The sequence below is a fragment of the Platalea leucorodia genome (assembly GCF_965183815.1).
Source record: "Platalea leucorodia genome assembly, chromosome: 18".
Lineage (NCBI taxonomy): Eukaryota > Metazoa > Chordata > Aves > Pelecaniformes > Threskiornithidae > Platalea > Platalea leucorodia.
Window position 1 is genome coordinate 5,898,756 of NC_138840.1, and position 67,594 is coordinate 5,966,349.

The following is a 67,594-nucleotide window of genomic DNA, read 5'->3' on the forward strand; positions in this document are numbered from 1 at the left end:
TCCAGTTAGCACCGAGCTGAGTCAGGGTTGTGCCAGAGGCTGCGACCTGTGCTCCGAGTTCAATGGGTGCCTGAGATGTTCCCCCAAACTCTTCATCCTTCTGGAGAGGAATGATATCCGGCAAATTGGGATTTGCCTACCATCTTGTCCACTGGGATACTTCGGCCTTCGCAATACAGACATGAACAAGTGCATCAGTGAGTATGGGGGTGGGAGGGAAAGGGCGAAACGCCGGAGGGTGGCGGTGCTTTGCAGGGGATCGTGCCACCTCCAGTCAGGGGAGAGGAGACGCTGTGGCTCTATCGAAGGGGAGAAGGTGGTGCTGAGCAAGGCAGCGATCTACCCAGGGAATGACCCCATAATGTATGCCGACGTTGGCTAACGCACCTTGCATGCCCAGGTGCTTCCCCACCGCAGCACTGTGCAGCCGGTGCAGCGTGCAGCCGGGCTGAGATGCTCCTTCCCTTTGACCAGCCACTAGACACTGCGCGGACAGTGCCCTCAGAAGGTGGGTGAGCATTCACTGCCCCCACACCAGCCCTTCCATGCAGGTTTTGACTTGAGTTTTGGCCTTCCTGGTCTTTGAGAGCCTCTGTGGGTCTCTCCATGCTGCAGGCAGGTGACGGTAATGGACCAGTGGCTCGTTAGAGCAGAGGGCCACTGGCGAAGCCTTCAGGGCTGGATTACCCCGTCGCAGCATGCTCAGCACCGCCCGGGTACGCTGCAGATGTGGCATCCTGCAGGACATTTGGGCAGCTCTGTTAGCGGGGCTGCCAGGCTGGCACCCTCTTTGGGAGGAAGAAGGAGGAGGGAGATCCTTTCAGCTTTTAAGGTACTGCTCACACAAGTACCTTTTCTTCTCTCCTCTGCCCGCTCACCATAGCCAAGCAGCTCTCTGAATGAGATCCTTGGCCTGGGGCTGCCTCTTTCAGCCAGAGCACCAGAAAGAAGCTGGACATGGAAAAATGCAATCACTTCCCTGGCAGTTTCATGCAAACCACCCTCGTGGCCAGATTTCCATCTAACTCCGTTTCTTTGCAGCTCGTACTGTAGCTGCAGCTGGAGCAGTTGATGCGAGACTTTATTCTTTACACTGTCCCACTTTGGCTGACAGATGCTTAAGCTGAACACCAGCCCAAACCTTTTCCACCCTGCCTGGTTTCGATCTGGCAGCGGCTGCTGCTGGCTATGAGAGCTGCAGCACAGTGGCTCCGTCCTGTACCAGGGAATGGTGCAAAGAAACCTCACTTCTCTCTGAGTAGCACAACCAGGCCTGGCAGGACGTTCAGAGGCTCGCCCTGGCTGCTGGCAGACCCCTTGGAGCCAGGAATAAACTCCAATTAGCAGTCAAGAGCTTCTTGAGTCTTTTGCTCACATCAGACTACATGACGGCTTTGTGGTTTTTTTTCCCCAGAATGCAAAATTGAGAACTGTGAGTCCTGTTTCAGTCGAAACTTTTGCACAAAATGTAAGGAAGGTTTGTATTTGCACAAAGGGAGATGTTACGTCACATGCCCCGAAGGCTACTCTGCTGCCAACGGCACCATGGAGTGCAGCAGTCCTGGTAAGTGATGCTCAGGCACCTCTCACTGAGCTTTTTGTGCGTCTGTCGGGCCCAGTCACGTGTATTGCTACAGTTTTGGTTTAGATGATAAAACGGACCCCTCAGAGACGATGGCTCATCATACCCATGTCGAGTGGGTGACGGTACAGGCCAGACCCAGCCCTTCAGAGGGCAGAGCCCTCTGGAAAGCAGCCTAGACGGGGAGCAGCACCCCAGCGTCGCTGCTGCGTGTTTGTGAAGCGTGACTCAGAGTTTGTGCGGTACGGCAAGGAAGGGGGTGCCTTGAAAACTTAGGAAGCTGGTGGGGAAACACACGTACCCTTCAAGCCTACAGTGGGGGAGAGGTGCGATGGTGTGCAAGGGCTCCGGGAAGTCCTGAGGCAGCCACGGAGAAATGAGAGTTACCGCTGGCCTCTCTTGTTATCTGGCAGCACAATGTGAAATGAGTGAGTGGGGGCCCTGGGGGCCCTGCTCCAAGAAGAGGAAGCTCTGTGGCTTCAAGAAGGGCAACGAAGACCGAACGCGGCGGATTCTGCAGGCTCCCTCCGGAGACGTGTCCCTGTGTCCTGCCACCACGGAGGTGCGGAGGTGCACCGTCCAGAAGAACCAGTGCCCCGAAGGTGAGCAGATGTGGAATATCTCACCATCCTTCCCCAGCATCCTTTATTTATCAGGCACAAGTATCCAGCCAATTGTCCAGTATCATAAATGCGCTGCGCATCTCACTGCCCCGCTCCGGTACAGGGAACACAACGTGACAGCAGCTAGAAAGACCCCCGGGTGGGTGATGCTCAGCATGGCTTGCCACGTGTCCCACGGGCTTTCCGATATTTTAGCTTCTCCCCCGGCCAGAGAGCAGCAAGGCAGCTGAGCAGCCGAAGGTGCACGCCTGTGCGCTGCGGCGAGGGGAGTCGTCTTCTCCGCTACCAGAATGCTTAGGTCTGTGTTTTTCCCAGGAATTAGAGTGTCTTCAGGATGAATGGTGGTTTGGTCATCCTCTTACGGGATGGACAAGGATTGCAGCTGGGTTGAGTGTTTTGAGGGAAACTGGTTCTGAGCAGTGACTAACACCACAGGGATTAAACAGCCGGGCAGGGGGAGGCAGACACGGCCGATCCGTTCCTGTGATGCACACAGCAGCGTGCGTTAGCTAAGGGGCTTGGTATGCAGCCGCGGAGAAATGCAAGTGTTAACACTTCTGCCGGAGACCGACAATTACAAAGCTAAATCCTGATTTGATCCTTCTTCCCTGTTTATATTTAGGCAACAGCTCGCAACGCAAAGTGCAGACTGGCAGATAGGGCGGCTCTCGGGCACCCCTGTGCCTGGCGAGGGGTGCAGGCCCTTTGGGCCACCGCCGGCAGCAGTGGGCCGCGGGCCAGCTCGCTCTGCCAGAGAGCCTCATGGTGCCCCTTTGCTTTACTGCAGGGAAAAGGAAGAAAAAGGAAGAGCAAGGAAAGCAAGATAATGCGAATGGGAATAGAAATCGGAAAGACACCAAAGACGCTAAGTCTGGCACCAAGAAGAGGAAGAGCAAACAGAGAGGGGCCGCGGTCCCCGCGACGTCCGCCAGCCCTGCCCAGTAGCTGTCCCTTTACGTCACCTGATGGCAAGACTTCATTGCTGCTATGTATATGAAAGCTTTATTGAACCAGAGCACTGCTACACAACACGTACACATGTCCAGAAAGACAGACATATACTCCCAGACCGACCCACAGACCCAACAGAAACCACATACACAATACTTAAGGAGGCTGCACACACACGCACCACCCAGGACCACGGAAGGACGCTGCCGAGGAGTGGGAGCGCACAGGGAGGGAAGCCCACCTCCCCAGGGCTCCGCGGGGGATGCTGCGGGGAGGAGAGGTGGAGTAGAAGTCAGCAAAGGACCCAGATGCGAGACTTCATGACCGAAGGCCTCAACTCAAGACCAGCCGCGTGGCCCCAGCGCAGCACGGCTGCAGCCAGCGGGACGAGACTGGACCCACACGGCCGCTCTCCCCGACCTGGGACCCGGACTCACACAAAGGCAGTGGCCTCTTTCTCTTCCCCCCACCCTTTATTTTGTGTTCTAAGCTGTATGACTTTATCATTGCGAATACTTGTTAAACGTTTGTGGTAAGAGGTCAGTGGTATCTGCCCTGAATCTGCTTCAAAGAGTTATTTCAAATTAAAAAAAAACAAAAAACAAAATGACAACCAGCTTCCCGAGTGTGTGGTTCATGCCTTGGCCCCTATGGAGGCTGGTGTCCCACAGGACAGAGACTCACTTGTGGAAGGGAAACTCACCAAAGCTTTAAGAAAATCCCAGAAAATGTTGCCAGCTGCACTGCAGCCACAAATCAGCCGTCCTGCGCTCGCAGGACCCCAGCTGTGCTCCGCGGAGCCCCCTGAGGAATTTCCCATTGAAGGATCCAGTTAACATGCAGCAGATTGAGAAAATGAGAGGTTACAACAAACCGCAGGTTGCCGAAACATTGTGACTCCGCTTGTACAGTCACAGCCGCGGGACTCCATCCCGGGCTAGGGACACGCTCGTCCGTCCGCCCGGACACCACCCCGGCGCGTAGCAGGAGGGAAGGCAGGTGGGAGGGGGAAGGCGCAGTTCGGGCTCTGCAGAAGAGAAGCAAACTGTTAAGTTTCGTAGAAACTACTGGTCTGCATGCCATCGACTGGAATTCCCTGGATTCAGCACAAGCGCTCCTGCTCTGCAAGAGCCGACACCTGGGCAGAGGAACCAGGACGAGGAGCGTGCGGGACAGAGACCCAGTGAGACCCGCGCGGGGCGCGCGTGAACGCTGCCTTCTCTGCATGGAGAGCTCTACCCTCGGCAGTGTCACGAGGCGGCATACCGCTCAGTTTCCCTTATATTTTAAAATGTGCTTCCTCAATATAAATATGTGCAGACATTTAATTCCTCTAGAGTTCAGCAAAAGCCCTCTGGTCCTGAGGGACGCAGCCGGGGGAGGTGCCGTGGCTCCGAGATGTGCCCGGGGCGGATCAGTGACGTGCTGCTGAAGCTCCCAGCTCCCCCAGTAAGGTGATGGGCAGGGAAAAGCTCACCCCAAAGCTAAACCCAGCAAATACAACCTCCGCTGCACTTGCTTTGGTACCACCTTCTCTGCTCTGCGGTTTTGGAGAGCAGAGAGCGCCAGTGTGGGGGGATGCCGGCGGGAGAGCCCCCTGCTCGCTCCGGGTCGCCTGCCCGCGCCCGGCAGTCCTGGTCCTCTCCTGCGAAGAGCTGGTGCTTCGTGGCGGCCGCCGAGGACTCGGCTCCGGCAGCGGACACCTAAACTCTCCCTTCGCCCCGTCGGCCTTGCGGCTGGTTTGGCTCAGCGCAGGACGTGGGAGCTGCACAGTTGTTTCAGCTCCGGAGCTGTACCAAGCTCTCCGTGACTGCTCTGTTGGCAGCAAAACCTTTCAGCCCATCATCCACTTTGTGTTTAAGTAAACAAGAAGCCGTTATATCTTTTAAAGGGGATTCCATTTCAGCACAATGATAAACGACCAGCATACCAAGCAGAGAGAGAAAGAGGTTCTTAAAAGTCATCCTTTGAGTTGTTTATGGATCATGTTCAGACAATTCCTGAAAGCCTCCCAGCTGAAAGATCAGATCTCACTTTATTTTCTAGCCTCAGCTAGCCTGTGAGATAAGTATTTTGTTTGTGCCATGGCGTTGCATGTAAGCAGAACCATTTTTCCCTTCCGCTTTTTAGCAGCAATAATCAGTAACCCTTTCATGAACCTCAGCTTGCTAATTCATAAACGACTCCTCCCTCCCTCCTGCTGCAGTATCTCAATCCCGTTCTCAACAAGGATTAGAGAGAAGCGAGAGTGCATTAGTACGGTTTTATACACGGAGGCTCTGTTAACTGACTGGATTCCCTACAGTAACTCATGGCGATATTAGCACAACTATTTCCAAACTAAACTGCGTATAATAAATCAACACAACCTATTTTATAGAACTTTTCTAGAGTTTTTTAGAAAAACTGACAAATTTCTTTCTGTCGTAGCCTTTTCCCTTCTTTCTTCCTTTTTCACAGCAAAATGGGAAGAAAAAGGGAGAAAGGCAAAGGAAAGTTGAAAATGCATATTAAGAAAATCCAAGATTTTTCAGTATGGGTGATTTTAAAATTAAATTGTTTTAGAGAAATTAGGAGGAAAATATAAAAAACAAATCAAATTTCTTTTCTTTTTTTAATCAGCTCGAGAATGGTGCTTATTCCCACTCCCAGAGAGCTGGTTCATTTATGAATTTAGAAACATTTTGCCTTTGACCAATGTGATTTGCACGCTGAGCTCAACAGTCCAAGCCGGAGATGTCCTTAGATAGGTTGATGTCATCTCAACTCACATGCACACGAACGCTCTCTTTCAGCCCACCAAATAAAATCTGTTGTGGTGTTCTCTCCACGGCATCACTGTAAAATATGCTTCTTTAAACAAATAAAGAAATAAATGGGTTTGCTGAACAAACTTTGTTGGCTTTATTCACCAAAACTGGAGTCAAATCCCAACGGACCAAGAATGTCCAGAAGGAGAGAGCCTCTCCTACGCAACTTCTGTCTACTGCTACCGTCCAGAAGCCCAACGTACCTATACGGATCATGGCATGGAAACGTTGCTGCTCCGGCTTCTGCACGTATTCACGTCCTGTGCTTTGACCATCTAGATGCTGAACGGGAGAAGTAGTCGCTAGATGTATAGACAGACAGACAGACAGACTCTTTGTCAGAAACTCCTTTGCGTAGAAAACGTCTTCATTTATACCGTTGAACAAACCGGTGTTTATTCACTGGACAGACTTCTGCTCAAAATCTGCAGTTTCCAGGCAGTTTACTTAGCTTTTGGGTAATTCATCCCACGTAACGGGGAACGAAGGGCAAGGAATAATATATTAACAGCTTACGGTCGTGGGGTTGGAACTGTTTAATTTTTCTCTCATTTACCGAGATTTAGGAGGTAAAGCAGACAAATTTCACCAAACACAGGTTGGCTGTATTATATTCTTATCCTCTCTGTGTAATATAAATCTGTATTTTTCATTAGCTGCGGTCAAGTTAAATGTGTGCACACATACTGCTCAAACAATAATTTACTGGCTTTCTACCCCCATGGAGATGGAGGCAATGTATATACTTTTTAGTTCATGTTTATGTTAAAATGATTTCTCACTCAGAAGAAATCTTAGCTTTGATTAAAGGAAATAGAGTAGGATAGTGAAACAGGTTATTCCTAATACTATTACTTGGATTACATTGTCTGAGAACACTAAAAGGGATATTTTATATATATTTACAGATTTTAAATCAATCGTCTTCACAGAGAGAGATGTTAAGCATTACATTTTTAAAAAAAACCTCTATTAAAATTACAGAAATGCCAGCTGTATTTAAGCAGTCAGCATAAATAAATCACGCCGATGGTATTTATATACATGATAATATGTCATACCCAACTGAACGGCAAACCATAGTTTAGATGGAGCCGCTTGCCAGGATCTCCATGATTTCTGAAGAGCAGCAGGATCTTAGCGGAAAAAAAAAAAGGGGCAACCAGGTAGATAATATATTGTTAGTTACAGCACAAGCAAAAGTGCCTGGTTAGAACCTCGTCTGCAATTCACCACTCAAACGGCCTGCAAAAGGCCACGTCAAATCCCGCGGCGCGCAAGGCTAACACGCGCGATGCGGCACGCGCAGCTTTCCAGACAAGAAGTCACTTTTCAGGACTATCAAAATCAAATCACAAAAGTAAAACATTTATATGTAAATGCTTTAGCTTCCAGATTGCTAGTAAACACTTAATTCCTGCGAGAGAGAACTGCAGCACTGGCGTACGTTCAAAGAGCAAAGCAGAAGGCTCTGCAAGCCTGCGAGAACTGCGCGGGACCGAGCACGACATTCGCTCCGCGGGCTCGATCCTGCCGGGCACGGCGCCGCCTGCGCTCTCAAACTCCTTTTTCACCTTTTTGCCTTTTTTTTTGCTCGACTTCAGTTTTCTCCTTCCCCCAGCCTTCCCCTACTGCTTTCAGTCACCATTTTGGGAACTCCAGATCCAAGGCAACGGTAATTTTGTTTTTTCTGTTAAGGAGCCGTCAAACCTGGAGCCTTTTGCCAAGGAGCCCTGCCTCCCACTCTTGTGAGCTACATCCCTGAAAACCTATTCCTGAGGAACAGAGTTGGGAAAACTACTGTGGTGATAAACCATCTACGGTATCTTCTGGCAGTGCTTGGGATGATTTTGAGCTACAAAACCCACTTCTGTCCTTGTGCTCTGCAGGGAATCACTGCAATGAGGAGAGTAAGATGGCTGATGTTGCCTTTATCCTATTAAATAAAGCAAAGTAGCTCAATACCACACTGAAAAAGTGCTCTGAGTACAAGTCCGGTCTTGTTCTGAAGTCTTGGAAATCTATTTTTCCTTCATTTAATTGACAAAATCTGTAGATCATACAAGGAAGACAGTCCCTGCCAAAAATCAAACATCACTAGTTTTTAATAATACAATGGGAATAACCCCTTAGAACATATGTAATTATGGCAATGAGTCATTCTGATGGCATCACATAACCACATTCGCTGGGATTTTGACAAGGCAGAGGCCACGTAAAATTGGAAATGATTTCATTTCAGCAATGGTCAGGCCAGTCGTGTCAACGAAGCGGAGGCCGTTTGGCAGATCCGGCAGGCCTGGCATCTATCACTAACCCCCCTGCCCTGTCTGGTACGCAGTATGGACAACATCCCACTGCAGCCTATTTAAAAAGAAGAAGAAGAAAAAAGTTAAAAATTGAAACGGGAAGATGCACCCATAGCAAATGAAAAGCCTGTGAGTCATACAGCAACGAAAAATTATTTTAGTAATAATTTAATCTGACTCGTATGTTATCAGATACACAAGTAAACAATCACAGCTACAGAGATACTGCAAGTTAAATACTGTTAGCCCCAGTAATGTAATTTTGGTCAGAAAAAACACGAGAGAGAGGAGAGCGCAGATGAAAGGATGGATTTATTCCAGTTTGAACGCAACTCCCATATGTTATCACCACAATCTTTTCTTACGACAGAAAATACAGGATTGTAGCCCACTGCGATTTGGGCGACAGGGCTCGCTGCAAGCAAGGCTGGGGAAAGTGGTGCTGAGACCTTCGCGTTAAAGCTTTCAACGTGGGAACTCAACAAATAACTCAGAGGCTTTACCAATAAAAGTTCTCCACGACATAACCTCATGTCTAAAGCTAGCTATTTCTATTCTTTCACAGAAAGAGACAGCAATTTTCTGGATGCGCTCCAAGATATCTTGCTAACAATAAAAAGAGTGTTTTCTTAAGGAAAAGGAAGAAAGAGTGGGGGAGACCAGAGCAAGTATTACTCAACTATTTAGTCTAAAAGTTTGAAAATCAAAAGGATCTTCTGACAGATTGATATCAACTCTAATAGAAAACACACTTGTCCTAAGAAAACTCTTCTACATGAGCCTCAAGTCTGATAGCTTAAACAATTATCTACAGTTTGGAATTAATTTTTATGCCCACATCAATGTGTATTTTTAAATGCCCAAGGCATAGATAATTCTATTAAGAGAAAAAACAGAAATCGTAGGCTTAACCAAAACTGACTGAAAAGTCAAGACCGCCATCTTACAAAACATCTCGCAAGTGTTGACTCATTAGGACTTCACTGCACAACAGGGACTGTGCGCTACCTAAAAGCAAAATGCTGAATATCATTAAAAGAACAACATCTCAGAAGCTCTGTTATTGTTCTGGATTTAGAAGAGCATTAGCAGAAGTAGAAGGAAATTGAACCAGCCCTGAATACTCTGCTGCCAATAAGTATTTAGAAACGACGGGCTAGGCCTTCGTTTGGGGGACGATTCCCCGGCGTGCTGAGCAGTTTGGCCCCAGCCCAATCTCTGGTATAAATTAACTGTTTCAGTGGAGCTTTGTTAATTCCCCCAAGGTGAGGATCTTTCCATTTTCTGTTAAAATCTGGCACTAACATGAATGTAGGCTCAGTCTTTAGACATATAATTTGCCTAAATTTGATTTACATTTCTGCACTGTCCATGCAATTCTGTACATGCATACAAAAACACCAGTGTTATTACTTCTAATTTTAAAAAGTCATTGCCAGGAACCCAGAAAAAACAACGCCGTGTGCCCATAAACATCCCACCAATACTGCCCTGCCGCATGTAAGTATGCTCTGCAACGCCAGTGCTCCCACCAGCATCCCTACACCAACAAACCAGCTTGCTGACCGCATGCATTCATCTGCAAATGGAAATACGCATCAATGCCAAGCTCCCAAATGATTCTCATTATGTTTCTGTGAACAAACAACATTTCACAAACAATGAGGGCTCCTCTGCCAGCCCCCTCCTTATTACAGCCTTCCCTTCCTTTCAAACGGCCTGCGGTCCCCCCGCTGCCCAGGGCGGGAGCCTCGTCCGGGCCAGCAGCGTCCCGCCCTCCGCTCCGAACGGGGCCCTGCCGCCCGCCAACCTCGGCCTGGCGGGGCCTGGCGGGGCCGGGCGGGGCCGGGCGAGCCGGGAGGGCCCCGCGGCCCGGGCCGCCCCTCTGGCCGCGCCCGCGGGGGGCTCCTGGCGGCCGGGGAGGAGGGAGGCGGCGGGGGAGGCCCCGGGAAGCCCCGCGGGCACGGCGGGACGGGGCGGGCGGGCGGGGGGGACCGGGGACACCGGGGCCGGGCCAGCCCCACGCGTTGCCATGGCGACCGGGGGGGCCCTACACGTGGTTGTCAGGGCAGGGGGATGCGCCTGCGCAGCCGGAAGACTGACTCGGCGGAAGTGCGTCATGCCGCTGACCCCCACGTCGGAAGTGCTTGTGCCGCCGCTTCCTGTCCGGTGCGGCGCGTGTGGCGGAGCGGCCTCTCGGTTCCCCCCGTTCTCCCCGGTGCGGCCGTGAGCGCTGCCCGCCCCGCTCAGCAGGATGGTGAAGCCACGCTACAAGGGCCGCAGCACCATCAACCCCTCCCGCGCCAGCACCAACCCCGGTACGTGTGGGGCCGGGCCGGGCCGGACTGTACGGTACCGTACCGTACCGTACCGTACCGGGCCTGACGCTGTGTTGTCTCCGCAGATCGCGTCGGGGGCGCGGGAGGAAACAACATGCGGGACCGAGCCACCATTCGGCGCCTTAATATGTACCGGCAGAAGGAGCGGAGGTGAGCGGGGCTCGGCCCGCGGGAGGCGGCGGGGGACCCGGCCTGGCTGCGCCGCCCTTACCGGTGCCGCGGGGCGCAGGCGGCTCCCTGCGCCCGCCCGAGCGGAGGCGCGGGGTGGTTTCCCGCGGGGCCGGGCGCGGTAGCGAGCGGGCGCCGGTAAATGGCGCTGTCGGCACCGGGGCCGGGCCGGGCCCTGCGGGTCGCACCGGGGCCTGGCGGGGCGGGCAGCGCGTTCGCCGGCGCAGAGCAGCAGCGTGGCCTCTGGTGGCAGATGGCACCGCGCTGAGGGCAGCTGGCCTTGCTCTGATGGCAAAATGCCCGGTTATTGGCACGGAGCCGCCCCATCGGTTTTCGTTAATGGTTTTCTGTTAATAGCGTGCGCTGGGAAGCCTTATCCTGAGCGTCAGGCAGGCCAGCGATACGTATCGGGGAATACAGCTGGACACCATATGATGCATAACAGCTGATGTGATCTCACTGGAATGTCATGAACCCAAAAATGCCCAGAATTTCTTCATTTCAAACAACAACATAACTCAAAAGCTCCCCTCAAAACGTCTTAAGAGCCTGACTTCCACACGGCTCCTTCGCTGAGAGACGCCCCTTCGCTCTGCTTGAGAATCGCTGGCTGTGGAGCAGCTCCCACCTTGTAAACATGCGCGTCTGCCATGTTGTAGATGCCACCGCGGTTTCTGAGAGTCCTGGTTCAGATTAGCAGATTTGTGTTGTTTTGCCAGATTTCACTTTGTTTTGAGAGCAGACTGGGAAATACATATTTTAAAAAATTCCTAAATGTAAGCCAGATCTCAGCTTGGAAGTGATCTGATGATGAGTGTTCTGCACCAGCTGATGGGTAGCGCTGATTAAAAATTTCCACGTGAGCCCATGAGAGAAGAAAACGGTGTTTACTGGAAATGGTACGTTGGTGCTTTTTGCATCCCAGTAAGCCATTCCTGGTTTGACATAAGCAGCCTTCTTGAAGAGTCTGGTCAAACTGGGGTGAGAGTTAGGAGCGTGCGCTGGCTGACATCACTTCTTCTGTTCCAGCGTATGAGTTAATTAGCCCTTACAGGCAGTACCATCTCCACTAACAATCTCAGGGGCACCAGTTCTAGATGAAGGGTCTTTCTGGATTTCGTGGACGTACTTCTGGTCTCGTGAACAAAAGTGCTAGAGGGGGGTGTGCTGCTCTTGCGTATTTACACGTGTTCTCATTTGTCACTTAGAAACAAATACGGTAAAGTGATTAAGCCTCTACAGTATCAGTCGACAGTGGCACCCGGCACAGTTGCAAGAGTGGAACCAAATATTAAATGGTTTGGTGAGTTTTTTTTCAGCTTTCAGACTCAGCAGGCTTAAAAACTGTTGAACTTTATGTGTTTGGAGGGTGTTTATTTCAGAATTGTGGGCTCAATGCTGTGTGGGACAGATACTGAGGGTGAAGGAACCCCACCGTAGCCGTGGGTGTGGGCTCACGCTTTGCATGTACCTGTCCTTTGGGTGCTTGCTTTCCTCGCACTCCTCTAAAGTGTGGTTATTCTGTCTCCTTCGGTCATTTTCCGGGGTTTGCCTGTGTATGTTAAGTGTCCTAGGGATACTTTTAAAATTTTCTTTAAATGGTGGGAAATAAAAGGATTGGCTTATTTGTGCTAATTTGGGGTTTGTCTCAAGTCAAATCCTCTATGTTTTGTCACTGGTATTTTTGATTCCAGGTGGAGTATTAATATTTTTTTAGTGTACCTGGGGTCTCTGAAGCAGTTAAGATGAGGAACGGTCAGGTGCAATATTTATTTTTACATGCAGGAAATACTCGCGTGATCAAGCAATCATCCCTACAGAAATTTCAAGAAGAGATGGAAACTGTCATGAAAGATCCTTACAGAGTGGTCATGAAGCAAAGAAAGTTGCCAATGTCCCTTTTCTATGATCGGATTAAACCGCACGTGAGTATCGTTCATCCGTACAGGGTGGAGGCTGGGTGATGCGCACAGAGGTGTCGTGAATGTTGTTTATCTGTGGGCGATCGTGCTGTCTCTGCTCAGCCTGGTGAAATGTTGTGTTCTAGAAGCATTGGGAGGGGCAATCGAAGCGGATGACTTGGGGAAGGATGTTTTTGAGAGCCTATCACTGTGAACATTGAATGTGAAGGCAAAGAAACAGCGTATTCCTTCCCCGCAGTTTGTGAGAAGGTCTATTATTTATTAGAAATTCTCATTTTCCGATAGGAAATTTACCCTAAAACATCCCAGGTTAGCGTGCCAGCTAATGACTGCGGCACCTTGCCACCTTATGTTCTAACGCTTCTAACAGCTTGTGTGACAGAGGGACTTTTTTTGAGGATGCTTCTCACTGCAAACGCTCTCGTGTGGTGAATTCGAACTCAAATACGTGCGTTTTATCTTGAATCAGAAATTCTTGTGTGTGCAGCCTTCATTTCTAGTACATCAAGTTTTAGATATTAAGAGGTTTCTTTCATGATGTCTGAACTATTATTTTGGACTCTGGCTAGCTCTTTTTTCATATAGAAACTTTCCAGGTTTATGTCATAAAAATGTTACCTAAATTAAGGAAAAGGTTACAAGAAACTAAACTGTACATTACAAAACCAAATTACTTCTTTCAGCAATGAATTGTATGCCATTCCAAGAAAAGTTGGCATTCATTACAGGCTTTAAAATCTACAGTTTTGATTGTAATTGTCCCTGACAAAGCTCTGTGAATTTGGTGAGATTTGTGCACTTGTTAGGAAAATAAGAAATGATCAAAGATAGCAGCTAAATTTTCATCATTGCAGCTTTAATTACATTTGACATCGTTTATGGTGAAAGAACTGAAGCATAGTTCTTTGGCAAGTGCAATGTGTTTTGTTGCTTATTAAATATCCACTCCTGTTTCTCAAAGATTAAGCTGGAGAACTCAAACATTGTTAGGAAAGTGCCTGTAACTCTTGTCACAGGTTGCAGAGTTGTGTTGAACTAAGGTCTTGCACGCTGCATGTCATGAGAGTGAAAAAAAACAGTGTTTGTGGTTTTTTTTTTTTACCAACCTGTTTTTCCTTAGACCTCCAGAGTTCACATTCTTGACACAGAAACATTTGAGTCAACGTTTGGCCCCAAATCACAGAGGAAAAGACCAAATCTTTCTGCAAGCGATGTGCAGTCGCTGGTGGAGAATGCTGAAGCCTCATCAGGATCTTACGATCAGGGCAAGGACCGAGACCTGGTGACAGAAGACACTGGTGTAAGGTAAATGGAAAGGAGAAATTATTTGTTGTTTACATTTCTGAAAGGCCAGCTTTGCTTTAAAGAAGTATCTAGTGCATCCATCAATGCTGCTGCTGTATGAGGAGTAAGGAAAGTGAAATTAGCTGAATTTGGGATTTTTTAATCCCGTTTTGCCCCTGTGTATTTAATCAGACTGTTGCTTCCATGGGACCCTTCTGTCTTTATTCATAATTTGTTTTCTGTTGCATGTCAGAGTATCTCCAAACTCACGTTTTGGGTTAGATAGGGACCTGACCAGTGGGCAGATAGGAATTGTTGGAAGAGTGCATGTTTGTAGGATCTTTCTGCAAATGGGTAGATTGAAGGTGGAGGACGGGGAGGGGGCTAAATCCCAGCTGTCTGTTACTTGGGCCTCATCTCCTCTTTTGTCCGTAAATGGCTTTAGAGAAGACAACACTGTAACCCTGTTATTGTTGTTCCTGACATCTCTGCTAATCCACTTCCAGGGATGAAGTACAGGAGGAAATATATAAGAAAGGACAGTCCAGAAGAATCTGGGGTGAGCTCTACAAGGTAAGCAACGCTTATAATTTGCAGCAGAGTCATGTCTGTCAGCCTTTACGAAGTCAGGTGCTTCAGCACAGCATTGGAAATCCTATACAGCAATAATCAGAAAAGGTCTGAAAACCATTTATTGCTCTGTTAAGGAAGCTTTGATACAATTGAATTTGCTGTAAAGTTTCTTAGAAACATTAAGACAGTGGCTTTCTTCATGCAGAGATGTCCTGAGTTTGTCATTCCCTTGCTGCTTTCCTGTCAGCCTAGTTGAACTGACTGACCTGAAACCATACACCCTTTGTCTGGTACTGATACAGTACATAAATGGGAACAGAAAAAGCCAGCTGTAGAAGAAAGCAGAGATTAATTTTCAAATCTCTGCCTGACTGAGCTTGATTCTTGAGCTCTCGTCCCACTGGAACAAACATCCTTAAAATATATGATCTTGAGATGGACTGGCAGAGCGAAGGTATTAGCTTCTCTTAGATGCCTGGGGCTTTACTGCAAATAAACCCCGAAGTTTCTTTAGGCTAAAAACATCTGGCAAGTTGATAGGGTCGTCTTTGGAGGGCTCTGACCCTCAGTTCCCTGTGAGCCACCTTGGCTGCTAGAGGAATGGAGGCTGAGAAGGAATTAGGGTTGTAAGAGCGGTTTGTCAGTGACTGTTAGGTGTGAAGTTGCTTGACCTTTTGCTCTGAATTTCCAAATGTAGCTTAAAACCTTTTCATTTAGATCTAAAAGCGCTGGGAATGATAGAGCAAACCAGATTTCGGTAAGATGCTGCCAAAAATGCAGGAAATAGCTGTGAAACAAATTCACTTGGCTTGAAGCAAGTCATAAAACGACAGCTCCCTGCTGTAGATGCTTAGTGGGCTAACAGCAGGTTCCTGCTTGGTTGTGTGTTTCATATTGATCCAGAAAACATACTTTCTTCCTGATCCTTTATGAAATGGCAGAATTGAATTGCTGCAGAATGGATGGTGAACATTGTTTTTGTCTACTGAAGCAATTCGTTTTCCTGCTTGGGTGCAGTGTTTTCTTTCCCAAGTGCTGCGAGCACCTTCCTGGTGCCTAAGAACAGGTAAAAGCTGTTCAGCTGTCCAGCCCGAATGTGGAGGGGAGTTCGGGGGAGAGAGAGCAGAGGATCAATGGATATTAGTCTGAGCTTTACTAGTCTGTGCGGAAGTAGCAGTTGTTGGTGAAGGATACAAGGTTTTTAAATTAATGATGCGGTTTAGAAAACTACTGGTTTTCATTTTGGAGGTACAGATGTCTTTTTGTAAAATTCTTTCCTTCTGTGTGATTTCTTTTTTTTTTTTTTCAGGTGATAGACTCATCGGATGTTGTTGTTCAAGTTCTTGATGCCAGGGATCCCATGGGTACTCGCTCCCCTCATGTGGAATCTTATCTTAAAAAGGAGAAACACTGGAAACATCTCATTTTTGTCCTGAACAAATGTGATCTTGTTCCTACCTGGGCTACTGTAAGCACAGTCCTGCATGTTATTCCTTCTTTGTTCCTTTTGTAGCCTCTGCTTTAATTCTGTTGCCAGTCCTCATGCTGGTCTCAAAGGGCATAATGTAACTGGGTCAATGGGAACTCTCTGCTTGCCTGCTATAAAAGTAACAATTACAATGTAAATCTGTCCAAGTTTGGCTGAGTTGAGCAACACTCACCAGCCACAAATTCTCTATTTCCTCTGTCTGGATTTAACAGTTCAGCTGATGTCTCCAGAGTATCCTAAATGTTAGTCCGCTTAAGATCCATATCCACCACAGCTGGTTTGCTTTATATCGTTAAACTAATTAGTTTTAGCTAGCAGTGAAGGCGTTTTTGGGAAATTGTCTTTTATAAAAACAATACTCAGTTTTTTAGCTGTTGGGTTGGTGAAATGCTTCAAAGGTTCTTACATAGCAATTTTCATAGACAGTTGCATTTGTGACCCAAGCGAAGATGCTGTGTACTGCTGCTCATAAGCAGATCGTTTCACCGCCTCCGCAGCACAGGATCCCTAACCGAGTAATGTTTTCCTCTCCAGAAGCGCTGGGTTGCTGTCCTTTCCCAGGAGTATCCAACACTTGCTTTTCACGCCAGCCTCACAAACCCTTTTGGCAAAGGTGCTTTCATACAGCTTTTAAGGCAGTTTGGAAAGGTACAGAACAATTTTGGGGATTTGTATTGTTGTTTGGGGGAGGGCGTTTAGTCTGGAGTTTTCTGTTTTGTTAGCGTTTGGGGTTCAGTACGCTTTCTTATGGCCATTCTGTCAGCAAACGACTCCATCAATAAAGCTCCCTTCTTTAGAGAGAAAATGGAAAATATTCCTTCAAATATGTTCAAAATGTTTGTCAGACTGAGGAGATCCAGAAAGCGTGGGTTTGACCATCAGTCTCTGGCCTAGGTTTCTTGTAGACAGAGTATCCCATTGACACTCCGAGGTCTCATTTGAATGCATAGAAGAAAGGAACATATTTCACACCTGTTTATGGCCGGCATGTATGCATATTCTGTTAAGGTATTCTCCTTTTAAGTGTCTTCATTCTTCCAAGAAAGGCACCTTCTGTTGCCTCTAGATTACTTACTGTCTCTTCAAGCCACGTCTGTATTCTGTCCCCAGCTACTGTTTATATTTGCTTGGTTTCTCAACCTAAACGTTTTCTAAATAAGATGTTCACAAGTAATTTTAGAGCAACAAGGAATTCAAGGTGTTCACATCTTCGTTTTGAAGTAGCAAATATTTTCTTCAGTGCTTGGAGTTCTTGCGTGGCAGGTTGGTTGTACCCTTATACATTTCTCCTGATAGAAAAGAGCTGATCTCATTTTTTGGTCTGGTGCTTGGGAGCCCTGTTTGCTTTCCAATGTAGTGAGAACAGTAGCTGCTCACATGCTCAGAACTGTAGTAGTAACTCTGTCTTTCTCTGTGAGGTGGTAATAAGATGTGTTATTTCTTAACAGTTACACTCTGACAAGAAACAGATCAGCGTGGGTTTTATTGGTTATCCGAACGTTGGGAAAAGCTCAGTGATCAATACATTACGGTCTAAGAAGGTCTGCAATGTGGCCCCTATTGCAGGTGAAACAAAGGTAGGAAGAGATCCCTACATCAAAGATAAAAATTAATTAGGCAAGTGCGTTGTCAAAGGCAGAATTCATGTAAAATTAGCTCAATGACGTTTTCAAGTCTAGCACTTGAACTGTACAGGCTGTGTGACCCTGAGTCTGAGGAGTGGCTGATGGACAGGCTTTGCTCTGAAGCGCTGCTACTGCAAGCATTTCTGAGTTCCCGCTCTCCCTGTACTGTAGCGCTGTGATCTCTGAATGCTCAGCTGCCCTGACTCAGTGTCTGCGCTTTCCCAAATCAACTAATTGGGTATATTTGTGCTGTCAGGCTCTGTTAGTGCTGGTTTTCTAACTCTGTTCTTCAGGAATGTGACAATAAACAAGAAGACAAAGTTACAGGAATCTTCCTTGCTAGCCTGTTCATTTTACTCCTAAGTATCACTAAAGTTAAGGATCATGGAAGAGGAAAACCACAGAATATCAGAGTTTGTCGTGATTTTAGTTTCCTCACCTTGGTCCTGTGAGTTAGTAGTTCGATGCGAAACCTTAGGGATAGCATTGGCTGATAGAGAAGGAGCAAGGTGCAATATGTCTTGGCTAGCTGACAAAAGTGCCAAGTTATATTCTGTTTCTGTGTGTTAATACCAAGTTCCTAAGATGACTCCTGTGTATTAGAACCGTGCATTTAAAAAGCAGAACGGAGGGCTGTCTGTGGAAGGAGGTAACACGGGGAACTCCTGATCCCTTTCAGGTGTGGCAATACATTACCCTGATGCGGCGCATTTTTCTCATCGACTGCCCAGGTGTAGTTTATCCATCTGGAGACACGGAGACAGACATTGTGCTGAAGGGAGTGGTATGTATCGGCTCTAAATGCTGGAAAATCTTTGCCGTTGTTAACATGATGGGTTCAAGGAAATGAATGCACACTTTCCAAAGGGTTGATATTCTACCATTCGTTTTCAGGTTCAAGTTGAAAAGATTAAGAGCCCTGAAGATCACATTAGTGCCGTGCTGGAAAGAGCCAAACCAGAGTACATCAGAAAGACATATAAAATTGATTCCTGGGAGGATACAGAAGACTTCCTTGAGAAACTTGCTTCTAGGACTGGAAAACTGCTAAAGGTGTGACAACTTTCTGCATTTGCAGGCTGGAAGAGCATGTGGCCTGTTACTGAACATGAGAAACACAAATATTTGTTGCTTACAGGTAATAGAAAGGTGGCATGCCCTGGAAACGTGGACATAAATTGTTACTGGGTTCTTTCAGGGTGGTGAGCCTGACATACAAACTGTGAGCAAGATGGTTCTCAATGACTGGCAGAGAGGCAGAATTCCGTTCTTTGTGAAGCCTCCGAATGCAGAAACGGGTCCTCAGGTGAGAATGTGATGCTCCTGCCTCTTCTTCTCACATTATTCAGTTTTCCTAATGGTATTCACTGCTGTTTTTCCCAGAGTGCCATGTAACTTGGGCAGTGCACGTCTTGGGCTCTGCCCGAGTCTGGTGCTTCAGGTGACACTCACTTGAATTTGGTGAGGACCGGGCAGCAATGCTCTTCACAGAGATGTCCGAGCCGTTTTGCATTCATCTGACTACCAGAAATGTCAGTAACTATCACATCGTTAGGCTGTCATCTTAGGCTTTTTCCAAAGAGATGCAATGGAAATTGCTCTCAGAGATGATGGGACAGACTTTGTAGATAATATATCCGTGACGCTCTTTCTTGTAGCCTCCTGCGTTGGAAGTAGCTATGACATCAAGCCAAGATAATAACGAGAAGAAAATCTCTGAGTCGGTAGCATCAAGTGTGGAGCCAGCAGAAGAGAAGAAGAATACAGACACTGAAATTAAGCAGCTCATGTCACATGTTCGGCAGAACTTTGGGAGGATTAATGTGGCACCTGAGTTCTCAGAAGAAGACCTGGTTCCTGTAGATGTGCCAGGCTTTGATGAAACAGACAGTGATTCTTCTGGAGAGGAGGAGCAGGAAGAGGAGAAGGAGGAAAAGGAGCAACCAGAAGGTTCAGTAGAGGAGGAATCTCAGCTGGCTGTACCAGGTGCCAGGGAGAGCTCTAAGGCAGTTCTTAAGGCTTTGGAGGAGAAGATTGCAAAATACAAAAAATTTCTGGATAAAGCCAAAGCCAAGAGATTCTCAGCAATAAGGTATCTGAATCTGCTCAGTGATTCAAATATTTCGCAGGGGGGAAAAGGGTTATTGTGGTTCTGCTGTAGTCTCACTCCATTCATGACTTGCTTGACTGGTTCCTCTGTTGCCACACACAAGTTGCCACAGCTTATCTATTTTAGCCATAAATATTTGAACTTTGGCTAAGCAGCAGTTTGTTTTTTGAAAGATTATTCCAAAAAGTCCTATTTACCAGCATAACTAAAAATGTTCTCACTTTTGGAAAGCTGCCTCTTAAGCTATGGATTAGAAATCTGTTGGTATTCTGGGAAGTGATATTACATCTCTCCCTGATGTTGGGCTCTTTCTTGAGCAATACCAAGGCTAATGTCCTACCTGGATATGCCAGCTGGGTCCCCACGCGTGTACAGGAGTATCCTAACTCATACAGCAGGTCCAGTTTCAGCAAGGCTCATCCACCAGCTTTGTGAGGACTAAGATTTCAAGGTTAAGTGTTACTTTTTGTCCCTTTGTGCAGCTCACAAGCGCAGTAACTCCAGAGACGAGATTAGTGTAATATGTTTTTTGGGTGCAAAGGCTGTGGCTTTGCTGCTGACAGGCTGCTGGGATCTATTGGAGGGTGATTGCTTCTCGGAGATGGTTACATTTTGTTGCGACATTCTTTTATTGCTTATTTTATCTTTTGTAGAATCCCTAAGCAGCTGACTGAAAAAGTGTTTGCAAAATCCATGCAGAAGTCTGAAGAACCCAAAGAAACTGAAGACAGAGGTAAAACAAGATCAGCAGATGTTCTCAATCTACATTTGGAAATGCCATAAGCAAGAGAAGAGAGGGAGTTAGGGGGAGAAGCGTTCATTAGCTCCTGATTGCAAGTCCTTTTTCCCCTAAAGCCATTGAAATATTTCCATAGCTAACCTAAGGGCTGCCTGACGACCTTGCTGTAGCCTGCCTGTAGAACACCTGTCTGACATACAGGAAGATATGTCCCTCTACTAGTGAATGAGGGTGAAGTGAAGACATATGTTGTATTTCCAAAAGAATGGTGCTATGGGCAGATTGCAGTCTGAGCAACTTCCATTCCACGTGGTTTAATGTTACACAGAAGGGAGTGGAAGGGTTTTACGACATTATAAAAGCACAGAGCCACTTCAGGCTGTAGGTTTTACTGTGGTGACTTCAAGAGGCTGTGGCTTCAGTTTCCATAGTAAGTTTGATTAAAGGCAAAATCCTGTGGGAGAACCCTATTCTGACAAGGCTATGAAATCCTTCTGGACTTGCATGGGGCTTTAAGCAATCTGCTGCTCAAGAGCAGTTTTCATAGTAATAGCCAGTGATTCTCTGGCAAGGAGGACGCGTGCTGTTTTGGTAGAAGCTATTAAAATACGACCAAAGGAATGCTTTGCTGAAGTAGATGGAATGGTGACCCCAGTCTTAAGTTCTGCAAACAGATGGGTGTTTTGGAGGATGCCTGAGTAGTGATCTCTGCTGTTTGCAGGCAGCACAGAGAAGAAAAGGAAAAGGAAAGCAGAAGAGGAAGATGATGATGATGATGACCATTTGGGTAAACAGCCTTGCAAGAAGCTTACATCCAAAGAAGTGAGTGTGATCTCTTGTGGTAAAACAAATGAGCAGAGTAATGTTGCTGGCTTTCTTTGTACATAGATTGCCCGTTATCACTTGGGAGCTTTGAGACTGGGCACTCGCAGGAGGGAGGGAGCGCAGGGACTGTCGCGGAGGTGGGGGGACTGTGAAGGCAGGGTGACTTGCTGCTGCCGTGAGATGTGACAGCGGCACGTTCCAGCTGAGCATGGACCCCTAAAAGGGTCCAGCAGGTAACCACGACAGAAGAGCGGTGAGGGGAGAAGCCTTCGGGGATAACTCTTCTGCCTTCAGCCTTAGCTTGCCCGCTGATGCTGTTACGGGAGCAGGGGTCTAAGTGCTGGGAGATGGGAGAATTTGGAACTAGATGGGCAGTACTGTTCTCTCTTCAAAGAGAGCTGCTGCTATTTTCTGTTCGTGTTAGTCAAGTCAAAACAATTCTTCTAGAATAACTTAAATACCGAGTGAAATAATCTGTCTGCAGGACTTTGAAAGTGATTCGTAAGCACGCTTGTACAGCAGGGGCTTTTTGGAGCGTTGCTGTGGGCTGTTAGGACTGTCAGAGGGGTGCGGAAGACTCAATTCCGTTTGTGAATGTTCTGTCACATCTTCTGTTACAGAGCTCTTACGTGACTGCACATCGGGTTGCTTCTTGTATCTTGTTTACTGCTATTGAAAAGATTAAAGCCTGTTTTGTAACATTTTAAGAGCATGGGTGGGTGGATTCCATACAGATGTCTGTATATTCACATCGGTAGTGTTTTGTTTGGAATTATTTTACTTGAGGCATGTGGCAAAGTGAACAACATTTGAAAGAATGCAAACAAATTCAGGCTGTGGATACTGTGGATTTGCTAACGTGGTTTGTGTGTATTTACAGAGGAGACGAGCTGAGAGGCAGCAGCGGTCCAAGAAAGTTGGAGTCCGGTATTATGATACTCACAACGTGAAAAATAAGAATAAGAACAAGAAGAAAACTGGCTTGGAGGGACAAAGATCAAAGAACAAGAAATACAAACATAAGCAATAACTGATTATTCTATTAAATTTTACATAAAACAGCTCTAGTATGCAGTGGGTTTTTTTAATACAACGCTTGTAGCTCCCATTCAAAGCCCAGTTTGACTTGTCTGTCTTGTTCCCAGGAGTAGCGTCTCACTCTGTTTCTGCATCATCTGAAAGTTCTGTCTGCAGTTGGAGATCTGCATCTTTCTGCATCACCAGCTAAGGCCAGTAAACACTGCGTTGGCAAAACACATCCTGACGCGTTATTCAGTGGTTTGGTTTGGTTTATTTTCCCCCCAGAAACGACCTTTATGGAGTTTTTCGTATGACTACAGTGAATTATCTTTCCCATGCCTGCTTGCTACCTATAACCAGCTAGTTACACAGGTACCTCGAGTAAAGATTTCATTTGCTTCCGCTGAGAAGTGACGCTTGGAATGGTGTCGTACCCCTTTGTTTCCTCAGGAATAACCTCGTAGAGAGCTTTGGCATTGCTCATCCTAGGTTACTACTAATGGCTCTGACAAGGGATTTCGATGTACAATTAACACCAACTTGCACGTACTCGAGGAAACGCCCTCCGAACGCCTGTCCAAGAATTGCCTGTGATTTGATTCTTAGTGAACGTGACTTACATTTATTGTAGACACTGCGTATATTCTTTCTGAATTTTCTACAACCTTTTCAAAGAAATAATATTACAGAGAGGCTTGCACATAAAATCATTTATTAGTTTATTGCTTTGAAAGTCATCTAGCGTATTACCAACAGGCAAGTCCCAGACAGGTTCACTATTCAAGGAGCTGAATGCTGAGACGGCATTGAAAGAGGGTGCAGTAATTAACGAAGCTCTTGAATTTCAACTCTTCGAGAAAAAAAGAAAGAAAGAATACAATTACGCTGCCTTCAGTTACCAGTAAGTGAAAATGCAAGACACTTTTATGAAGACAAATCTTTGTCACTAATTGCAAACTTCTTGCTCTGACAGCTCTTCGGAGCGCTGCCTGGAGGACAACAAAAAAAATCTACTTATTTGGTGCAATGATGCTTTCAAGTTGGGCCTGAAAAACAAATGAGACAGTAAGTTATTTAGATTCAACCTAAAAAATAAACGCACAGTGCTGTACGCTGATAAATTGTCTGTTAGATATTCAAAGCGAGGAGCTGGGGGATGCTGCAAGACTTCAAGAGAAGCAGGCCAGGGCTTTTTTCCCTAGCTATTCCATTCCTTACATGTTTTATAAATTAGCTTTTCATTCTTGGCATACGCACTTGGTGCATTCGGAGAAGAAAAGAGCTGGCCGCGGTTCCATACAATGAAAGACTCATTTTATAATGTAAAGCATTGAAAAGGAAATTAAATAAAAGCTGTTGAAACAGTGGTCTGAATTCTCTGATTTCAGGCTGGACTATGTTAGCTAAATTAAATATTTGGCTTTCTAGCATTTGGAACACAAACTCTGACTCTGGGACAAAAGTAGCTGGGAATGGCAATTTTTTCAGTTCCTGAGACAACTTGACACCCAATTAGTAGATTGATGGGCGAGCTCCCCGTGCTTCGGGAGCGCGTAGCGCATGAGGCTTGCAGGGCTCTTAGATTGTCCTCTTCCTACGGCTGCCGTCGCAATACACAACCGTGGTGCATGCACAGCTGCTACAATACCTGTACCTCCAGGAAGAAAGGGATTCAGTGGCAACATGCATTTGATCTAATGGTTATTCTGTTTTGTGCCCTAAAACATTCCAAGATGGCCTGAAGACGTTAATGGTTTAGAAAGGAGGAACAGCGAAGATAAGGAAAGCAGCTCGGTGTAAAGGGAATATTTTTAACTGTACATTTAACGTTGTTTACGGTAACGTTTTTTCTTTACTCAAACGATGTGGGATTTCTTCCTTTCAAAAGCAGAGTAATGAGCAGAAGCTCTGTTTTCACAAAGGAGTGTGCACAGAATTACTCCTGCAATCATGCAGTCCCTACTGCGTAAGTACACAGTTGTTCTTATTAGGTAATATTTAATGTTAAATGGTGTGTCTTGTTATCAGGGAGCCAACTTTAATGGCCAAGGGCAAAGAACCAAAACATCTTAATTTGCCTTCGCTAGATTTTCTATTTTCTAGTCGAGAAGGGGTGCTAACCATTCTAACCTCACAGTCGAGTTATTCAGAACAGATTCCTGGGGTATCAGTCAAGTTTGAAGCCTCTGCGCTGGGGGTTCAGCTGCACGCGTCTGCTCTTCTCCAGCTGGCTATGACAATCGATCGTTTGCTGAACAAATCCTGATCTCCCCCTGGCAAATGCGTGTACGACTAGGATGCAATTAATCTGACCTGCTGTTTGCATCCTCGGGTTCACTAGTAACGACCAATGACTGACTGAGCAAGGAAGCAGAGAATGCAAAAGCACTATTTTCCCATTTCACTGAGAATTTAAAGTAAGTGGAACATCAATCCAAATGCATCATAAATGTAACACTTCTAAAACCATAAGGAGAAAATTATTTTTAGATCTTTCTAAATACAAAGTGAGAAGTTTTACCATTACTATTTGGAATGGCGTTTTTTTACTAACCTTCAGCTGTTGATTTGTTCGTTTCAGGAACTGAACCTCTTCAGTGTGTTTCTTCTCTTCTATCTGTCGCCTTTCACTTTCACGCTTTTCAACAGCTTCACATTTAGCTTTCTCTTCACTCACTTGCCTTTCCAGCTCCCGCTTTTCCTCTTCTAGCTCTGCAATCTCGGAAAAGAGGACAGATCTCTCAAGTTTTGTTTGTTAATAATCGATTTTCAGTTAAGATGGGACAAAGTTGTATGTTGTGCAGTCTTTAGCAGATAATTTATGAAGTGCAATTAAGCCCTAGGAAACCAGTAAGATGAGTATTTTGATGATCTTTACTGCCATCCAGTGGAAATAGAAATAACTGATTTCATATAAAATGTTGTACGTAATATTCTTACGCTGTATCACCTGCAGAAAACTACATTATGGAATTAAGAGCCCAACTTACTCTTTTTTCCATGTCAGATTTGCCTTGCTCAGCTTGCAGTGCCTTCCGCATGCCAAACGCAACGCTGCTCTCGTACAAGGTCTGATAAGCAGCAATTGTCATTTGGATTTCATCCCTGACTCGGAGCAGCAGCAGTCCTCGCTCTGCACAGTTAATTGTAGTTTCACGGATCAACTCATCTTTAAAGAAAGGGTGAAACAATCTAGTTAGAGTAGCTGCTGCACATTTAGCTGGGAGTGCTGGATACACTCAGGGTCCAGAGCTTGTTGTCTTACCTATTCTCTGCACCACAAACTAGAGAGAGTCACAATTTTTGTTGTTGTTGCGTTACAGCTATAGCATCAAGTGCCAGCAAATAAAAGCAGGGTGCTGGTACAGAACCTATGGTAACAACAGTGATACCCATCTACTAAAGCTGTAACAGCAAACACCTAAAAACTTGTAATGATGTTTTTACTTATCAGGAAACCTCCAGAGGAGCCAAGAGCCTCCAGAGGAATTGTGCTCAAACCAGCGAGTCTCTTGCGTTTGGAAGACCGACACCACGTCGTCAGAGTGCGTAAGAGAGCTTAACAGTTGTGCAGTGGTTTAAGTTATTTTAAATTAACTGTTGGGGTTAAGTACAACTAAGAATTTGAAGCTTCTTTGCATCTTTTGCTATTACGGATGTGTAAGCATACCTTTACGACATGTTTTTTGAGTCTCAGCTTTGTGAACAAGAGGGCACTGTAAAATGCGCCGTATAACCCCTGCCTACGCTGCCAGCTTTTAATGGTCACGCCGGTCTGATCCGCAGAGCGCTGAGGAGCTGGAGGCCGAGAGGGAAGGGAGCGCGGCTGCTGGAAGAGCCCCCTTGCCCCGCTCAGCCTCCCTCGCCGGCACCCCTCAGCCCTGCCCCGTGGGCACCGGGGCTGCGTTAAGCCTTCCGGACGGAGGAGCGCTGACGGGGACGTGGATTGGGGTCGGGGAGAGGCCGCGGAGCGACGGCTTTCGCTGGGCACTGACCGAAGCACTGCGCGTAGAGCTCCCTGCGGACGGGGCAGATGCCGGTCTCCCGCGCCTGCCGCTGCTGCAGCCGCAGGTCCAGCTGCTCCTGCAGATGGACGACGTCCAGGCGGGTGCTGGGAGCGCTGGACACCTCCTGCACCCACAGCCGGTTCTCCTCCTCCCACTCCCTGCCACGACAAGCACCGGGCGTCACCGGGCGCCCCGCGGGCCCGGCCGGGCGCTGCCAGGCGCGGGAGGGCCCGGCCCCGCTCACCGCGGCGGCAGGATGGCGTTGAGGATCTCCTGCGGCTGCTTCGCGGACTCAGCGGCGGCCGCCGGCCGGGGGGGCGGCGGGACGGGCCCCGTCGAGGCGGGCGGCGGCGGGGTCCCCTTCAGCGGGCGGGCCTGCGGGGGGAGAGAGAGAGCGGAGCGCGGTAGGCGCGGGCGGCGCTCAGCCCGCGGCCGCCCCGGCCCGCCCGGCCCCGCTCACCCCGGGGGAGCGCTTCTCCGTGCGGCGGCTGACGAGGACCGGCGGGTTGTACCGCAGCAGCGAGTCCGGCGGCGGGATCATGGCGGCCGCGGCCCTTGTCGCCATGGCGACGGCCGCCGCGCGGAGGGCGCAGGCGCAGAAGGCGCCCGCCGGAAGTGCTTCCGGGCGGCGGCGCGCGGACCGGAAGCGGCGCGCACTTCCCTTTGTGGCGGCCGGCGGCGCCATGGAGGCGGCGGCCGAGCGGCGGCGGGGGGAGCGGCGGCGGCGGGAGGTGGCGGTGAAGGCCGAGAAGCGGAGCCCCCGGCGCTCCGCCTCCCGCTCGGCGCGGGGCAGCCAGTCGCCGCCGGCCGAGGAGCGGCGGGGCCCGGGCGGGCAGCGCCAGGGCAGCCGCGGCAGGAGCAGCAGGTAGGGCCGCCCGAGGGCCGCGGGCCCCGCGCTGCGCCCGGCCCGGCCGCGGCTCCGCAGCTCACCCTTCCTCTCGCTGTTTTCAAGATCGCCCAAGAGGAAGAGCAAGTCCGGGCGCAGGAGCCGGTCCCCGCGGGGCAGGAGGAGCCGCAGCCCGCACCACGCCGCCGTCAAGGTGAAGCAGGTAAATCGCGTTGTCGGTAGCAGCGAGGCCCGGTCCTGCCCGCCGAGGCGTCGGCGGGGCCTTGCGCCCTCCCCGGCTCCGCTACGGCAGCTGTTCCTGCGAGACTCGGCCGTGCCAGGTACGAAAAACCACTTCTCGCCTGGCAGTTATCCTCTTCTAGTCCCTGTGGCGCGGCGCCTGAGGAAGAGCAGGGTCCTGGGGGTTTAATAGCTCCCGCTGCCCACCTCGGGCTGTGCCGTGAGTGCCCGGGTGCTCACACGTGTGCGTGAGCCCGGCCTTTGCCCCTGAGGCTGGCGGCCCCGTGAGCGTCTTCATGTGCCCGGAGCAGGTGATGCATCGCGCCCTTTCTTCATTTTGCTTTATTCTGCGCAAATTGTAGGAATCCCAATAGTTTGGCCAGGAAATAAGTTTCTCTCGCTTTGTGTTAGATCTGCACGCAACGCATCCAAGTACGTGTTCTCCGTGTGTAGGGTTGTGGTTTTCTTAAAAGCTGAGGTAGATTCGCTCCTCTTTCATTCGAATTCTGAATACGTCACTATAAGCGATTCTTCGTTACAGGAGCGAGATGATCATTGTCGTAGAGGAAACGAGGAGCGAAAGCAGAGATACTCATCAGAACAAGAACACAGGAGAGACAGAAGCGGTGACAGAGACAGACACAGAGACCACTCAGACAGAAGGAAGAATCCAAACGAAAGGCCTGGAGTTCGAGGCCACGAGCGAGAGAGGGATGTTCAGAACATCCGTGAGCAGCAAGCGGAGAGGGAGTTCTATAACGAGAGAAGACGAGAGCATCGACAAAATAACGAAGGCAGTGGTGTTGACCAGAATCCAGAACTCAGGCAATCTGAGAACAAACCTAAAGAAAAAGCTGCTGTAAACAAAGAGAAGCCAAGCTTTGAACTGTCTGGTGCGCTTCTAGAGGATACCAACACTTTCCGAGGTGTTGTGATTAAGTACAGCGAGCCCCCCGAAGCTCGGATTCCGAAGAAGCGATGGCGCCTCTATCCTTTCAAAAACGATGAGTTTCTCCCGGTCATGTACATTCACAGGCAGAGTGCTTATCTCCTGGGCAGGCACCGCAGGATCGCAGATATCCCTATTGACCACCCCTCCTGCTCAAAGCAGCATGCTGTGTTTCAGTACCGGTGAGTATAACTCTGCCTGCTGGTGAAACAGGATTATTCAGGAGCTTCTGAAGGAAAAACCAAACAAACAAAACCTGGATGTGCGCAGTTGAGCGGTACGAGTTTGCTGTAAGTACGTTAGAGAGAGATGGAATTTGTGTTTGATGGCTGCATATCATCCTAGCAGTAATCAAAAAGATCTGTAATTCCTCTCGTTTAGCCACAAGCAGCCTTTTAGTAAGACAAATAACACAGCAGGGTTAAACACGGAACTGTGCGTGTAGCTGAACTGGAATAAACCGGCAGGTGTAATTGGCAGTAAAAGTGTTTCGGGGAGAGGTTTTTTTTCATTTGGTCTTTCACAACAAAGTCTGCTGAGCTCCTCTGAAGCAGCAGGGGTTGCCTGCTGCTGAAGACAAAGATGCTCTCTTAGGGAACAGCCATCTGTTCTGCTGTAGGAATTACCGTGTTACAGCATCGGAAGTTTTAGAAGGTGACGCGGTCTGTCAGAATCCGCTCAGTCTCACACAGTCTCTCATTGCTCTCTCCAGGCTTGTTCAGATCTCTGCAAGCACAGATAAGTATTACCTGCGCTGGGGCTCCTGCGTTGGAAAACCCGTCTGCTTTTGGAGTACGTTTTCTGTCTCTCGCTGTTGTGATTGAAACGGTGTTTTTTGTTTTGCTAGGCTCGTGGAGTACACTCGCGCCGATGGTACCGTTGGCCGCAGAGTAAGGCCCTACATCATCGACCTGGGCTCTGGGAATGGCACTTTTCTAAATAACCAGCGGATTGAACCTCAGCGTTATTACGAACTAAAGGAAAAGGATGTACTGAAGTTTGGGTTCAGTAGCAGGGAATACGTTCTTCTCCATGAATCTTCAGATAAATCTGAGGCCAACACAAAGGACGATGATGATGAGGAGGAGGAGAAGGAGGAAGAGTCCGACAGTTAACAGATGAGGAGGAAATTGGGGGGGGAGCAGGGGAGAGAAATTCTTTGCAGTTGAATATGCGTTGGGATGTAAACATCGGAGCATCGCAGCACTGATGCCTCGTATTGCCTTAAAGTCCTTTTTCTGTTGCTGATCAGTTCTCGTAGTTTATTTTGGGGGACTTCACTGATTATTCCTCTTTGATAGTTCTGCATATCAGGAAATACAGCTTGCTTTTTTTTCGCCTTTTTTCCCCCTGACAAGCAAAAGAGCACCTGAAGGTGAAAGCTCTGATGCTGGAAATATTCAACAACTGTTGAAAGACTGTCCTCTTCTAGGAAAGGATGTAAAACACAGCTGGCATATTTCAAATGACTTTTATTAATTGTTTTGTCCTAGCCCTTTGAAAATGCTACTTAACTGAAATATTAGTTAGAAAGTAACCCGATGCATTTTGTAACATGTTTTGTTTGGTAGAGTTTGCCAAATTCCTTTGCCTGTTAGGAGTTCCAGACAGGAGAATTTACCAGGCTCGCTGTGAAAAAGGCAGAAATGTCGCAAAGCCTCTTGGATTTGTATGTTCCGGGGAGCTGGTTTGCCTGGTGATCGCTTTCAGGGACGGGATTTCACTGGAACGCACTACCTGAAAACTGCAAGGTAACTTGAAACGGAATTTAAACGCTTCCTGGGATTTTAGGTGAGGCTGCTGTGATTTGGGGGCTGAGGTCTAGGTCGGGGTCTGCCCAGTACGCGTTCCAACGTACGGTGCTGAAACTCTTCCGGGATGTTGAGTGTCTGGGTCTGAAGCCGGGGCCTTTATTCTGATACCACCCCTGCCCCGGGAACAGCTTCTCCTTGGTTTTGTTTCTATTACGCAGAAATACCTTTTATGTGGTGACGTTTTTTAACCAGAGTTTGCACTATTTAAGTTTTCTTTTTATAAAAAGTTACACAAGTCACTGGTTCAAAATGGCCTTCTCCCCCGTAAAACAAAACAATGCTTTAGGAAGAGAAACAACAAGTCCGCTCACTGAAAGTACTCGCATCTTGCATATTTTTGGATGTCTTCTCCCGACTGCTTTATGGTATAAGAAATGTATATTTTCCACACTGTTTACTAATTAGCCTGGATGTTTGTTCTGTGGTCACAAGCTATTCATACCTGCCGTGTATATACTTTGTGTATACAAGTGTTGCATACTGTATACACAGGCTGGAACATTTATGATGTAAATATGGGGCATTGACGTCGGTTTTCAAACGGTAGGTAGAATGAGTTTTGACTAGGAGGATCTCCTTTATATATACTCTAGGGGTTTTTAAATAAAGAATTTGTAAATTTAGCCCTCATTACGTTTAGTTGTAATGTTTTTCTAGTGTCCCTTTTTTTTTCCTTTATGTGCCTTGAAATAGATGAACTTTCAGTGCTCGTTTCAGTATTAAGGACACCAAATAAGTTTTAAAAAAAAAAAAAATTGCGTGATTTGTGTACTTGGGAGGCTGTGACTGTGGAGGGTTTGTACCGCAGCCCCTGCCCGGGCCTTTCTTACCCGGGTGTGGGCCAGGTGGCTTCTTCTGTGCCCCCGACGCGGACAGGTTCGCACTCAGAAATACGAAATTGCTGGGTGGATTAAGCCAGAGATGATCTGCCCCGTGAAAGGGCAGACTAGCCCCTCCAGTTCCACTTATCGCAGAGCGTTTAGACTAACATAATTTAAAAGATGCTAGAACAGCTAAAAAAAAGTTTTAATCAAACATACGCAAAGTTGAAATGACCTCTTTTGAACGTGTTTTTGGGTTTGTTTTTTTTTTTCCCCACAAACGCGGAGCACGGAGATGGGATAATTATGGCTGTGATGAAAAAGGGAGACCCTGTCTTGCCTCAGCGAGCCTCTCGTTCTGGTTTTGTGCCCGTCCCTCCGTGCTGCCAGCTGCGAGACCCCTCCTTGGCTGCTCTCGGGCCCGGTCCTGCTGGTCCTTGGGCTGGAGGCACAAAAAGCAGGAGTGAAATTCCCCAAAAGCGGCACAACGGGCTGTGGCCCGAGCGCACTCGCCGTCACCCACCCAGCACTGGGGAAGGGGTGGCGGGACCGGGGGTCCCCGCTGGCGGTGGGCCGAGGCCGGGGGGTGAAAACCGAAGCCACCCAGCCCAGCAGCGGTGCAGCGCCTGAAGCGAGGCCTCGGGATTTGTTGCCTTATTGTCAGCGCCAAGTTTCCTCATCTCGGTGCTGCCGATACCGGGGCTCCTGGCCCGCTGGCGTGGCGGGCTCGCCCCCCTGGAGCGTGGCCAGAGCAGGGCAGCGAGGCTGGGGCAGGGGCTGGAGCACAAGGCTGGGGAGGAGCGGCTGGGGGGGCTCAGCCTGGAGAAGAGGAGGCTGAGGGGAGCCCTCATCGCTCTCTGCAACGGCCTGAAAGGAGGCTGGAGCCGGGGGGGTCGGTCTCTGCTCCCCAGGAACAAGCGATGGGACGAGAGGGAACGGCCTCAAGCTGCGCCAGGGCAGGGTTGGGTTGGGTATGGGGAAAAACTTCTTCCCCCAAAGGGCTGCCAGGCCCTGGCCCAGGCTGCCCAGGGCAGGGGCTGAGTCCCCGTCCCTGGGGGGATTTAAAAGCCGGGGAGATGTGGTGCTGAGGGCCGTGGTTCAGTGGCGGCCCGGGCCGTGCCGGGTCAGCGGCTGGACTCGATGATCCCGAAGGTCTGCTCCAACCCAACCGGTTCCAGGGGGCCGGGCCGGGCCGGGCGCGGGGGTCACCCCCGCGGGGCCGGGCGGGCGGAGCGGCGCGGAGCGGCGCGGCGGGGCCGGGCTCGGCGCTGCCCCCGGCGGCCCCTCCCGGCAGCGCAGCCGCCGCCGCGCCCCGCCCCGCCCGGCCCGCGCAGGCCGCCGCCGCCATGGCCGCGCTGCACGCCAAGGCCGGCGGCCCCCCGCAGATCCCCGACACCCGCCGGGAGCTGGCCGAGCTGGTGAAGCGCAAGCAGGAGCTGGCGGTGAGCGGCGGGCGGCGGCGGCGGGGCCGGCGGGCGGCGGGGCCTACCTAGGCCGCGGGCGGCGGCGGGGCCGGGCGGGCGGCGGGGCCTGGGCCGCGGGGCGGGCGCGGGGCCGGGCCCGCTCCATGCGCTGCGCTGTGCCCGGCAGGAGACGCTGGCCAACCTGGAGCGGCAGATCTACGCCTTCGAGGGCAGCTACCTGGAGGACACGCAGATGTACGGGAACATCATCCGCGGCTGGGACCGCTACCTCACCAACCAGAAGTGAGTCCCGGCGGCCCTGCCCGCCCCGCCCGCCCCCGCCGGGCCCCCGCGATCTCGGCTCTCTCTGTTTCAGGAACTCCAACAGCAAAAACGACCGGAGGAACCGCAAGTTCAAGGAGGCTGAGCGGCTCTTCAGCAAGTCCTCGGTCACCTCGGCAGCGGTGAGTGCCGGGCCGGGCGCCGGTGGAGCTGAGCAGACCTCCCCGTCCCTGTCCCCGTCCCTGTCCCCGTCCCTGTCCCCATCCCTGTCCCTGTCTCCATCCCTTGGTGCTCCTCGGTGCAGCTGGTCCCGTGGTGGTCGCCCGGGCTGCTGCAGGACCAGTTTTCCATTTAAGCTCCTGTACTTGCCCTATCTCCCCTGACCCGAGCATCTTCATCCCAGCCTCTTTCAGAAACCCCTTTCCTGGTGCCCAGAGAGGTGAGGGGGAGCTGCAGTCAAGAACCACCCGTGCCACACGCTTGTCACTGCCATCCCTGTCTTTATCTTTTTGCTCCTAACCCCCGTCTGCTGTCCCGTGCTGGTGCTAGGTCGTAAGCTCTTTCAAGCAGAAGCCTGATGTGTCTTTCTCCGTGACGTGATCTCTGTGTTTTTGAACATTTGAAAACTGGTGAGTCAATTACTGCTTTCATTAACATCCCTTTCGGTTTTCTAGGCGGTCAGTGCATTAGCTGGAGTTCAGGACCAGCTCATTGAGAAGCGTAAGTCACTTTTTCCTTTCTCTCAGAATTTGGAAGGAATTACACTTCTCCCCACCGTTCAGCTCTGCCTCCAGTTGCCTGGATCCGCGCTGTGCTCGCTGCTCCCCCGCAGCGCTCCCCGTCCAGGGACCTGCGGCTGCTCCTCTTAGGCCGGCTCCTGAGTGCTCCCAGCACAACCGCTAGCTACAAACATCAGCAAAGTGGCCCTGTGAGAAACAGAAGGAAAGTTGAGCTTCCTTTCTTGAGTAAACTTTTATGCTCAGCAAGGGTTTATTGTGCATAAAACTTATTTAAATGGATTTGGTGCTCTTTGGAGAAAGAGGTTAGAAGAGCTGAAGCAACGCATTTCTGTTTGTGTGTCTGTCAGCTGCAGGTGACGTGGGGAGGAGCCACTTAACGTTCAGGATTTTTAAAAACGTTTTTGTAATCAATACCAAATCGGATGCAATTCTAGTGTGCTTCGGTTGCTGAGGAGGTAGCTCGCTGTCCTTCAGAAATATTTTTCAGGTTCTCTTACGTACCTCCCGCTGCCGTGCGGCTCAGCGTCTCTGCTTCCCCGTGTAGTGTTGCTGGGGGTTGCTTCTTCCGTGCAGGGCTTTGCCAGGGCAGGCTGGGCTGTGAGCTGCGGGGAGGTGACCATTGTGCTCGTCTTTTCCCTGCCCTAGGGGAGCCAGGCAGCGGCACAGAAAGTGACACTTCTCCAGACTTTCACAATCAGGAGAATGAGCCCAACCAGGAGGATGCTGAAGAGCTGGATGGGTCTGTGCAGGGGGTGAAACCCCAGAAAGCTGCTTCCTCTACTTCTTCTGGGAGCCACCACAGCAGCCACAAAAAACGGAAGAACAAAAATCGACACAGGTTAGTGGTACCAGCAGCCTTCTTGTCATGCCTTCTGAATGGTTAGCTGTTGCTGGATTTACTTTGTTATGTGGAAGGAACTAGGAACTTGTTAGAATAATGAGCAGCTCAGGTCATTTGTTTTGGTGATTTCTCTGGTTTTTAGTTGTATGCATCCTGCAGCGTTCATCAGGACCCCGTTGCCCCCGTTGTATCAAGGAGGGGAAAGCATGCTGAGGAGGTGAAACAAGCAGTCAGCACAGGGTGCTCACTCCAGCTCTGGTACAGCTGTGCTTCTGACCTGGCCTTTTCAGCTCTTGTCTCTGTCCAGGAGAATAAAGCTGTCTTCCTTCCCGTAGAGGAAGATTGCAGTCCTGGCCTCCTGTGCTTGCTTCTTGGTTTCTGCAGAACCAAGTGAGATAGGAATGTCAGTACTTTCTTTGGAAAAGAAGGATGAAAAAGCAAACTGGAATGTTTTGGGGGTTGTGGACACCCTTCCCTAAGATTTCCACTCCAAGCCCTTTCAGTTTTCAGTGTCCCAAACGGAGTCTCTTCATTATAGCACGGAAGAGTTGCTTTATCACATTAACCTCAAAATGTTTGTTATTAAACCGACCTGAAATTCATGTGAAACAAAAGCTTTTCTGAACTCTCTGTGGTTGAATTTAGATGACCAGTTCTGCCCCTTAAGGTATGCCCCTAAGGCGTGATGCAGCGTGGCGGGCTCATGGCTCAGAAATCTGCAATAAACTCCCTGCCTTACAGTGCTGCTCTCCGTGGGCAAACGTCACCCGCTGCTTAACCATGGCTCGGTGCCCCTCAGCAGAGCTAGCCCAAGGATTTCTGCAGAGTACGACAGTGCGCTGTGGAGTCACACCCTAAGGGGAAAAAAAATACATGGAAACCCATGCTTTTGGAAAGAGGAGACACTGCAGAACTGCACCTCTCTGGAAGTGATTGCTGGAACTGGTACCTAAACATTATTAGAAGTAAAAGAGCTTTTAAAAATCAAGTGTTCTTGCAAACTTTCAGCTTGTTGGCTTTGTCTATGGATGGGCTTTCCTCTTTAAGGGACTTTCCCATACAATTACAAGAGAGAAATGTTTTAAAGAAAAGTGGTAAAAATTTACAGAGATTGCTGGGGGAAGGTTGGTTTGGGAGATGCGGAGGTAGGTATAGTACTTGAAAAACGCTTAACTGCTTTTTCTCCTTCATTAGGTTTTGAGTCATTAGCGTGTCTTTAATTCCTAGATCAAAACGTTCTTCCTACAGCAGTCTTAATTGGGCAAACATCCTAAAATAGTGGCTGTCCCTTTGGTTCCTCGTGAGCTGGGAATCCAAAGCAGTTCAAAACTCTTTTTTTTTTTTGCCTGTAGGCAATTGGAAAGAAGTTCAGGAATAACCCAAGAAACTACATCTGTAAATGCGTTCAGAGAAACAGTCTGTAAAACTGAAGTACAGCTTAAGAAAACTGCTCTTTCAAACAAATTATAAAATATTCTCCTAGGCACTTACACGAACAGCAAACCAATCCGCTGCAGACGCAGTGGGGTGCAGTACAAACGCTGTAAATAATATAAATTCTTTTGAACCCGAACTTTAGCGACAGGAGTTAGGAAGAAACTGCCCTACTGACAGGTTGTGTTGCTTTGGGGTTCCTTCTACATTCCTTCCACTGAAGCAGCTGGTGCTGGCTACTGCCGGGGACAGAATGTTGGACATGAGGAGCCCTGGTCTGATCTGGTACGGCAATTCTTATCGTCCTAAGAGATACGTCAGACACATCGACGTTACGGAAAGGCTTTTGCATTTAGTAACTGACTGTTTTGTAATGCTTAGCATGGCCAGGTAGATAATTAAAAGAAGATAATTAAGTTTGTAATAAAAACAGTTAAAATTGTGAATGCCATTACTGATTATCCCCTACATTTTGGCAGAAAAGACCAAACAATTTTCAAGTATATCTAGGATAAAAAAAGCAAACAACAAAACAGTCCCAGTCTACTGAAGGTATAGCTAAGTGCTTTAGACTGCATTGCAGCCCAGAGTGCTCTTTAGGAAGAGGCCTGTGTCTCCATTTCTTGAGTGTCGTGGAATGAAAAAAAGAAAAAAAAAGGCAAGAAAAAGAAATATTGGCGTTTCTTTTTGTTCAGAAGCTCTTCCATTTGCCAGCATACGCTTGAGTTCTGCTCGCCTGTTGCTGAAGAACTGGGAGGTGTTGGGAACAGGCACCCCGAAGGTGCCCTGACTCCACTGGATTTTCTGCTTCATGTGCCACCGAGGGCAGTGTGGGAAGTTCGATTCAGACTGGGCAGAACTGGTGGGAATAGGCAGTTTCACTTCCAACAGTTAAAAACAGGGAACCAGGTGGAAGTTACAGTGTCTTTATTGAAGTCGTCCTCTGTTCCCTCTGAGACCGCAGGAAGGCCAAGTTGATTATTTTCTGTGTGCTCAGCAATTTTCACGGCTAAAAAGTATTTCAGGAGAAAATTCAGTGCCGAAAAGCTACTGAGTTACAGCTGATCGATGATGAGTCCTTTCCAACCAACACAGTCGTTAGCTTCGGGGCAGAACTGGTTCCAGAGGCGGTGCTGTGCTGTCGGTGCGAATGCGGAGAGGAGGGGTGGGAATGGCACCAAACTGCAGTTAGCTCCGGCCCGTCCACCCTCTCCCCTTCCCAGCTCGCTAAAGGAAGCGAGTGCGAGAGGCTGTGTGTATGGGTGTGCGTTCGGAGAATATTCGAATGCGAAGTTGGCCACTCAGTGCTGCGTGGTCTCCACCTCTGCCTGAAGACGCTTTCTTTGCCGTAATAATCTCGACAAAGCCACTGCTTTCTGACCGCCCGCTCGTTTGTTTTTGCAAGCAAATCAGTTTTGCTCTCTGCCTGCGAGCTAGCGTGCGCTCTCACGGATCTGACGATAGCTTCCTTTTTCAGCACCTAAAATTCCCTCCGTAAAACCACTCTGCCTCTGTTCTAACACCTCTTTTTCCCAGAAATCCGATTGGGGAGGGGGACTCTGGATTGCCAAATCTGGAGTGCTTTTTGTGCCCAATTCTGGTTAAGATATCTTAAGAACTTTATGGCATTTGAACACTGGCTTTATTATTTTTTAATTTTATTTTATTTTTTAGTAATCTCGCTAGGGTGGCTAATCAACTAATTTATTTAATTCATTAGTATATTAATTTCTATTGCTTTCTTCCTTTCAAATGCTGCCCCTCAGCCCGTCTGGCATGTTTGATTATGACTTTGAGTAAGTTTGACTTGAATTAGTACTTGTGCTGTGTTGTTAGTGTGTAGACACCAATGTGCCTTTTGAGACCTTTCTAACCCATAGTTTATCTGTTTAATTGTAGGTATGTATATTAGGTTAGGCTGGGAAGTTTTTTTTAAAAACAGAAAAGCGTGATGGAGGTAACATTTTATTTAATAACTTCAGCAAAATTAAATTAACTTCACTCTCCTTTACCTTTCTATTTCATTGTTAAATAGATAAACTTTTTAACTTAAAAACTTAGTTTAAAAACTGATTCTTCTGGCTTTGCTTCTTAAGGAGATTAGTGTAGACTTGGATATTTCCTTCTGGAAAAATGTAATGAACTCAGTATCTTTGACTCATTTAACCCCTGTCATCTTAAACTCCTATCTCTGTTCCAAGTAAATAACCATGACCACTATGTCTGAATAATTACCTGTGGCATAGTTACACATCTAACAAACTAACATAGAGCATGCGTATTTAACCTTATTTCTTTATGCTGCGTAACTTCCCTGTGATTTTTAGTATGAACCTTTATTAACTCTTTTTTGGAGTGGACAGAATATGCATTTTGGCAAATAAGAAAGAATCCACTCTCCATCTCTTTGCTGCTCTCTTGTCCAGTAATATTGGGACAGTGATTTGGCTCAGCCGAATTGAGAATGTGGATTGAATTAACCAAATAGTCTTTGTTGTAGCCTGTGCCATATGCAGTAGCTGGTTCTTTGAACTCTAGTCTCGGTTTAATGTATTGAAATGGACATTTCTCTTATCTTTCCAACCACAGGATTGATCTCAAGTTAAACAAAAAGCCAAGAGCCGTAAGTATCAGTGCTCTGTCGTTGTTTTCATTGCTCATCTCTAGACTTGAGTGGCTGACTGACTCCTAATCTTAAAAAGCCTCCCTCTGCTGTCATTTAAGATCTTATTTTCGTGGTTGAGGAATATCATGGTATGAAATAAGCATTGCCTTGTGGATTTGACAGTAAATAAGCCCAGGTAGGCTTGTTATGAAGCTAGGTCAGAGTTAAGTCCTATGCACTTTTTATGAAAAAAGCTGTTTTGCGTCCTATTATCTTGTCATGATCCGGATCACTAAAAGCAGCTGGTTTGAGTTGATGCGTTCTTGAACTAAGGTTTTGAAGGGTCCTTTCTGTTGAATGTTTAGCTACAAGAAAAAAAATCTCTTTTCTGTTTTGCCTGCAACTAATGGTATGTAGAAATGAGAGAAGACTGAGAATCCCAGCTCTGCAAGCAGAATTGAAGGTAGAAAGGTCTTAATGTGCCTGTCCTTTCCTTTCTCTGCAGGACTACTAGACTCATCAGTGCTGATGCTTCTGGGATTTAGGTCTACGTGAATCCCCACTGAGAAAAATGCCAGTCGACTGAATGAGCACGATGGCAGCTCTCTGGCCAAGTGTCTGCAGATGGGAGTGGCTCACTCTAAAGAACTTAGATGGGGGGAGAAAATCTTGGACCATGTACTTTGCATCATTTTTAAATCACCTGAGTTGCAGGGAGACTAAGGTGTAGTAGTAGTAGTAGTCCTGAATTCCTGACTATTCTGTGCTTCCACCTCAGTCGGGAACTTCCTAAAATTGGCTGATCTTGCTGCTGCCGCCCCTGTCATCTGCAAACCCATGGAGAGGTATTTCTTTTTCCACTGGAACTGGGGTACGATTCAGTACGTCCCATCCATGTTGTAAGACTTAGATTACTTTTGTTGCTGATACCTAGCTTTGTAGTTTTGTTTTTGGTTTTTTTGGGTTTTTTTTGTTTGGTTGGTTTTTGTTGGTTTCGTTTTTGTTTGTTTTTTTTTAAACCAAAATGTATAGTTAACAAATTGACTTTTGGTTTCTTTGTTTTAATCCGTGTAGAGTGCAAGGTTCTTCATTTTGTGGAACAGCTCATTTTGATTCTTACTCAAGCAGAGAAGAAGGTGGTTAACCCTTTTCTTAACTTTAATTTTAAACACCATCCTCTAAAATTTATGCCGAGCTTTTAAAGGCAGGGAAGGCTGGAGCTCAAAGCCATCTTGCTCTTTGCTATCTTTGAGGTTGGGTGGATTCTCTTTTTAATACAAACTTCTGTCATTTGTACATAAACAATAAAAGTTACATGTTTGTCTCTCTTCTCATGTTTTGTTCAGTCCACAATTTGACTCCCAGTGCTTTTTATTCTCCATCTGCTTTATGAGGACTTTGCTGGAATTCTTCCACTTTTGCGTAGTAGCTGTTCCTTGCCTCCTGACCGTTAGGAGGTTTCCTTTGTGCTTTCTTTCCTCCGACAGACATAACATTGAGTGCTTGAAAGGATTGCCAGGCACTGTGTTCAGCTAATCCCGCGTCAAGGTAGGGCTTGGATGTCAGTCAGCTCTTGCTGATACTGGCGGAAGGCCTGCAGATAAGGGAGGAGCAGTCTGGATTGCCACTGGAAGCGTACGCAGAGGGATGAGTGTTGGGTGCTTTTCACAGTAGCCAGGTCGAGATGCCAACGCCGATGTTGAAATAGGCTTTGCATTTCTCAAAGTGGTAAATTGCCTTTGTAACCAGCGCTGTAATGCGTTTGTGTCTGCTTAAACGTTGCCGATGGAGAGAGCGCCGTGGTTGTATCGCTGCCAGCCCCCCAGTACGTGTGCGTGCGCACTTGTTGGAGCCGAGGGTTCGTTCTGTTCCGCTACGCCTCTGCTTTCCTGGGGTCTTGGGGTCTTTTTCAGCTCCCTCCAGCCCACCCAGTCAGTGCAGAGCGGTACCGAAGAGCGAAGGCAAACGGATAGGAGCGAAGTTCTCCCTTCTTCTGGTGTCTGGTTCAGGGATCAAGGCAGCTCTGTGTTTGTTCGTGGTGGGAGCTGGCTTATCCCGCAGCAAGCGAGCGGCTGGCACTCTGCTGTCGGGCTGCTTATCCGCAGGGGGTGTCGGGATGCAACGGCTTAATGGGAGAGCTGCAAAGCTGCCCTACTTCTTTGTGTTTGAAGTTACAGAGGTTAAATACAGGGGGGTGGAAGATCTAGGAAACAGCATAAACTCCTAAAAGGCCTTGCTTTTCTGTAGTTCTGGAAAAAAGAAGTCTTAGCTGATGGGTTTTGATTACTTGGCCTTGGTACAAAAGCAGCTTCTCTCCCACTACTGCTGCTGTTCCAACGCAAGGATTGCAAGAGCGCCTGAACTTCAGAAGGTAAAAATCTTCGCTGCCCCTCTCTGACCTCGAGGAAAGCTGCTGTAGCTTTTTGGCCGGAACATTTACCTGCAGAGAAATAGCAAAAAAGGCTCGTGTAGCTTGGAGTCCTGTGTCTACAGGTGGGGTTTTTTGTGGCAAAGCGTCAAATCTGCTCCGCTTTCCCGGTGCTGTGGGGACACGGGGAAAAGGCGACCTTTCCGGCCGCCGGCAGCGTTTGTCACGAAAGGAAGGGGACAGCCCGTTCCCATGAGGAAGGTGCCTGATGGCAGCAGCTCTGGGGAGCCAGCGCAACGATCGGGGCAGAAAGTTAAATGGCAAACGCTCGGTTTGCAGCTAAAGGAGCCCTGTTCTGCTGCTATGCAGCTATTTCCCCCCCCAGGTCCTGCTGACCGGCAGCAGCCCTTTGGCTGCCACAAGACGGGTGAGATGAAGAGGCGGTGGGGCCCGGCGCAGCCTGCCCCAGCGAGGGAACAGCTCCTTGTCCCAGAACAAGAACTGGGGGCCGCGGCTCTGCAGCAGCGGCTTCCCTGCGGTGTTACCGTGAGGAGCGGGGAGGATGGTGTGCGGAGTCTCCGATTGCTTTGGGAACATATGCACTGTCACCTGCAAGAGAAGGGTGAGCTAGATGGCTGCTGGAGGCTGGCTCTGGCAGTTTTGCCTAAAATGTCCGTTTTATTTCTGAAGATTTCTATTTTTCTTCTTAAACAGCACGAGTGACTAAAGATCCCCAGGCTCGCCAGTGCCTGGCCTTGGACACGGGGGTCAAGAGAGAGCTGCACAGGCTGCTACCTGAATGATAATGAAAGCTAAAAGTAGTAGTTAAAAATAAATCACAAGTCCTTTGCTTGCAGAAGATGACTCCTGAGCAGAGCAAATGAGGGGTGGCAGAGCAGCAACTGTCCTTATGGCTACCAAAGGCGGAGCAGAAGACCCGCTAATCCCCTGCACAGCCTCGTCACCAAGCGGCTTAGGCAGGAGTTTATCGAGCCCCAGCAAGCGGCCGAGCGCTGACACCAGGCAGGAGGGGCAGCAGCCGCCCCAGCCGCGGCGGGGAGGGTCTGCGCGTGGAGCATCGCTGGGTAAGGGGCAGAGCCGGGGAGGGGAGCAGGTGTCCCCGCTGAGCACGTGTCCCGTGTCCTGGGCGCTGGCCCCGCAAACGCTCGCCCTCCCTTTTGCTAGCCTGGCCCACGGCGAGCCGGGCTGGGCGCCAGCATGCGGTGGTGCAGCATGCACCCCTCCGGTGCACAGAGCGCGGAGGCAGTGGGGTGGGCACAGCACCTCTCCGTCTCCTGGTCTGCAGGGTCCCCATGGGCAGGCAGCGCGGCCCACTGGTGCCGAGGTGGAGGCAGCTCCTCTGGGCTGGGTGCTGGTGGCTCCTGTCGCTCTCTGGGACGACGTTCCGGGCGCTGTGGTGGCTCTGGAGGCTGGCATGGGTCAGTACCGCCGGGCACCTTCCCCGAGGGCCTTCATGCACTGGTGGCGATGGTGCTGGGGGCTGTGGTTCGGGGGGGGGGAGGGGTGGGTTACCACCCCATCCGTCAGCATGACTTAGGGATTGGGACCCTCATCCCTGGGGGGGGGATGGCTCTTGGCTCAAGGCACTGGATGGTTCTGCCCGCCACGAGCCCTGGGGACGTGGGGACGTTGTTCCGGGCTCTGCGGTCCCTGGAGCAGGTTTGAGCCCGCCGCTCTCACCGCATGGCCACTGTCCTCTCCCCCAGTACCTGCTGATCTGCTACAAGAGCTGCTGGGATGGCGCGTTCCAGGTCACCGAGGAGGTAACTCCCCCAATGGGCCCCCATGCCGTGAGGGCTGTGGAGAGCTCCAACCCCCCCCAGGACACGGCTGAGCCGGTGACATAGCCTGTTGGGTGGCCCTGCAGTGCCATAGGTCTCCAGGGCATGGCACGGCACAGGTCCCTGGTCAGGGTTGGTGCCGGGGACCACCCAGCTCGGCTGCCCGTGTATGTGTCAGTCCCTGCTGTCCGTGATGGCTTTCAGCTCAGCACGGCGCTGCGGTTGAGGCTGGAAAGCGGCAGCGAGGGGAGTGAGGAGGAGGACGGGGGCTCTGCTTCTGCGCTGGAGCCGGGGCATGCCGGTGGGTCCCCAGCACGGCGGTGCGGGCGGGAAGGGGCGTCCCTGGTGCAGAGGCCAGGCAGGGCGGGTGTCGTGGGGCGCTGGCGGGAGCAGAGCTGTGGTGCCAGGGCAGTGGCGGAGCGGCAGCAGCGCGGCGACACCAGCGAGGCCGTGCTGGGGAGGCTGGAGGCGCTGGAGGCCGACGTTCGCTTCCTCTGCACCGAGCTGGGTGCTGAGAAGCTGCTGTGGAGCAGCCGGTTCCTGGAGCTGCTGCAGGAGCAGCAAGGCCTGCGCCAACGGGTGAGTCCCCCATGGGGCCCCCAGCCCCCTCGGTCCCCTCTGGTACCCCGGACCCTCACACCCTGCCCCAGCTGCAGGAACGCCCGTGGCGGTGGGACAGCAGCGACAGCCCTGAGCTGCCGGGGGAAGCAGAGGACCAAAGTGCCAGTGGGAGCGAGGGACAGAGCCCGGCAGGTAGCGGCTGGGGACTTGGGGTGACGGGCAGCCAGTGGTCAGGGAGGGGGGACGACCTGCCACCTGCAGCCAGACCTGGGATGGGGCAACGTGCTGAGCTTGGCTAGCGAGCAGCATGGGGACCCACCAGCTCCCACCTGGGCACTGGGCAGCGCTGGTGGGCACAGGGCTGCCCTGGGCTGTACTTGGGAAGAGAGGGTGCTGGGGAAGGGTCGGGGTGCTGGCTGCCCGACCCCAGGGCCGGTGGCCCAGCCCTGGCTGGACCTCGCAGGAGGAAGCAACAGCAGCGTGGGAGCTCCACGGGGGCAGCTCCCGGCCCCAGGCCTGCACGGAGCAGCTCCCCAGGGTCTGCTGCCACCCGTGACCTGCCCCAGCACCAGGTCATGGCCCCTGTGCAGCTCCCAGTCCTCTGCACCAGTGAGCAGTCACCGCCGGGAGCCCGTCAGAGTGCGGGCCGTGGCTTCCCCTCTCACCTTTTTGCTCTGTTAAAGGACACCGGTGGACGGAGCCACCCTGGCAGCCGGCCCCGTGCCCAGGCAGCCTTTTGAGGCCCGCAGCTCCGTGACAGGCAGAAAATGTAAGTGAAGGTGTAAGCGGGGTGTGGGCGAGACGGGAAGGAGCCGCATGTCCCTCCCTGCCCAGGCACCGCAGGACACAGGCCAGGACGGCGCAGTCCCGGTTGCGTTCTCGTGTCCCTTTATGTGCCTCCATCCCTCAGTGCCAGCCAGGCCCTGCCCTGCCCGGCCCAGCCCTGCCCGTTCAGCAGAACTGCAGCTATTTCCCAGAAGCAGCCAGGAGGCAGATCAGGGCAGGCCGCTGCCTCCTGCGCTGCCCAGGGCAGGTCACAGCCACCCCCTGCCAGGGCCACCCCGGCGCTGACTGCGCCCTGGGCAGGTTGTCTCCAGCGGAGCCCAGCAAGGAGCAGCTTCCTGATCCATTGCAACGTGTTGGGAGCTTCCAGAAGTGAGGAGTAAGGTCACTGCCAGCTCCCAGTCACCTTGCACAAGCTGGAGACGCTGGGACCACAGATGGATTGCAAAACCCAGTGCTGCCCCATTTTACTTCCTCCTTGGCCAGCTAAGTCCCCTCCGTCAGCTGCTCCGCACACATGTTGCAACTCTCGGATGGCTCCTTGTGACAGCACTGGGGGGGAACCCGCTCTCCCGGGGTGGCCAAGGGGCTGCCGCCGCAGGAGAAGGGCTCAGCCAGGGATGCTGCGCCATGGGAGTGCCAGCCGCGAGTGGAGCAGGGTCCAAGCTGCACCGACGGCACCTGAGGAAACCCACCCCTGCCCCGCGAAGTGCCGTGTGGGGTCAGTCAGCCCCCAGCCCAGCAAAGGGAGAGGAAGGGGCCGGGGGGGGGGTGGAGGAGGGTGCTGAGCCTCCCACCCCCGGGCCAGCAGATCCAGCACCACCACAGGCCCCTGCGGGTGGCAGGATCAGGCTCAGGCTCCCGCACGAGGCACAGGGGTGAAGGGCCGCCCTGCGCCCAAGCCCTGGTCGTGCCTCAGGGGGGCTGCGTGCTGCTCCCCCCGCCACGGGCTGCCCGTGCTGCTCTGCTGCTGTAAAATACAGGCGGCCACTTTCCACTCAGGTGCGTTTGCTTCATCTTTCCACTGCGCAGGCTGGGAGAGCTGTGCCACCACCGCACTGCAAAGACCCCGGTCCCGCAGCTCTTCAGGGACGGGGTGCCAAGCTGAGCTCTTGCTGAAGCAGAGGGGACGGGTCCCCACCCCGCGGCAGCCGAGCGGTGATTCAGTCAGGGAAGTGCGCACTGCGAACGTGAACCGTGCTGCTGAGGCGAGCGTGCGGCAGCAGCACTTCCCGCTCGGGAGATAATCCTGCCTTGTGAGAAGGCTATGCAAACCAGCCCCTCCTTGCCAAGAGATGGGCAAACTCTTTTCATCGCTGTTCCCACTGCTCAAAACATGTCTCGCCAGCCCTGTGTGCACAGCCCTTCCCTGCAGGCCCTGGCACTGCGCTGTCTGCCACCAGCAGCTGCCTCCGCCCTCGGCAGCGGTGACCCCATAAGTGTCTGGCACTTAAGAACACCCAGCAAGTGCCAGGTAAAGGGGGAATGAAGCCACTCGCTGGCACATCGCCTTTTGCAAAAGCTGCGGCTGCCCCTGAGCCACTGCTATAGGGGAATCTGCCCTCTGCCATGGGCAGCACAAGGCTCCTGCTGTCACTGCCTGCACCATGACGCCTTCTTCCCCAAAGGGCTGCCAGGCCCTGGCCCAGGCTGCCCAGGGCAGTGGTGGAGTCCCCATCCCTGGAGGGATTTAAAAGCCGGGGAGATGTGGTGCTGAGGGCCATGGGTTAGTGGTGGCCTTGGCCGTGCTGGGTTAACGGTTGGACTCGATGATCTTAAAGGTCTTTTCCAACCTAAATGATTCTATCATTCTATTCTATGACCTACAGGCACAGCTTGCTGGGAGCCCGGTAATGCCACCACACACATGCACCAAGCCCCAGCCTGCGCATTAGGCAGGGAATAAACTGCTGAACCAATCTGTGCCCACAGCCAGCTCCCTGCTTCCCAGGCAGGGCAGATGCCCTGATCCACCATGCAGGCAGGCATCTTCCTCTTTCTCCTGCCTCCTCTCCAGCTGGTGCTCGCTATGGGCTGCCATTTGCACTTGGGGTGAGTGCAAAGAGCCCCCCGTGGCACACGACTGAGGGTCAGCCAGTGACCCTGCTCCTCCCAGTCCTGCAGCCCTGAGAGCTGGCCTCCAGCACAAAGGCTTTTACGGGAATACTTTCATTCTGGTTTCATTGCCGGCAAGATGCTTGTCTGATGCTGCTTGGGCTCTAACCCTGCAATGCTGTGGAACGGCTGCCATGACCCTGGGCCTGCTGCCGTCCCCAGGAGAGCACATGGACACCATCACCACAGCCCTGACGGCAGCCTCCGTGCCTGCCCCGGGGAGCTGGCCAGGTGCAGGGACTGGGGACAGGCTCCTACAGCGAGCAGGGATCCTTCCTCCCAACGTGCCCATGCAACAGCCCGCACCGTCAGGGAACTGATGCAATGCAAATAGCAGCAGCTTGACTCATCCCGCACCAACCTGGCTCCTGCACGGTGTTTGAGGTAGGACAGCCCCATGCTTCTTAGAAATACCAAAGTAAATCAGGTCCTGTGAATGAGCCACTCCTGCTGCAGCAAAACCCCAGCCCCAAACTGGCCATCCCCGCTCCCGCAGGAATCACCGCAGCATCCACGCAGACACCTCCGGAGCACCGGCGGCCCCAGGCAGCAGCTCACAGCGATGCGACAGGGTCCCGGCCCTGCTGCAGCCACGGCTCGGCTCTCCAGCGGCAATCCACGGGGCTGTGCTGGAAATCCCCTGCCAGCCCCGCTCTGCCAGCGGGGCAGCGACTCTGCCATGGCCAGGGTTCAGGAGGTGGAGGGTGAAATCAAGGAGCATTAGCTACGTTCACCAACATTTCCTCACCACCGGAGCAGCCCCCGTGGGTGGGCAGCCCCCTCTGCAGCGCTCTCACCACGCCGCCTCCGAGTGAGGCAATAGCTGCCTCGCCGGCTGCGGAAACCTTTCCCCTGGGCCAACACGCCATGCAAATCCTCCTGACCTATTGCTCAACCAGACGCTGTATTAACTCCAAAACATTTGTGCAATGCGGGCCTTTGGGGGCGCGGGGGAGACACGCCAGGCCACAGAGCAGCTCAGGGCTGCTTCTTGGCCGTGGCTTGGCCAGGAGGGCTGAGCTGGCTGCTGCCACCCCAAGGGCTGCAGCAAGGGGTTTAGCTTTGCTCGGGCCAGTCTGCTCAAGGAGAAACTAAAACAGCAAGAAAGCACTTCTGCTACTTCTCCTGCAACTCCCTAAGGGAAAACTTTCCACAGGCAAACCCTGGCCTTAGGGAGCACAGGGGTATTCAGGGCCTAAACCCAAGGCACCACGGAAGGCTGGTGACAGGCGAACTGAAGAATGCGTGGCTGGAGGGCGAGCAGTGCCGGGAGCCCGCACAGGCGCACCGCCATCCCCAGCACTCCACCAGCCTCCCCGTCCCCGCCTGCTTTCCTTCCCTCTGGCAGCACCCAGACCCCCTCCAGCTCCTGCGCCTTTTTGTTCGCTTCGGTGCAACACGTGCTCTGCAGTTACTCGCTTCCTGCATTTCTTTCTTACAGCAAGGCTGTACCCCAAACTGCCTCTGAATCAGGCAGCGCAGAGCTGCTGCCGTGCTCGGGCCACCTCTTCCTCTTCCTATCTGCAGGGAGAGAAACAGCCCTGCAGCCTCCGAGCCGGGTGAAGCAGCGGTTTGACACTGAACCTGCTTCCTTGTAAGCTGGCCTTCCCCGGACGGGTGGCACGGCCACAGCCCCCACGTGACACTGCACACGCGTGTGCTGCCATTACCCAGCAGCCCTTTTCCCACGGTCCGTACAGGAGGCTTGGGTCAGATTCCTGCCTCTGGAAACGCCTTAAAATGTTCAGAGTTGAGCTAGCCACATCCTGGAAATCCCCCGATGGGAGGGAACCAGATGGGTTCAAATGAAAGTTCAGCGAGCAAGAAGGGCACAAGGCAGCTGGTGAGCAAGCCCCGGAGAGCAGGCTGGGGCCCCGCGGGCACCCCCTGCCTGATCCCCGCTGGGCTGGGAGCAGGGGGCTGCGGCCACCACCCACGGCCCTGGGTCACTGCTCGGCCCAGGGGAAGGAGAGGCAGGAATCCAGCAGCCTCTGCTCTGACCTCTGCCCCAGCGCTGCTTCCCATTTCTTGCTTCCCTCTTTTGAGTATTGATTTAACAAGACAAAACCCAAAGTCAAGATACCCTGCAGCACCGACTTCTGAAGGAGGCCTCTCCCCCTGCCTGCCCATCCTTTTGTTCTGCAGCAGATGATATTTATTACCTTTTCCATCTATTTCTAGCACAACTGGGAAGGCAAAGAGGAGACCCTTCTCCTCTACCCCCAAAACACACTGGTGGACCCCTCATTCTTCTCTGCAAGCACCCCCACTCAGCCTCCTCCCTCTCACACCAAAGGAGTTTTTCCTACCCCAACCTTGGGCTGTTGAGGATGCAGCCACAGGGCACCTGGCTCCAGCAGGGAACAACGCAGGCGGCAAGGGAGAACGACTGGGCCACTGCTGGGGGGTGAAGGATGGCACGCTTGATTCGGAAGGAAAGAGCTAGCGATGGATGGGCTCCCCAGACTTGTTTTGCAGAGCTCACAGCCGTTCAGCCCGCTCCCGTCAGCCCCGCTGTCCAACGGCAACAGCCTTGGGTCATCTCAGCAGTTCTTCTCTTTCCCATGGGTGTGCCCTGACACTTCTCGGGACCCTTCTGCACCCCAGCTCAGCCTGGGAGCTCCCCCTTTCAAGGAGAACGGCAGCGATTCCTCACCCTGTCAGGGTGGGAAGAGCTGCTCGGAGAGGAGCCAGCCTCCTGCGGAGCTTGGCACGAGGCTTTGCCAGCTGCACGAGGCCGACAGGACGAAGGCAGGGCAACCCCGCTGAACTTTCAGCAGGGTGCCTGCGTGTGACCCTCAACTCGGTAACCTGACGAGAAGATCTAACCTATTTTAGAAGGATAAGAAACGCAATGCGAACGCACAGCAATCATGACAGGTCCTCCCCGCCGATGCGCCCCGAGGAAGCGGTAAGCCACAGGATGCGTCTTGAATATTCCACAGTAACAGCAGAGCGAGAGCCTGCCCGAGCGCGGCAGCCCGCAGCATGCAGATAGGCAGCTCCTCTGACTCAGTGTGGATGATTGTGCGGAGGGGGAAAAACATATGCGGCGGTGACAGTTCCGATCAGCATTCCCCCCGTTTCCCGAGCAGCACAGCGAAGGGGCGCAGCGGGACGCGGGGCACACGAGAAAGCGGTACTTACACCCAAACACGCAGGATGCTCCAGGGGCAGGAGGCACAGGTTCGCTCATGCAGAAGCCTTGTGTGAGAGAATGAGAGCAGTCAGAGAAACAGTGGTTGGATTTCCGCTGGGTTTTCTGGGTGGCATGGCAGCATACACAGCAGCAGCTCGTGGGAATAATTTGGACCTGGCTGTGTGCCACCAGGACTGTCACTGCCATAGAAAAGTTAACATCATAACCAAACTGAGTCGCCACCAGCTCTTCCCTTCCTAGTTATGGTAACGAAGCTCTGTGCTTCTGCGATGATTCCTTTAGTTGTATCAGTCCAGCCTTGATAGAAATAAAAATAAACACGCCCCCCACATCTACAGATCCTGCAAAACTAAAATTATCTATTACGGTATTTTACTGGAAGATCAGCCTTAAAATCCCGCAGTATTTTTCAGCTATGGGCCCCAGTACAAACAGCAGAAAAGTCTTCACCTGGTTAAAAGGTCTGATCAAACCTATGACACAGCACTGAATTCCCCCTGCCCAAGACCCCAGCACCTGTACAGAGCCACGCGAGCCTACTGGCGCTTCAGGTGACATCCTCAGGAGCGTTCCTCTCCCACAGCCGAGAAACGACCTTTCAGACTGTGAGGTTCAGATTTCAGATTTGTTTTTTGAAACAAAGCACTATCTCCAGGAGCACCTGCTTTCCTTGGGTTTGATTAATAGCACTAGCCATTGCTCTGTATTAAATTAAGAGCGCAAACTTGAATAAAGACCATAAAGTTATTTAACCAGTCAGATAAGAACGTGCTGTATTGCAGTGCAGCAGGTGGGAGGGGAAGATTCTTATACAGAAATGTGAGCATTGATATCCCCTCCGCATTCCCTCCCCAGTTCATAACAAAGCTTTAGAGCAAAGTCTTGACATGTTACAGTTAGCGTATTATCATGCTCAACATCTGGCACAGATGTCCTACATAACTGGATAAAATATGCATTTATCTCCAGACTGTACTGTGGAGCTGGCTATTAAAACTGAAGCACAGCCCGCTCTATTTATTCCAAAATAATTAGGAGTGTACTGTTCTTTAGCACCCGAGACATCCAACAACTCATACTGCAGTTAGAGCCCCACGCCAGCACGCTGCTGCCTCGTTGCACCTCGACTGCCAGCGCACCCGCTGTGCTGTCAGCTAATTTCAGTAACACCGAACGAACAGCAAACGCTGGACATGCTATTATCTGCTACAGAAATTTGGAGCAGTTGGGGTTTTTTTGACCTGTCACAGCACATCACTTAAGAAGCCTGTTCATACCCAGCCATCGGACCGGTGCTGCCACTAGACTGCATATGGAGAGCTGAGATTGTCAGAGGAACCCCGGGGAGGAAGGATAATTTCTCTGACTTTCCTGGAAAGCCACCCAAAATGTTGAATGGTCTTCCAAAAAGCCACCAGAGACCAAATATTTCAACTCAGCAGTTTTTATTTATATAACAAAGTCTTACTCTGCCATGGCTTTCACACGGCTGCCTCCATTCAGTACATAAACTATATACTGCATAACGATACAGAAAGTTCAGTAAAATGTCAGCTTGTGAGTATAAAATGTTAATCTTCTGATTGCAAGAGAAGCAGCATATATCAGCATTCCACCAGAAAAAAAACAAAAAACACCACGCCAAGTAACACAATGGCTGAGTCGAGAATAGTACTAATTAAAAACAGCATCAAGCAGCAAGGTGCTGGACAATAACATTAAAAACCATTTTTCCTGTAATTTACAAATATGCAAAGTATCAGGTTACTTAAAATTAAGAAGCATTTTGCTTACTAACATGAAACATTACTAATTTGTAATGTATCATAATTAACCAGGTATACAGGTTTCTGCGTCCCTGTGGTTTTTACGGCACATGGTGCCAGTCTGGGTAGGTCACGCCTCGGACAGTCAGAGGGAAGAAGGGCGATAGACAGAACCGTTCCTGAAGAGGGCTCTCGGGAACGGCTGTATTCCACTCTCCCCTTCATAATTTGCCACTCAACAACCTTGGTTTAACCACAAGATGGACATATTTAAAAAACATAACAAAAAACACAGATACAATGTGTATCAACAAATCAACTGCTTCTGGCCTGCAAGTGCAAGAAACATCTTTGCATTCTGAGCACAATGAAATTCCAGGACCAGAACCAATTACTACAGCAATTGGTTTTGCATATTTAAAATCTGTTACAGTATCTACAGTAAAAAAAAAAAAAACATCTTACAGAGTGAGAGGGAATGAAAGGGGAACAGTCTTACCAAATAAGTCTTATTCTATATTTTTTGGATGCTGCTATGGTTTGACGAAGCTGAAGGGGACAGGAAAACGTTAGTAAGAAGGAAGATGAAGCAACAGCTTTACAGAGAAAATTATTAAGGAATCCTCAGGAACAGTACTGGCAGCAGTCCAGGCATGACTACAGCTGTTTTACTGAACGCTCAGAACTATTGCTGTCTGAAGACAAAAGGCACAACATCATAAATCCTCCTTGTCAGTGTTGTACAGAGAGAGCCCAAGACAGGTTACCAGCCAAGGTTAATGTTTCGGAGCAGCATCAACAGCGTGGCCATCCACGTTCTGACAACTGCATTTTTCAGCAAATGCCAAAGATGCCACTCGCACGTAGCTTCGGAGCAGTGTCAGGCCTCTCATCCTGAGAAAGGATTGCACCCCTAGCTCCTCTTATTTCTGGGAGCTGAGCAGCTTGCTAAGCACTTGTGGCACATATTGGAGGATTACCTTGTCTCAGAGAGGTAAGTGTAAGTGGGAGGGGTATGGAAAGCATCGTTAAAGAAGTGCACCAATAAAACCAAATTAAAGTCAGCTAAACCTAGCTTCCTACTAGATTTATAATCCAACATTTTCCACAGATCTGCATGGTAGGATTTAGCAAAGAGGCTTAGTTAAGAGCTAAGAACAGCCTTGACAATGCATTTCAGTCGTCACAAATAAGCCTCGCACCGTTGCAAAGGCAGTACCCCCTTATCTTTCGCAAGCCCCCAAGAGTCCTCCCTCCCTATGCCTGATAATACACTAAGCCATCTCAAAACTGAAGCTAACGGGAGGAGTAAGGTCACGTTCGGTTCTCAACAACTGCAGGAATTCAGGGAGTGCCCGACTCACCACACGACTCCAAAGGAAAAATCCTGCTCTGAAGCTGCAGCCTCTTCTGTCCAGCACCTAGAGCCTCTTCAGCATTCTGCAGGGCAGATGGGACCCGAGGCTGCCTCTCTAAGAGCAGCACACTGTCACGTCTAGACCAGAATTTGTTGTGAGCATAGCACATCTGGTATCCAGCCTCCAGCTGGAGCCTGGTACTTCCAAGGAATAAGGAGGAGCCCTCAGAAGGCACCTATGGCAGCTACAGAGTGCAAACACTGTCCCTCAAGCTTCTCACGTGCCTGGCTGCCCTCGGCGTCTGCCTCATATACCTGGGTTCTGAGACTTGTACGTTAGTATCTCTGCAGCCAGCCTTTGGGGATCCAGAAGCCGAGGGAAACGGCTCATCACAGCATCAACTAAATGGGGATGGAATATGCCGCACAGCTTGACGTGCACATTGGCCCGCTCCTCCGCAAACTGGTCAGAGACAGCCCACTGGCAGGAGTCCCCATATGCTGGCCCTGGGGCTCTCTGTACCGAACGAGGATCCCGCACACTGGTAGATCGCACTGGAGGAGCTGGCATCTGGTACGGTTCAGACCAGTACTCGCGAGAATGGGGTGGAGGGGTGTTATACTCATTGGGCAGACTGTATTGCCCAGCATTACCTGGGTGTACAGGTACTCCATAGCCTGAGAAAGAGTGAGGCGGCCCTGAGTGAGACATCTCAGGGCTGTACTGCAAGAAGCTAGCACCAGAGGAAGAAGATTTATGGGAACCGTGCTTGTAAGAGACCAGACCATTTTGCTCTAAGCTGGGAGAATGTGGGTAGACAGGTCTCCGCCTACCGCAGGTGCAGACTGCCACCTGATCAGCAGGGGAATGATCACAGTGACTGGTACATCTGTAAGGCCACATGTCAGACAGTTGGTTCTCCAAAGACCCAATGCCTGAGTCGAGGTGCTCCTGAGAGATATAAGACAGAGAGTCCATATGAGGCTGCTGGTACCTGTCAGAGGACCTGTGGCTCCCACTGTTAGGAGGGACACTGCCTGACACACAGCCTTTGACCTGAAGCGGAAGATCGCTGGGCTTTGCTTTGTGGGTCAAGCTTTTCCTCTCTGCAGAGACCTTCTGCAAAGAGCTTTTATCACTCTCTGCGGGCACAGAGCACAAGAGCTCTGCCTGGGAACCTCTTTTGCCCTTTTTCTCCTCCTTAGCACTGGTACTTCTGGTAGGAGACAACCTTGCATTGGCTCGGAGTTCATCAGCTAATGAGCGCTGGGGCTGATTGATCCTTTCAGGGTGGTAGAATTTACACTTAATTCCATAAGTGCATTTCTTCCCTGCAAGGAAAGGCAGAGCATGGAATGAGCATGGAAGGACCAGCTGAATTTTACTACATGCACGAGTTACACTCGCATAGACACCTCAGTCTCCACGTTTAGAAGGCAAGTCTTACCATAAGGGCACTGTTGTTTCTTGTGTTCTGGCACCACAGGTTTCTTTCTGAGAAAGTTATCCAGGCTGGGGCCATGTCGCCCCAAGGGATCATCTGGAGGCATAAACCTAAAGAAAAAGAAATCTCAATCAGGAGCAGTTCGCTTTCGTGGGTCAGGGTTTCATTTCTTCTAGAAGTCTCCCATTTCATTGAAGGTTAAAAGCTATGTGTGCCCTAAAAAGCTTTCCCACTTCACCGCAGTGACAGCTCTCCCGTCACCTAGTGAAGACGGCCATGAAGTGCTTCACTTCAGGCACAGAAGAGGTTTTGTGCTCTGTTGCTGACCAGAATTAGTACTTGCTGCTGGGCCTGCTAATGATCGTCCTGTGAGGAAATCAAGTCCTGGAGCTCTCCTCGGAACTCCACTATGGCAGAACTCCTAGCTCCAAACCATGAACAGCTATGAAGATGACTCCAATTCCTTATGCCTTTGTACCAAACCACAGCCAGACAGTTCTCCCCACCACACTTCCTTCTACCTAAAAATATCTCTACAAGATTTTTTTCCATTCTGTACCACCACCATTTTGCTCTTTTCATGCATCGCTTGCCATTGCTTCATTAAAACAAGACAGCATGCTCACACGGATCTTTTTCAAAAGCAAAGGAAGAACGGGAACATACTTGTCGTTAACAAAGGAATACATCAGCAGACGCTCCTCAATGAATTTCTTCCACTCAGGACGCTCGTTTTGCAGGTCCCGATAAGTATCATTAGAAACCACAATGCCATCAGACTCATGTGCCAGTTTCACAATGAATCGATCATCGTAACAGACAACACGCTTGCCTCCAACCCGCCTGGAAGGAGTGAAGACCAGAATTTTCTTCTTTTCAAGGTCACGGAGAATGTACTGGTCTGGAACAAACACAACTGTGAACACACTTACACAGCCCAAAGGCCTTCGGAAAGATAAAGTAACATTATAAAAAACCAGCAAAATTCATGTAAAGTCATTTCATCTTTCCACAACCCAGCCTGTGTTCTCATCTCTTTTCTTATACCATCCACCAGGCTGTCAGAGGCGGATTCCTAGCCACAGTGCCTGCACGGCACCCAAGAACACTCAGAGCACACCACAGAGGCTGCCGTAACACAGCAAGTCCCATCCACATAATCCCCTGCATGCATCAAAGTGCGATTTGCATTGAAGACTGGTATCTTTTGTAATGCCAGTTATGTAGAAATCTCAGCTGTTTACCAGCTCAGAGCAAACTCCCCTCAATTTGAATAATTCTGACTAAACTCCCATCAAGCTTTAACTTTTAGCATGTAGAAATTCTGTACAGTCTACAGCGTCAAATATGTTACAGTCAAATACATCGCATGAAGACATGTCCCTGAAAGGGGAAAAAAAATGCAAGTAATAAAAGAGAAGTTAGGAAGCAGAGTGGTATTACATTCTTTGTTCTCTGAATTATTCCAACTGATCCAGGCAAGAACTTGCTTAGGGGAGAAGTTAATGACTAATTCTCACTGGTCAGCTCAGCTCACTCGATCTCCTACTACTTACATCTTCCATTCACAAGTTAATTACTATCCAGCCAGAACTTTGCAAGCTCATTAAGTGACAAAGCAGTAAGCCTGAAAAGCTACTTTTGGTTTTCATATTTCCACACCTGTTATAAGTACATCTGGTCGTGGCTGCTCCTTCCTCCAAGACGGCACAAAGACTGTAATATCCTTGTGTCCCCTGTCCCAAAACCACTGGACAGCCAGAAGGATGCCTCGGCAGGAGAACACTTCTTTATTTCCATGGCTGCATCGAAGAAGAAAATTGAGAATTTCAATATTCAGTACAGACTAGTCAGGCAACACAGCAAGCAAACGGATCCAGCAATTCAGGCAACCTTTAGCGAAGAAGTGTTAGAGTAGCACAATCAGTATTCACTGCTCATCTCGTGTAAACAGCAGCACTAGGATCTTCACAGAATTACTGCTGCTTTTAGCACCTCAGTATATGTACAATAAATACCCAAATCCTCAGCGGGAGGGAGAAAGCAGCTGTAGCTGTTGCAGCTGCTCTGAAACAGCCTTTGCTTCAACTCTGGACTCTAGATCTTTATTTTTAGCCCTGAGTACAATGTGATCTTGAACACCCTTTGTCCTATTCTGCCAGCTAGCACCCGCGGCTAACCTCTGCCAGTGTAAACTGTAGCCTCACTAGGTGTTTTGCTTGTCAAGTTAAGGAAAACAAGACATTTTATGCACTCAAGGACATCACCACTGAGGAAAGATGCTTCTTCATTATATCAAGGCCCAAAAAGTCAGTTGCCACTGCACTGCTTGCACAAAATAGCAGCGTCTCCTGTTAACAGGATCAGTACTGAATGTCTTCACAGCACTTGGCAGTTTGAGAGCAAAGTTTGACAACAGCATCAGAAGCTACATACCAATGCAAAAAGCTGCTCCTTAATTATTCCTTAGGTCATATCAATAAGTTTCCAGAACTTCTAAGAGCAAACTACCACTCCTGTTCTTGCAAGTGCCAGTATTTACAATGTAATCAGCTCTTCTGTTGATCCTGGTTCTGGCAAACTTTCACCATTTCTGTGTTACAGCCCGATTTGTCATTCTGGGGATTTAACACCCAAGTGTCATCCTGAAACGCAGGCTAAGATGTACTATACTGAAGATAACTGGTCTCATAATTCAGCAAGATTTCCCCCACCTGGGCACTACCCCGTCCCAAGTCTTACTCTTCCCATCTCCACTTAAATGACATTTCAACTCCCACCACCACTCGGCATGCTAGTGAACTCCTCCGTAAAGTAATTACGGAAGAGCTTACAGCCCAGCAGAGGCATTGCTAAGAAGTGCTGTTACTGTAGTACAACCATACCACTGGAAAGAAACTTTATTTCTCCTCCTGTCCTCACCCTTCTCTGAAGCTATTAAGAAAACTGAAGAGTTGGACCAAAATAATTGTTCTAGAAAAACCATACATTTAACACCAAAACTAACACCTAAGGAGACACCTAACACATCTTCATTAGAATCCCAAATTACAGAAAGGCTGACATTAACAATCAGAAGAAAGATGCTCTAAAAATCTTCTCCAATGTCAGACTGGTTTTGCTAGAGATAGCCAGACACGGGTTACTGCAGTCTTTTAGAGATAAATAAGAAAAGCAGAGATTTTTCTTGAGTCCCTGCTACCAACCTCAAATCTACAGAAGGTAGCTAATTGGGCTGATCTGATTTGGCAGCAGCCAAGAAAAAATTCCCTTAGAAGGAAGTAAAAGCTAATTTCCACTATGATTTGCATATGTTTGTCAAGAGCTGTTCAGGGAGGCCGCTGTACACACTGCAAATGAATCAGCAGGGAACATCACACCATCAATACAGGAAGTTTCAGAATGGAATTCCCCTTCTAGCAAATTGCTTAAAAAAGCCAGACTGCTTTTCTCATGTCAAACTCTGTCCTATCGGCAACGCTATTACCGCCTGCCCTGCCCTGAGTCACATTTGCTGTGGTCTCTCCTGCGCTTTTTGGGATAACGTTCAGGGGTAAAGAGGCTCCTCATTCAAAAACCACAACCAATTCTGTTGTTTAAGCCTGAGCACTTAATCTAAGGTAAACTTCACTACAAGAGCCACACTTATCAGCCCAGGTCTCACAATGGGCCCTTTTCCTCAAGTGGCCACACAGCTGCTGGAGAGCCGCAGCAGCAGGACTGCTCTCCTGCAGACGCCCAGGTCACATCTTTTACTCTCCGGTGCCGCTCGATTGCCATCAGAATTCCTTATTTGCCCTGGGACTCCCAGGCTCCGTTTGTCGGTCGCACAGCAGACTGTACCCCATCTTTTCTCAGTCCTGTTCTCAGAATTGTCAACCACAGCTTAGAGAAAACCACACCTGCAAGCCTATCTCCACTCAGCACTTTCACCTTAGACAAAGGCCACAGTAAGGCACGCAGCAGCTCTCTTGGCTGCTGGCTTTTTTATAAAAAAGTCTGCGTACACAAACACACGTTACAAGATCTATTAAGCTAAAACACAGCGAAGGAGGCTTGTTTTTGAACGGCAATGACAAAACCCAATGCGGAAACCTGGTGCATTAAGTTAACGGAGCCCAGGCCCCCCCGCACAGAGGTGGGGAGCACAGCACTGTTGGGGCAGGCAACGCTCACCATCGCGGGGAACAAAAGCCAAGGTGAAAGTAGGGACATCAGGCCAATAAATACCCAGCCCAGAGATTCTGGGTGCTCTGTAGGTATTAGGGCTCCTGAGCTCCCAAGTTACTGCTCCAAGCCAAGCAGCTTCGCAGGCTGCCTGCGGTTGCAGTACCTGGCAGGACCTGCGCCATCAGCACCAGAACACGTGAGATGCTGAGGGTGAGTCACAGCCCTGCCTCGGTGACACCATGTACTGGAGTGCCCTTCTGGCATCCCATCCGTTCTCTACACTGGACGGAAATTTAACTGAAATACAATTTGGAGACCGGTCTCCAATGCAGGAGACAGCTCCGTATTCCAAAGTCTTCTTTAATTAAAGCTGTAATTATTTGTTGAGCAATTTCCTGCTACAGAAACTTACATAAAGCCATTAGGTAAGAGGACAAGTTATTGTCAGTTCTCCTCCTCCTAAGCTAGAAAATAGAAGTAAATGTCTTCATTGCCCAGGAAGCACGCGCGCTCTTGTCAGAGCCCTGTGACCACTGGTTATGGGCTGGCAGAGACCACGGGCAGGAGAGGCCATCAGGGCAGACTGCATCAGCAAACGCGATGCTCATCCTCACGAGAGCCATGCGTACTGGTGAGGCGCCTTCAAAAATATTACTAGCCACTACCAGGGCATCCAGCAGTAGCTGTTTGCCGTGAGAAACCCCCAGAGTTTTTCTGGCTCCAAGCGCTTGGCACACCTCATAGCCAGAGCTCAGGCAAAACCAGCACCTCACCGGACCACCGCAGCGCGCACCGACAGCCCCGGAGAGGCCGCCGTGCCCACCCAGAAACCCCAAACGCACCTCATGGCCACGTTGCTGCCATCGATAACGATGGGCTTCAGGTTCTCGCTCTCCGTCTCCTCCGGGGCCGGCACGGGCGCGGGGGTCTTGTTGGCGGCCCCCCCCCGCGGGACCAGCGGGGCCTCCTTGGCCTCCGGCGGGGCCTCGGTGCTCTCCCGCTCGGCCGGGCCGTGCTTCACCAGCTCCCCCAACACGGTGTTGGTGTCGGCGTTCAGGCCGAGCTTCTGCAGCACGACGTGGATCTCCTCCGAGGAGTAGCCCAGCTTGCGGAAGAAATCCACCTTCAGCTGCATCTCGGCGCTGTCGCAGGGCTCCCGCCCGGGGCTCCCCGCCTCCTCGGGCGGCTCCGCGCCGGGCAGCCCGCCCGGGCCGGGGCAGCGGCTCTCGCACGGGTCTCTGGCGCTCATCCTCTCTCCGAGCCGGGACGCCGGCGGCCTGGCGGCCGGGAGCGCCTCAGGCCAGGCCGGGACGGAGAAGACGCTGCCCGCGCTCATGGCTCCCGGCGGGGGACTCCCGGCCTCCGCTCACGCCCCGGACCTGCGGGCCGAGACGGGCGTTAGCAGCGGGCCCCGGCACGCCTCCGCGGCCCCCCCCCCCCCCCGCGCTCCCGGCCCGGCCTCCGCGGGGCCCCGCCAGGCCCGGGCCGCCCGCCGCGAAGCCGCCCTTGCGCCCCGCTCCCTTACCGGCCTGCCGCCGACGGGCCGCCGCTGCGTCTCCATGGGGCCGAAGCGGGGCGGGCGGCGGCCGCCGCTTTATACCGGGGCTCCGGCAGCGCCGCGCCAAGGCGGAAGGGCAGAGCGGGCGGGGCGCAGGGCGGACCGGGAAGCGGCGGCCGCCCCGCCCCGCCCGGCCGCGGCCCCCGGGCGGGGAGGCGGCGCGGCCCGGCCCGGCCCGGCCCGGCCCCGGCGTGCGGCCTCGCCTCGGGCCCTGCCGCCGGGCCTGCCGCTCCCCGGGCTGCGGCCGGGCCTGCCCTGCCCCGCCGGGCGAGCGGAGCGGAGCGGGGCCGGAGCTTGGCCCCCCAGCCCCTGCCCCGGCCCCGGCCGTTCCCTTTGGTCCCCTTCCAGCCCCGCCGATGCCTCACAGAATCGTTTCGGTTGGAAAAGACCTTTAAGATCATCGAGTCCAACCGCTAACCCAGCACTGCCAAGGCCACCACTAACCCATGGCCCTCAGCACCACATCTCCCTGGCTTTTAAATCCCCCCAGGGATGGGGACTCAGCCCCTGCCCTGGGCAGCCTGGGCCAGGCCCTGACAGCCCTTTGGGGGAAGAAGTTTTCCCCAATACCCAACCCAACCCTGCCCTGGCGCAGCTTGAGGCCGTTTCCCCTCGTCCATTTCCCCTCCTTGCGGAATAACCCCGGCAGATGTAGAGACAGGTCCCTGCTGCAAACACCTAGTTTTTATGCAAATCGTGTTGCAATGCAGGCAGATTTGCCCCGACAAGCGTGCTCGTTAGGTAAATGCTCCCTTCTGCTTCCTGGTCTCTGCAGGGACAGCCCGTGCTCCCCGCGCTGTGATCCGTGGCCCTTTGACCTGGCCAACCTGGGCTGTGAGCGGAGCAGGAGACATGGCAAAACCCCGAGTGAGCAAAGGCAGGCGAATCCTGAATCAAAGAGGTCGATGTGGTAGAGAAGCTGGTTCCTCAGAGGGTTTTCCAGCTTGTCTTTGGCTGCTGTTACTCTGAGGTTAAAAACATTAAAACTCCAGTTCTGCCTCTTTTTTACTTCCCCCCACCATCAGAGGTGGATGTCAAACGGTAATTGAGTCCCAGAGCACCGAAATGAGTGCTCGGTGCTTCCCAAGAGAGAGCACATCTCCTGTACGGGGTGTAAGACAATATCAACCATGTTAAAGCCCAGGCTTTGGCCTAAGAGCTGTCCGAGAACATCGCTCCAGCCTTGGCGCACTCAGTGCCCAGTTGGAAAGCAGAGGAGACGCGCGAGCTGAAACTGGAAAGGGAGGGAAACGGGATAGAGGGCAGGGGACGGTGGGTTGTATTAGGTGCAAGGACGATCCTGCAGTCACCGAGGAGTCGCTGAGAATGCACCACTGCTGTTTAAGCCAAGCCTAAGCTGTAGGCAGCTTTAGGCAGAAGGAATGCGTGAATGCACAACCACAAGCTTCAGGCACATCATAGAATTATAGAATCATAGAATTGTTAAGGTTGGAAAAGGCCTTTAAGATCATCGAGTCCAACCGCTAACCCAGCGCTGCCAAGGCCACCACTAACCCATGGCCCTCAGCACCACATCTCCCCGGCTTTTAAATCCCCCCAGGGACGGGGACTCAGCCCCTGCCCTGGGCAGCCTGGGCCAGGGCCTGACAGCCCTTTCGGTGAAGAAGTTTTTCCCAATACCCAACCCAAACCTGCCCTGGCGCAGCTTGAGGCCATCTCCTCTCGTCCTACCACTTGTTACCGGGGAGAAGAGACTATCGGCACCATCAGCAAAGGTGCTTTGTGTATTTTCACGTTCTGTATGAGCTGCACTTCCAGCAGCCGGTGCTTGCACACAGCATACGGTGACACTGAAGTCACCTGATGGATGGACACGGCAGAGCGCGGTCAGGGGTGCCAGCAGCACCTCCTGCCGTGGTGGCCCCTCCTGCGCCGGCGGTGACCAGCCCGGAGGCACGCAGGCTGCGCACCGGGCACGCACCGCGCAGGAGGCTGGAGTCTCTGACACGTCCCTTGCACCACTTTGATCACGATGTGATGCAGGCGGCTGTGATTCAGGCGGTGGAAGCTTATCAACCCGGCTTTTCGAGGAGATAAGAGCTGGCAGGAAGCATCTATCAACCACCAGTACCTGTCCCGTGGTGTTGGCTAAAGCCACCCTTACAGACTGTACGTAACTACAGGAATTGAACGAACATTTCACAATGTGCAAAAATTTTACGTCTCTGACTTCTGATTAATCATTCCTAAACAATTTAATGAAGGTAGTTGCAAATTTGCTTCCCTGAGGCCATGTACCAGAGCCCAACTGAAGAGCAAGGGAACTCTCCCAGTTACAGGAATACATTTGCATTCATCTTCCCTGTGGTTACCCTGAAACAATCATTTTTTCTTGTCTCTGGCCATGTCTGAAACCGCACTGTGTACTCAACAGTAACACACACACAGAGGCTAGATTCAGATCAGAGATAATATCCTTAGTCAGTACTTAAGTAGGTGCTTTCCCAACTCTTCTTTCCCTTGGAATCTACTCCAGTCAGCATTTAGCATTGTTTGTATGCTTTTGCTTCCAGGCTGAAGCATACTGCACCAAAAAGTATGGCCACAGATGTGCTTTTTATAGGAAACACCCCAAGTAACAGCCACAAAGCTGGAGCTTCTGATTTATGCAAAGCAGTGACAGCAACTGCATGCTGCCTGTTTTGGTTTGGTAAAAAGAGAAGCCAGGATAGAGCGAGCGTCTGTTGGCTTCTCCACCCTAAAAGTCAAAAAGGGGTCGTATGCTGGCCACGCTCCAAAACTCCCAGTGGTTACTTTTGATTTTTTTCGGTTTCACATTTGCATTTGCAAACTGCTTTGAAGAGAAAGTGCTTCAATGGTTTGGCATTGCAAGGGCTGTTGTGGAGGCTGCAGCTTCTGAGGATATGAAGATTTCCAGAATAAAGCCTCTGCCAGGATCACTTCCCTACCACGTACAAGGCAGGAGACTTTGTTTCTTCCCTGAGGTGTACCAAGGGTCCCCCGCACAGGGCGAGGGGCTGGAGGAGCGGAGCTGCCCCACGGTGCCGCCTCCTCTGCCTGCTGGGGAGGAAGGCTCCTGCAGCTTCTCAGTTCTAAAGCAAGAAACGCTCTCACTTAACTGGTGTGATTTGAAAGTGCATTGACCCATTCCCCTCCACGACATAGAGGAGGAGGAGGTATTGCGGTTAAATTCCTTGTGCAAACAAGCCTGGAGTGTCTTCAGGGACAGTCACGTCTCTGCTCCGCCGTCTCCTGGACCTCACACTGTGCAGCTGCTGCTGTACTGCCTGCGCGGTGCTTTCCGGGAACCAGCGGCTCTCCTCCTTCCTCCAAACACCCAAAGGTCTCTGCCCCTCTCTGCTCACCCGGGGGGGCCACATCCAGCAGGGCTTCAGTAAAGCCACTGCCCGGAGAGCAGTACCCTGCAGAAAACCACGACCGCAACAGCCCGCTGCCACCAAGTTTGGAGCAGTGAGTTGTCCTGGAGTGGGGAATGCTGGAGGAGCTGCACAACGGAGAATCAGTCTGAGGGGCGGGAAGGGAGCCATATTCAGGAGAGCCTAAATAGCACCAAGTCTGCCAGAGACCTGCCAATAACCATTCCATGGATTTCATAAGGGGTCCTGAGCACCTCCACGGCATTTTGCGGAGTGCTTTCCAAGTTGCACGCTCTGCTTCCACGTCCAGGCACCAACAAACACCACTTAGTTTTGGTAAAGGCATCTTGCACAGCCGAGATTTTATGTTGTGCACCAGAGGTCAGGCCCTTATCTCACAGGGATTTGACTTTCTGCTGGGCTGGTGGCGTTGGATGGCGTGCCGGGGGCCACAGAGCCGGTCCCTGGGCTGAGGCGCCCAACGGGGCTTGTTGGGGAGGCTCAGCTGGGGAGCGGCGGGGCTGAGCAGGAGGTACCGTCCCCTTTCTGCTGCGGGCCGGGCCGGCCGCTGGCGCTGCTGGCCTGCCGAGCGGTGCTCCTGCCTCCATCCCGCTGTGAGATATCTGCACCCACAGGACAGAGGTGGAAATCCCCTCTGCGGCGCACGCAAGCACGGGGCCTTTCCTGAGGAGGAACTTGTGAGAGCGAGGGGGAGGTCAGCGGGCAGGCAAGGACAGATGCTAGACCACAGGAGGTGCCCACCCGCTCCAGGCTGGGTATCGAGGGCAGGCAGCAGCGTATCTCATGCTGCTGAAGGGCTGTCTTTCTGAATCGGGGCTTCTAGGAAGCAAAAAAACGAACAAAAGCACGCAACGGCAGCAGTGACGGCGGGGTAGCCTGTGACAGCAGGAGCCCTGTCCCGGGATGGGGTCCGTCCCTCCCAATCCCCTGTCTCCTTCCAGTTCTCCGCTGACTCCATGTAAAGCAGTGCTTTCTCCCCGTCTGGTTCCTTGCTCAGGAACAAATCTCATAAAATCCTGACATCACATTTTTCTAGGGATTTTTCTAGGGATTTTTCTAGGGATTACCACTCCCATGTCCCAGATTTTGAAGGAAGAGCTCGTCTTCTGTCAAAGCCTTTCATCTCCCACTCGTACATTTAACGCAGTCAAAATAGGTGGTATTCAAGGATCTTATTATCTGCTGGCGGGGAAGAAGCTGGCCTCGTGCCAGTTCCTTGGGAAGAGATGCCAACACTACAAAACTATTGCTAACCAGCCTCAATCAGGAGCCGTGTCAGCAAAGTGGCCGTGGACCTGGCTCGCCTACCTCGGAAGCTAGAGGCAGCTAGCTCGCTTTTAAAAATGGGCTAATTAAACCTCAATTATAAATGCCTATATGGGACCACTTATGTTAATTAAGGACAATTTAAATGGCCTTATTTAGTAGCATTTGGGAGTAAATTAAACTGAATTAAGGCCACTTTAATTCTGAATGAGAGTTTAATACAGAATTTTAATGCTCTTTCATCCACTTTAGATTTGGTTACTTCAATTTAACTTTGTGAAGAGTCCTGTGTAGACAAGCCCCGAGCAACGAGGGGCAGGTACCCGTACCTGCACGAGCTCACGGCTACAGCCGCTCCGGGAGGGGACGGGGCTGGGGCTGGCTGCCCTGGGATCTGTGCATTCCTGACAGCTTTGGCATCCTAAATCCCCTGTTCATCTGCGGAGTGACCCAATGGCTCGTCTCCCTGCACTCACCAGCATGTGCTCCTGGGTGATGCGAACAGTACCAGGCAGATTAACTGAATCCTCCCATCACCTGCGACGTAGGGATCCAAAAGGCTGGCAGAGCTGCACCTGAATTTTCTTTTACAGTGAGCAGTATAATTTATTACACAGTACTCAGCACATCCAGGAATTAAAGGAAAAAACAAGTGATGATTTATGCCCTTTCTTTGGAAGAGGGTCACCATGCCTCATGAGGAAAGCTGAGCAATAATGCTGGAAGGAAAGCTTAGCAAGATCCCTTTATAGCAGTTTGCTTTTATAGCCGCAACCGCTCACATTTATGGAGATGCTGACTGAGATACCATCTGCTTCTCCTGCTTGCTTCAATAAAGACGTCTCTGATGGCAGCATCATAGCTGGTTGCAGAGCGAGACCTCATCAGCTGACGCATCGCTCCAGTTTGGAAGCGTGCCCAGCGGAGGCACCAGTGGGAAGGTCACTTCCCTCTCGCCGGCCAGCTCCGCTCCTGTGCACACGCCTTGGGCAAGAGCTCTTGGCCTCCCAGCCCTGCTGCTACGTGCCATACTGATTCAAGGGGAGGAAAGGTAGCTCCGGTCTTCTCAGGAAAAAGGAAAATGTAGCAAGGGAGAACTACAGGAGAAGCTAGGCCAGGATTTGTAGAACTTGCTGACTCACGTTTTGAGCCTGTATGCCCACAGTACTCGTCACATTGCTAACTGTCTTCCCAGTGCCGCCTTCATCCACGAGTATGGGATTCCTTTGCAGCTGCAGACAAATAGACTGATTTTTCTTTGAAATATTCTCTCTTGAACTTATTTCCTGGCTTTTAAGGACATCCTCATAAGCACTCTGCAGTCACTCGCTCCCTGCGTAGCCTGAGGGCTCCTTGTAGAGTAGATGTGTTTCGGAGGCGATCGCTTGCTCTGGAGGAGAGCACACGCTCCCGAGGGACCGTGCCAGACTAATTTATTTGGCTGTCACTGCACACTGCCGGTGTGCCTGACTAGACGCGGCCTTAGGTGCTACTCCGAGTAAGCAGCCTTGATCTCTACCTTTGGTCTTAGTGAATAATGGCATTAAGTTACAGGAGGACGAGCTTATTTCCTCAGTGACAGATGGATCGGGCACACCCTCGCTATTTTTTGCTCTTGCACTTCCGTTAAGGAAACGAGCCATCCTTTCAAGGTCTTTTTGACTATAAATCTGTTCTTGTTGAGGGTTGAGGGGACAGAGACAGCAGGAGCCTTCCCGTTGCCTGGGCTGTCCCAGGTGCAGCACACGGTGCTGCACGAGCGCATGAAGTCTCAGCTGACCAGGCAGGGGTGGTGAGACAGGCACCCCGCAAGGGAGCTGCGAAATGAATCCTCCCCGTCTGTCCCACCCCAGGGCTGTGCAGCTCGGCGTGCGTCTCCTGAAGTCTTCCATGAAAGGTAAACCTGCACACGAGCAAGGCACTGACAAACCACGGCCGGTGTCAGACAGCTCCCAAGAAACCCTGTCACCGACCTCCCTGGCAGCAAGGAGAGGGCTTGGCTGGGCCTGGGAAAGAGGTTTCCCCCATCCCTGTGCCAAAGCCAGGGAGGATTGGTCCCACTGCCCCTGCCCAGGGTGCATCAGTGACTCAATATCCGGATGATTCCTCCCTGCTGTGATCACCTTGTCCCAGCAGACGTGTTTAACAGAAGTACCCAGGGCATTTGCACGCAGGTAGCACCCTCTCCTTTCCAAAGCGGCGCTCCTGGCTCTCTGGGTAACCTCGCGTTTACCACGGCAGAGCCAAAGGCAGAGAGAAGCAACAGACTCAACTAATCATGATGGGGAAACCCAAGCAGTTACGCAAGTGTCTGTGACAGCAGCTATTTACCGTTTTGCTAAGCCCTTCCCAGTCACGGCCCCTCTGCCGGAAAATATCGTCTGTCCCCTTCTCCAGAAACATCCCTGCCTGCTCCGCCTGAGTTTTGTTTAGATGCAGCATCTGTAGCTGCAGATTTGCTGTTCTCTGACATGCCTGGGAGCGTTTACTACTTCAGAGGTGAAAGAATAATATAAGTTGAACAAACATTTAATGGTATTAACATAAGATGTTTAAATAGACAGTCACAGAATATTTTATCCCACCCAGAGCAATATGAAGAGCAGAGGATTTATGCCTATTGCTGAGTAAATACCTCCTGAGGAGTCACATCCATCTGGGAAGCAGATAGGTTTTGTTCTAAGGAGCTGAAAGCAGAGCACGCCTGAGACAAGCGAGCTGAGGGCCGAGTGCTGGGAGCTCTCCCGCTCTTCCCCTCCCAGGATGGCGGGGGATCCTACGGAGCGGACCTCGCCTCGGGGCAGAAGAGGCAGAGCTCACCGTGCCTACGCTCCGGGCACGCAGAGGGTGGGGGGGATGCCCCTCGCTCTGCAGGGAGAAGGGAGATGTGTTTGCTCTTTCCGTGTGCCCTGCACGTGTTGGGGCAGAGGACAAAGCCTCCCAAACCGCCCAGGGCTGAGATCCCTGCAGGTTCCGCGGGAGAGCCCCGGTGCCCGCTGCAGCCTCGTGGCAGCATCTCCATCACGTGCCTCCAGCGTGTGGGCGCGTGGTGGCGGCGGGCCCCAGCTCAGCACGTGGGCTGGGAGCGAGGCAAGTCAGCAAGGCTGGCTTCGCAGTGAGGCGCCGAGGCAGCCCTGTGTCAGGGTTCATAGCTGTTACTCATCTGTAGGCACGTCTCCGGGATGAATGGAGACATGTAGCAAAACCCAGAAGTGTCAAACGCTTCCTGAGCAAAGGGACACACATGCCTGTGCTGTCTGCTCTGTGGTTTGCTGTTGCGTTTCCAGCCCTGAGAGCAGGAACGTCTCCCTGACTCACGGGGACGTGCTCTCACCTGGCAGCTCTCGGTGCCCGCAGCAGGAGGGAGCAGCGGAGGGGCAGCGGCCGTCCCAGCTCGGGCCCTCAACTCCCGCAGCCGAGGGCACGGGTGCCAGCAGCCGCTCTCCAACAGGCCACTCCTGCGCTGCTTCACACGCTGGTGGTGCCACCGTGCAGCGGCAGCGTTACAGGGAAGAAGACTGTCCATCTGGGA

General features: G+C 51.0%; 6 protein-coding genes across 21 annotated transcripts in view; 4 read left to right on the forward strand and 2 right to left on the reverse strand.

The window, feature by feature from the left end:
• Positions 1–3,150, forward strand: part of RSPO1 (R-spondin 1) — a gene marked incomplete at both ends in the record, with an annotated part of 5,476 nt that extends 2,326 nt beyond the window's left edge. Inside the window, 4 exons of the mRNA XM_082329459.1 lie at positions 6–197; positions 1,415–1,564; positions 1,996–2,184; positions 2,993–3,150. Coding sequence (XP_082185585.1) covers positions 6–197; positions 1,415–1,564; positions 1,996–2,184; positions 2,993–3,150 — 689 coding nt within the window. The remainder of the gene's footprint in view (positions 1–5; positions 198–1,414; positions 1,565–1,995; positions 2,185–2,992) is intronic.
• A 7,250-nt stretch (positions 3,151–10,400) lies between these two features.
• Positions 10,401–22,379, forward strand: GNL2 (G protein nucleolar 2; the record flags this gene model as incomplete). 4 transcript variants are annotated; one of them, XM_082329763.1, is made up of 16 exons in its annotated part: positions 10,401–10,593; positions 10,680–10,764; positions 11,991–12,085; positions 12,568–12,707; positions 13,825–14,009; positions 14,495–14,561; positions 15,871–16,029; positions 16,585–16,698; positions 17,499–17,627; positions 18,355–18,459; positions 18,570–18,728; positions 18,874–18,981; positions 19,334–19,767; positions 20,439–20,518; positions 21,246–21,346; positions 22,230–22,379. In XM_082329763.1, the coding sequence occupies exons 1-16, from the start codon at positions 10,530–10,532 to the stop codon at positions 22,377–22,379; spliced, it is 2,175 nt and encodes a 724-aa protein (XP_082185889.1). In that variant the 5' UTR covers positions 10,401–10,529. The 4 variants fall into 4 exon arrangements, with proteins under 4 accessions (XP_082185889.1, XP_082185890.1, XP_082185891.1 ...); XM_082329764.1 differs by having other exon boundaries at positions 16,588–16,698; XM_082329765.1 differs by lacking the exon at positions 10,401–10,593 and adding an exon at positions 11,140–11,681 and having other exon boundaries at positions 10,679–10,764.
• A 932-nt stretch (positions 22,380–23,311) lies between these two features.
• Positions 23,312–26,917, reverse strand: DNALI1 (dynein axonemal light intermediate chain 1; the record flags this gene model as incomplete). The annotated part of the gene is made up of 6 exons (XM_082329768.1): positions 23,312–23,415; positions 24,924–25,088; positions 25,360–25,538; positions 26,365–26,534; positions 26,621–26,796; positions 26,840–26,917. The coding sequence occupies 6 exons, from the start codon at positions 26,915–26,917 to the stop codon at positions 23,380–23,382; spliced, it is 804 nt and encodes a 267-aa protein (XP_082185894.1). The 3' UTR covers positions 23,312–23,379.
• Positions 26,918–27,049: 132 nt separating this feature from the next.
• Positions 27,050–30,850, forward strand: SNIP1 (Smad nuclear interacting protein 1). Its single transcript, XM_082329767.1, has 4 exons — positions 27,050–27,241; positions 27,329–27,425; positions 27,984–28,573; positions 29,239–30,850. The coding sequence occupies exons 1-4, from the start codon at positions 27,060–27,062 to the stop codon at positions 29,504–29,506; spliced, it is 1,137 nt and encodes a 378-aa protein (XP_082185893.1). The 5' UTR covers positions 27,050–27,059; the 3' UTR covers positions 29,507–30,850.
• Positions 30,851–32,347: 1,497 nt separating this feature from the next.
• MEAF6 (MYST/Esa1 associated factor 6) lies at positions 32,348–39,661 on the forward strand. Of its 12 annotated transcripts, none has more exons than XR_014230134.1 (9): positions 32,348–32,468; positions 32,617–32,732; positions 32,806–32,893; positions 33,386–33,431; positions 34,097–34,289; positions 35,034–35,257; positions 37,626–37,683; positions 38,316–38,349; positions 38,837–39,661. XR_014230134.1 is itself a non-coding variant. In XM_082329825.1 (7 exons), the coding sequence occupies exons 1-7, from the start codon at positions 32,373–32,375 to the stop codon at positions 38,843–38,845; spliced, it is 582 nt and encodes a 193-aa protein (XP_082185951.1). In that variant the 5' UTR covers positions 32,348–32,372; the 3' UTR covers positions 38,846–39,661. The 12 variants fall into 12 exon arrangements, 4 of the variants coding, with proteins under 4 accessions (XP_082185951.1, XP_082185949.1, XP_082185952.1 ...); XR_014230135.1 differs by having other exon boundaries at positions 35,034–35,237; XR_014230136.1 differs by lacking the exon at positions 35,034–35,257 and adding an exon at positions 35,645–36,870.
• Positions 39,662–50,609: 10,948 nt separating this feature from the next.
• Positions 50,610–59,470, reverse strand: ZC3H12A (zinc finger CCCH-type containing 12A). Of its 2 annotated transcripts, XM_082329821.1 has the most exons (6): positions 59,384–59,470; positions 58,701–59,237; positions 55,351–55,490; positions 54,355–54,589; positions 53,692–53,798; positions 50,610–53,575 (listed from the first exon to the last, which is right to left on the reverse strand). In XM_082329821.1, the coding sequence occupies exons 2-6, from the start codon at positions 59,192–59,194 to the stop codon at positions 52,551–52,553; spliced, it is 2,001 nt and encodes a 666-aa protein (XP_082185947.1). In that variant the 5' UTR covers positions 59,195–59,237; positions 59,384–59,470; the 3' UTR covers positions 50,610–52,550. The 2 variants fall into 2 exon arrangements, with proteins under 2 accessions (XP_082185947.1, XP_082185948.1); XM_082329822.1 differs by lacking the exons at positions 54,355–54,589; positions 55,351–55,490.
• Positions 59,471–67,594: the final 8,124 nt, after the last annotated feature.

Excerpts from the sequence above, each read along its gene's own strand:
- SNIP1 (XM_082329767.1), top strand. The coding sequence starts at position 27,060 with ATGGAGGCGGCGGCCGAGCGGCGGCGGGGGGAGCGGCGGCGGCGGGAG. Across the intron at positions 27,242-27,328 it reads AGCCGCGGCAGGAGCAGCAG|ATCGCCCAAGAGGAAGAGCA; the intron begins GTAGGGCCGCCC and ends GCTGTTTTCAAG. Across the intron at positions 27,426-27,983 it reads CCGCCGTCAAGGTGAAGCAG|GAGCGAGATGATCATTGTCG; the intron begins GTAAATCGCGTT and ends TCTTCGTTACAG.
- MEAF6 (XM_082329823.1), top strand. The coding sequence starts at position 32,373 with ATGGCCGCGCTGCACGCCAAGGCCGGCGGCCCCCCGCAGATCCCCGAC. Across the intron at positions 32,733-32,805 it reads CGCTACCTCACCAACCAGAA|GAACTCCAACAGCAAAAACG; the intron begins GTGAGTCCCGGC and ends TCTCTGTTTCAG. Across the intron at positions 37,523-38,315 it reads ATGTTTGATTATGACTTTGA|GATTGATCTCAAGTTAAACA; the intron begins GTAAGTTTGACT and ends TTCCAACCACAG.
- ZC3H12A (XM_082329821.1), bottom strand. The coding sequence starts at position 59,194 with ATGAGCGCGGGCAGCGTCTTCTCCGTCCCGGCCTGGCCTGAGGCGCTC. Across the intron at positions 55,491-58,700 it reads GGCAGCAACGTGGCCATGAG|CCATGGAAATAAAGAAGTGT; the intron begins GTGCGTTTGGGG and ends TCTTCGATGCAG. Across the intron at positions 53,799-54,354 it reads TATTCCTTTGTTAACGACAA|GTTTATGCCTCCAGATGATC; the intron begins GTATGTTCCCGT and ends CTTTTTCTTTAG.